This window comes from Prionailurus bengalensis, chromosome C2 (genome assembly GCF_016509475.1).
Source record: "Prionailurus bengalensis isolate Pbe53 chromosome C2, Fcat_Pben_1.1_paternal_pri, whole genome shotgun sequence".
NCBI lineage: Eukaryota > Metazoa > Chordata > Mammalia > Carnivora > Felidae > Prionailurus > Prionailurus bengalensis.
In genome coordinates, this window is record NC_057350.1 from 635232 (window position 1) to 705169 (window position 69938).

The 69938-nt window shown below is 54.7% G+C and overlaps 1 protein-coding gene across 2 annotated transcripts; it reads right to left on the reverse strand.

Annotated features, from left to right (window-relative positions):
- Nucleotides 1-1734: 1734 nt before the first annotated feature.
- COL6A2 (collagen type VI alpha 2 chain) lies at nt 1735-34954 on the reverse strand. 2 transcript variants are annotated; one of them, XM_043593383.1, is made up of 28 exons: nt 34838-34954; nt 19009-19148; nt 18281-18879; nt 18000-18020; nt 17232-17297; nt 16406-16459; nt 16279-16323; nt 16015-16041; nt 15771-15797; nt 15643-15687; nt 15076-15129; nt 14622-14684; nt 13774-13836; nt 13470-13559; nt 12707-12769; nt 12061-12123; nt 11806-11868; nt 11358-11420; nt 11022-11072; nt 10678-10713; nt 10302-10364; nt 9974-10036; nt 9754-9789; nt 9570-9615; nt 9197-9349; nt 8518-8970; nt 8310-8348; nt 1735-2975 (listed from the first exon to the last, which is right to left on the reverse strand). In XM_043593383.1, exons 2-28 carry the CDS (start codon nt 19133-19135, stop codon nt 2377-2379), a joined length of 3072 nt encoding a protein of 1023 aa, XP_043449318.1. In that variant the 5' UTR covers nt 19136-19148; nt 34838-34954; the 3' UTR covers nt 1735-2376. The 2 variants fall into 2 exon arrangements, with proteins under 2 accessions (XP_043449318.1, XP_043449321.1); XM_043593386.1 differs by having other exon boundaries at nt 1735-5317.
- Nucleotides 34955-69938: the final 34984 nt, after the last annotated feature.

Below are 69938 nucleotides of genomic sequence, written 5' to 3' on the forward strand. Positions count from 1 at the left end.
ACAGAATCCCCCTGACCCCCACAACCCTGCACTAAGATGACTGGACCCGTTTTCCTCTTGGCCCGTCAGGCAGGTGCAAGCTTGACAGTTCGGATGTCCCTGTTTGAACATTTGAGAGGAGATGTCAGTGACAGGTCGCTGGTGAGGAGATCTTAGCGAGGGGACGTTGGGGAGGGACATAAATGAGAGGATGTTATTGAAAAGATGTTAACGAGGGGACGTTGTTAAGGGGACATTGATGTGGGCTTTACTGTGGGGACATCATTCATGAGGGATGCTGGTGTGTGGACACTGGTAAGGAGACGGGTTAGCATATGGTTAGTATATGTTTGGGATGTTAGGGATGTTTGTTAGGGCATGCTGCTGGGGGAACCTTGGCGAGGAGACGTTAATGTGGGGATATTAGAGGGCATGTGTTGCTTTGAGAGTCAGGAGGAGTGTTGCTGGTGTGGGTCCCTCATCGAGATTGTGAGGGTCTAGATCATTCTAGTCCAGGTCTGTCCTTCCTCCAGAGCAGAATTCATAGTACATTCACTCAGGATGAGAGACCCCTTCAAACACATTGTTGCAGAGGTCACAGAGTACACGTGTTGTTTCTGGGTAAGGGGACCCATGGCCTTGGGCACATTAAAACTTTTTTTAAATGTTTATTTATTTTTGAGAGAGAGAAAACAGAGTGTGAGCAGGGAAGGGCAGAGAGAAAGACCCAGAATCCAAAGCAGGCTCCAGGCTCTGAGCTGTCAGCACAGAGCCCAATACAGGGCTCAAACCCACAAATGGTGAGATCATGACCTGAGCCGAAGTCGGATGCTTAACTGACTGAGCCACCCAGGCGCCCCAACTTACGCACATTTTTGAGGCCTGGGGAGTCCACTGAGCTCCCACAGGGAGCTAGGACCCCCACTTTTGGGCGTGGCATGCTGGTGATGCCTCGTGGCTGGCACCTCTCACCGTCCTGGGTGGGTTCTGTAACCACTGTGCTGTGTGCTTTGGTTTCAGACTTCTGGCCTCCAGGTTGGAGGACAATCAATTTCTGCTGTTTAAGCCACCCAGTTAGTGGTGGCTTGTTGAGGCAGCCCGAGCAAACAACAAACAGGAAGGTTAGAGGGTGTACCTGCGGGAGCCGGTGGCTTGGTGTGGTCCTCCAGGCAGCACTTCCCGGATGGTGAGTTTAAAAGACCAGGGAGTCTGAACAAAAAGTCACTTAGAATCTATCTACCCAAATGGCCTCATGCAAACCGACAAACTTTTTTTTTTTTTTGAGAGACAGAGACAGAGAGAGGGAGCAGGGGAGGGGCAGAGAGAGAGGGAGAGAGAACCTCAAGCAGGCCCCGTGCCCACAGCTCTGTGCTCATGACTTGGGGCTTGAACTCAGTGAGATCAAGAGTCAGACGCTTAACTGACTGAGCCACCCAGATGCCCTACAACAAACATTTTTAAAGCACTTTGGCTTGGTTTGGGGATAGAGAGGGACTTCCCTGAGCAAGTAGCATTCTTTTCAGCTCAATGCTGGCAAGACAGGTGTGGATTCCATGGAATCCATGGTTGAAGCTGTCCAGTCTATACATTGGGGTGGTGTGGACAGTCAGTGCCCGGAGACAGCACCTGCCCCCAGGAGAGGAGGCCAGCCGGGGCACCATGATCAGTCCTGGTGGCATGTGAACGGTCTGAATGTCTCCATGGCCACTGCTAGGGTCCTTGGTGGGCGCACACATAAGGAGGCGGAGAGCAGGAGGCAGTTCAAAGCCTTTATTGTATGGGGGTGAGTGCATACAGGAATGTGCAGGGATGCTGTCACAGCTCAGTCTGGGACAGGTGACCTCCAAAGGCCAGGCAGACACTTTGGAGCAAGCCCAGTGGAGTTAGTGGGGCCCACAGAGGCCCTCTGGAGCATACCGGAGGGGCTGAGGAGCCCAGGGCTGAGGCTGGGCGGGGGGCGGTCAGTGAGGGGCCTATCCGAGCAGGATCTGGAGCACTGGCCACCAGGGTGCGCCCCGGGAAGCCTCTAGGGTCCAGAGAGGGCATAGAGAGCGGGGCGTGGGCAGGAGGGGTGTAGGGCTGTGGGACTCTCTGGAGGAGCTGGGCGTGGGTGGGGGTCCTCCTTTCCTGACCTCACACCCACACCTGGAGAGATCGAGTCCCCAGCATGCGGGGCCTCTGGGTGGGGTCTGAGTAGCACCAAGGATGGGAGGACGGCGCCTGCGGACCGGGGAGCTGGGGGTGCCAGGCTGAGGGTGCAAGGCAGGGCGGGGCAGGGCGGGGCTGGGGCCGGGGCAGGGGCGGGTGTGGCCTTGGGGGCTGGGAGTTCGAGATGCTGGCTGGAAGCCGGGGCCGGGGGCGCAGGGCAGGGGACGTCGGGGCGGGGGCTGGGGGCCGCTAGCAGATCCAGCGGATGAACCTGTCGAAGAAGCTGGGCTGTGCCAGGCTGTCGTAGTCCTTCTCGCGGAAGATGGCGGCCGCGTCGCCCAGGCTGATCTTGGACAGCACGTCCGCGTCCACGTCGCCGCCCACGGCCACCACGGTGGGCACCACGTTCTGCTTACGCATGGAGTGCACCGCCTCCTCCAGGCTGTCGTTGCCCGTGACGCCGTCGGTGAGGAACACGAAGGCCAGCTCGGCGTGGCGGCGCGCACCCGGGCGCGCACCGCGCACCACGTGGTTGATGGCGTGCACTATGCCCGCGCCCACGTGTGAGAAGGAGTTGAGGTAGCGCGCGCCCTCCAGCGCCTCGTGGATGACCGTCAGGTTGGACGTGAGCGGGAAGGCCACCTGCTGCTCGCCCGGGCCCCCGAACTGCAGCAGGGCCACGCGCGCGTTGAGCGGGTCGTCGTCCCTGCGCGCCAGCGTCAGCCGCCGGGACACCTCCTCCACGAAGCGCCGCGCCTTGTGGAAGTTCTGCTCGCCCAGCCGCTCGGAGCCGTCCAGCAGGAAGACGATGTCCACAGGCCGTTGCGTGCACTGGGCCACGTACAGCTCTGGGGGCAAAACGGGGTGGTGGGCGGGCGACCGGCTACCTGTCCCGGCCGCCGCAGGCCCTGGCGCAGCCTGGCGCCCCGCCTGGCGGTGCCCTGTGCCCATCTATGTACACCGCCCCCGACTGGAGCCCTAAGAGCCACCAGGGTTGTGGGGTGGTGTCCAAAGTCACCCATCATAGGGAACCCCTACCCCAGTGGCCCCAGGCGAGGATGGGGGCTCCTGCCCCATGTCCTCGGAACCTGTCACCATCTTTGCTGGTTTTGCTCTCACCAGGAAATGTCCCCCAATGTGAGGGCCGAGAGGCTTATTTCTACCCTCCAAGCACCGTCTCTCCAGGCCTTCCTGGGCAGGAAGGGGACCCCTGAAATGGCCATAGCCCACAGTACTGGTGGGAGAGAGGGTCAGGGAGGCTGTTTTCGAATTTGTAATCACGTAAAAAGATCTCATAAAGACTTCCAGCCCTGAAGACCTCCAGGTTGCAGGGACGCATCTCTGGCCGTAACCCCCTCAGTCCCTGTCACCCCAAAGCTGCCAATGCTGGCTGGGCCACACCTCTCCCAGTTTTGGGGGCACAGGCAAGGGGAGCCGGTGTCCTCTCTGACTGGACACCTGTCTGTAGGCAGTAGGCACAGGTGCACCCAGACCCCTGCAGCAGCCTGGGTGACTCTGTTACCTGAGGAGGGCCCTGCTGGTGTCTGGGTGGTCACCAGCCCTGGACACGCCAGACAGTGTGGGGGCGAGGCCACGCCTCTGCGGGATGCGGACGCCACAGCACAGCCTGAAAACCCACTCCTCACATACATGTGGCCCTCCCTCCACAGACATGCGGCCAGGCCCCCCTGCTGTGGCCTTGCTGGAGACTTCAACCAGAGCCACAGTCGGGGCTGGGTGGCCGGTCCGGCTTGCATTCAGCTCCTGAGTCCTACGGGCCCCCCTCTGGGACGTGGGTCCAGGTTTGCTGACCCCTGGGGCCAGGAGCGTGGGGATCCCATCCAGGAGGTTCTAACTCCTGGCACCAACGACCAGGGCCTCAGCCCAGGACCCAGGTTTGGGGCGGCTCTGCGGGCACCAGGCACCCGCCTGCACAGGGGGCTGCTTCAGTCCAGCCCCCAGCCAGCGGCATGTCGCCCCAGCACATCACTTGCACAGCAACGTGTTCACATTCTTTTTCAGCTTTTATAGAATGTTTAAGATGCGATCACAACATCTGAAGGATGCTCCCCTGGGTGCGTCACCATGCAGTGTGGATGCCAGGCCACCAGCAGATGGAGCAACGATTGCAGGATTCTTTTTAAAGGAGCTTCTATTAATGACATAGCTTATTTTGGGGGCAGTGTGGACGAAAAGCAGCTTCTGCTTTAAATCCACACAGCCAGGACTTGCTGAAAATGTCTAGCAAGTAGTCTAGGCCCCCCGCGCTCCCAGCAGAGACACACGTGGGGGGAGGGGAGTTTTCCCCAAGGCATCAACCAGGGAGGTTGACAAAAATGCACAAGGGGTGACCACAGGCAGAAGCTGGAGGGGAAGCTAGGAGTTCTGGGCTTATTTACGAGGCTCTGCTCCTTTCTCTCAATTTTTGGCTAAATAATGGCTCCCCCAAAGACGTCCACATCCTAATCCTGGAGCCTGTGAACATGACCTTATATGGCCCAAAACAAAAACAAAAAACAAAAAACAAAACCAAAAAACCACCGCAGATGGAATTAAATTATGACCTTGAAACTATTCTGGATTCTCCAGTGGGCCCTAAGTGCCACCACAAGCTCCTTATAAGAGGGAGACGGGGCAGTCAGGCTACAAAAGGGACAGGCTCTGTGACAATGGAGGCAGACAGGAACTGGAGGAGGCAGGAAGGATCTTCCCTGGAGCCCCCGGAGGGAGCGTGGCTCTGCCACAGCAGGGTCTTGGATTTTCGGCCTCCAGGCTGAGCGAGAATAGATTTCTGTTGTTTTAAGCCCCTTAGCGTGTGGTGGCAGCCACCGGGAGCTAACGCAGCTGGGCCGGGCAGCTCTGGCCAGCCCTGCACGTGGGCAGCCCCTGCGGCTTCAGCAGAGGGCCAGTGCGGTCTCAGGGTCCCCCACAATGTCCCTGTGCACCAGCTTAAACGTGTCAATGAACAGTTCCATCCAGTCCTGCCGCTCGTTGCCTGTGGCGAACTTGGCTCGCTCTGCGGTGTAGACCAGCACGGCCACCAGCCTGGAGTAGGCGGCCGGGTCCTGCGTGAACTCCGTGGCGTTTAGCAACTGTTGGATCAGGGGGATGGTCCTGGGGAAGGAGGCATCCGGGCCCTCTTCCGTGCGGAGGAAGGTGACCGGGGGCTCGCCGCCAGGCCGCGGTCCATCTGCAGGGGCATCCAGAGAAGGCAAGGGGGTGGGATGAGGAGGCGGGAGGCTGCAGCTCCCCCACTGTCAGCACGGGTGCCAGAGCTCGCAGGGGACTCGGGGGCCAGCAGCAAAGCGCATTGCCGGGGAGACGGGGAGCAGAAGCACCTTCGGGGTCGCTACAGACCTGGAGACCTGCAAGGCTCTTGTACACAAGGTGGCACTGAGGCTTGACCGGTCTCGGGTTGGCTTCTAGCGGCTTGAGGCTGTGCCCCCGGAGGACCCCAGCCCCACTTACAACACCTGACTGAGAAAAGCCAGTGCGGCCAGGAGAGTTTAGTTGGTTCCAGCCCCACCTGGCGATCGGCAGGGGGGCCCCGGACCCCCTCTCAGAAGAGCTACCAGAAACCTTGCTGTGATAAATCCTCCTTCCTGTGTTGAGGCGCCCATCTTCCACTGCCCAGAACTGTCCCGTCACGGACCCGGGGGCTCCGACACGGACACTCGCGGCGTCAGGGCCTAATCTTGTGGACGCCCTTCTCCAGGTGCATGCACCACGGCCTCCTGTCCTAATGTTCCAGGAGTTTCTGTGTCCTCTGGGTCGGTGCCAGGTAGCAAACCCAGGCGGCCTGGTCCCGTGGAGCCCACACCCCCGACACACACACTGCCTCCCGTGCCTGAACCCCTGCACGCCCAGCCCTAGAGAGTCTCCCGCCTCTGGCCCAGGCGAGTTGGGCTCAGGTCGCCCTGGGGCTCCCGCCCCTGCAGCAGCCGCCCAGACCAAGCTCAGTCTGCACCTCAGCTGGTGTCCAGCTCCGTTTCTCTTTGAAGCTCTCGCGGTTCCGACCCAACCAAGCAAGCTGCTCCCTGGCCTAGGGGTGGCTAGGCCTCTGGGTGGATGGAGCCATTTGGCCCAGAAGGTCAGGGTCAAGCCACAGCCAACAGCATCCACCTAACATCCTGTTTTCGGCCTGGAAATGCCCAGAGGCACACCCGGCCCTCAGGGTGCCAGGGGATGGTTCGCGAGATCTCATCCTATAGTTACATCTGCTTTCTTCCTCTCTGGTCACCGTGTCTAGTATGCTTGGAAATTTTGGTCGCTTTAAAGGATGAGCTTATGACTTTAGCAGAAAAGGTAGGAGAAGATGGAAAAGGGTCTCCCAGGGGGACCACCCCCTTTTACTGCAGGGTCTTGGAGGCTCAGGGGAAGCAAGGTCAGCATCCCAGGGGCCAGTGTTACTCTAACAGCAAAACCAGGGACCTCACAAGAAAGGAAACCGCAGCCTGATACTGCTCATGAACACAGATGCAAAAGTCCCCAACGAATTGTTAGCAAACCAAATGCCACAATATATAAAACAATTTGTACACCACGACCAGATGGGATTTATCCCAGGTCTGCAAGTTTGGCTCACCATCTGAAAATCCATGCCCTCCATCACATTAACATGCTAAAGAAGGTAAGTCACATGATCCTATCCTAACATAAAGAAAAAGCACATGACAAAGCCTTCGTACTGGTTCATGATGGAATCCTCGGTGACAAGGAACAGAGGGACCTTCTCAGCTTGACAAAGAACCTCTACAAAGAACCTCAGCTAACTTCGTACTCAGTGCTGAAAAACTCGAAGCTTCCCTGCCACGGCTGGGGCACGGCAAGAGTGTTGGGCCCTGGCACCAGGGGTGAGGCTCTGGGTTCTGGCCTTCAAAGGGCCAGCCTGATGGTGGGGCCCCACCCCAGGACGGGCAGGGCAGGGACACAGCGGGGGGCGGGGGGGGGGGGATGGTCGGCAGCTCCGTGTGGCCTCAGGTCTCAGGCAGCTGTGGGTACTGCCTCTAGCCATCGCCAGCTGACTCTGGGGACCCCAGGCCCAGGCGGCGTCCAGAGTGATCCCAGAACTCACATAGCCGTGGTGTGGCCAGAGGTAAAACCGTGATGGCCACTTTCTGGGATGTTCTCTGTGAGGGGAAGTGTGGGGACTCCTGCCCCCAACCCAAGACAGTTCCTTCCCTCGGGTTGCCTTTGCGCCTTCAGTCCTGCCCCCTGAGGGGTATACACGCAAGCCCAGAAATGCTGACTTTGCATGGCAGACGTGGACGTGGGTGCAGGCCACGCATTTCCTAGCTGTGTCCTCTGCTGGACCCGGCAGCACGGCCTCACGTTCCCCCACGGTGGCCCCCACCTCCCCGGGCTGGGTCACGGGAGGATGCGGGCCCGGTGCCCGCGGCCCGGCCAGGAGGCACGGGGCTGGTTCCAGAACCCAGGCTGGTGGGGAGGTCTCCACCACACCCAGGGCGCCTCTGTGGGCCCCCTAGCCTCAGTCACTGCACAGCTGAGCCTCGGAGGTAGCATCTAGATGCCAGGGGAGCGTGGACGATGCCGTCCTGCCCCTTCCCTGGCCCCAAGGGACCCCAGGGACAGCCTCTCTGTGCACCCAGCACTTCAACCTCAAATGCAGCGCGACCGTATCAGGTGAGGGCACAGGCCCCGAACACAAGCGGGCGCCTGCTTCCAGAGGCAGTGGCTCAGGGCTGTTGGGGCGGAGGCAAGCGGACGGGCCGGCGCCTTGTGGCGCTTCGTGCGTTCACCTCCCGGAGGTGAATCAGCCACTTTGTGGACCGGATCCAGGGCTTCCGCCTGTGGGAGCTGAGATGGCCCTGGGGTGTCTGCTCCTCCCGGAGGGTGGGGACCACAAGGTGACGAGGCTGTGAGTCTGCGCTGGAGACCAGTAGGCTGCCAGCCAAGCGCGGGCCGGGACAGAGCACCTCCCTAACATGTGCTGAGTGGAGGTGGGGAGGGGTGGGGTGGTGACCGAAGGGCTCCAGATGTCAACCCCCACCCCAGCCCCTCCTCAGACGTGCTGGGGTCCTGGGGCCTCGAAACCACCGGTGTGGGCTGAGACGCCAACCTGCAGGTGTTTTTCCAGGGAGGGGTCCCGCAGCGGCCCCTCCTGCCCAGCACCCGGTTGCTTGCTAGTCTAGGGCAGGGGGCTTGGCAGCGCCCTGAGTTACCTGTTTGGCAGGGAAGGTCCGGGCACACGATCTGAGGGTCTGGGAGTAAGGAAAGGGGCCGAGGGTCCCGGTCAGTCTCTGCTGGGGCCGGCGGGGGCTGGGCTCCCCCACTGCCCGTGGACGCCCCAGCCCCCTCCCCCCTGCCGTGGGTCCCCCTCCCCACCGGACGGACAGGCCCAGGGAAGCGTGTGGTCTGGCCGCTGCTCACCCGGGCACAGGACATCTTCCATGTCATCGATGAACTTCTCGGCCACCAACTCAGTGAAGCGGGTCATGGTTCGCACCTGCTGCGGCTTGTCGCAGGCGATGGAGTACAGGTTCTCGCTCTCGTGCCTCTCGTGGAACATGTCACCAATGCCGATGGCTGTCACCGTGACGTCATGGTTGCACAGCGCCCGCAGGTTGAGGTCGTCGTCCCGGGGGTCGTGGCGGCCGTCCGTGATGACCACCGCGAACACGCGGGTCTTCTGGCGCCGGCTCTCCTTGATGAGCTTGTTGTAGGCGAACTTGAGGGCCGAGGGCGTCCAGGTGCCCCCGGCGATCCACTCCAGGTTCTTGACGGCCTCCTTGAAGCTGGACAGGGAGTCGATGCGTTCGTCATCCAGCTGGATGGCTTCGAAGGTGCCCTTGTGGCTGTACTGCACCACGCCCACGCGGGTTCCTGCGGCGGCCAGACACAGGCATGAAGGTGTCACCGCCTTGCATGGGTCGCCACCCTCAAGCGGAAACTTGGGGCCCCTGGGCAGAGCTGAGACCCCCTCCCTTGAATTTCTGTCTGTCCACCGACTCTCGTGATGGGACCTCAGGGCTTCCGGCCTGCCTGGCCTCCCTGCCCGTGAGTGGGACCTCCTGACTCCCCACCCGCCCCAACCGCGGGCGCAGCTGACCGGTCTCTGACTTGGGGTCCTTGGCAATGGCCCCCAGCCTGTTGACCACGTTGATGACAAAGTTCTTTTCCAGGGTGAAGTTGGTGTAGCCGATGCTCTCGGAGCTGTCGATGACGAACACCACGTCCAGGGCCCCACACCGCTTCTCGCAGTCTGGGGGCCGGGGGCAGGGTCAGTGGGAGAGGCAGGTGGCTGTGTGCACTGACCCCAGGCCCTGGGAGACACGCCCACGGTGCACGGCCAGGCGCACAGGGGGACACAGTGACCCTGAGGGGGAGGGCGTGACCCAGACAGATGACCCTGACCCCTGGACGAGGGTCCCCCAGGGACACGAGTAGCCTAGCTCCTCCGCCGCGTGGGGGCCAAGACTCACCGCAGCACCCGCATGTCTCTCTCACGTAGGTCATGACGTCGCACTCCTGCGACACAGGGGGGGTCAGCCCCGGCCCAAGAAAGCAAGTGCTTGCTGACCTCGGCCTCTGACCTCATCCCCGCCGCCCTTGCCTTCCCATTTCAGGAGAGAGGGGAACACCATTCCATCTCCACCTGACACTTACCGTGAGGCCGGGATCTCCAGGGGGGCCGGGCTCTCCCTAGAGGGGGAAGGATGACAGTGAGGGGTGGTCCCTGTCTGGGCCGAGGCTGGGCAGCCCCCCACACCCTGTGCACCGACCGCACGGGTCCGCCACCGGCACAGCCCTGAGGTCTGGGGTGCACGCTGGCTGGGCTGGCCCAGGGCTGTGGCCTGAGGGCTGGAGGGACCAGCCACTGACCTACCTCGGGTCCTGGTGCTCCTTTTGGCCCCCGCAGGCCGGGCTCACCAGGGGGACCGGGATCTGCCTGAGGAGGGAGAAGGGCAGGTGGGTGGCAGCCTTGACCCTGGCAGGCCTACAGCCCCCTGCACCCCCTGTCCCTGCAGCCCCCGTGCACTCTCAGCCCCTGTACCCCTCTGTACCCCCAGCAACCCCCCGTAGCCCCCGGCACCTCCCCTGAATCCTCCTGCACTCCTGGCCCTTGTAGGCCCCGGAAGCCCCCTGCACTCTCAGCCCCTGCAGCCCCCTGCACCCCCCGGCACCTCCCTGCACCCCTGGCCCTGAGTACTTACAGGCTCACCCTTCTCGCCCTTCCTCCCGGGCTCTCCTTTGGCACCAAAGTCACCTCTGCTCCCCTGAGACACGGGACACTGGTCAGCCAGGGGTGGGGAGCTGGGCACTGCCTCCACCCCCAGCCAAGACCTCCAGGGCGTCTGCGGGGTGCAGCCTGCTTTTGTCAGGAAGAGCCTGTGCCTGGCAGTCGGGTTTGCTGCTGGGCCACTACACATGGCATCTCAGGAGAGATGCGGTTTTCCGTCTGACGGAGACTAGCACGTGGCAGTTACCACCATGCAGAGCTCAGCATGGGAAGCTCGTTGGTGGCCGAGTGGGAGGGGAGGGGCATGCAGGCCACCCCACAGTGGGTGCGGAGCGGGCCTCGGTACGTACCTCAGGGCCGCGAGGACCAGGCTCGCCTTTGTCTCCCTGGGAAGCAAGCACAGGTCATGGTCACGGAGCCTGAAGGGCTGTCCCTCGGGCGGGCGGCTGGCTTTCCCGGGGACCCAGAGATGTTTGGAAGCCCCCCCCCCCCCCACGCCTTATGGTCTCAGGTGTCACAACCTGTATAAAGCCATGGGGCTGAAGGTGAGTGCCACAGCAGCTGCACTGGGTCTGGGACGATTCCGGGGGCCCTGCCCCTGCCAGGTGACCCTGTGCCCACTCCCCTCACCTTATCCCCTGGAGGGAGGCCCTCGCAGGAACTAGCGGGCCCCCAAACCCATACCAGGACTTACAGGCGTTCCTCGGGGTCCTGGGTAGCTGAATCCAGGCCTGCCGGGGTCTCCCTGCGGGACGGGGAGGCCGGTCAGGGAGGGTCCAGTGGGAAAGGAAGAGACCGGGCTGGCAGGGACCGAGGACGAGGGCGGAGGGGGCTGGGCTGCTGGCCTGGTGGGGGGCAGCCATGCGTGCAGGGCCCCACCCGGGGGGACGTGCTACCCCCCAGGGTGAGAACAGCGGGGGCTGCCCGGCCCCCTCATGTCCCCCACGCCTAGGGGGCCGGGACTGGCACGCTCCCGGCTGCCTCACTCTAGAGCCGAGGCTGGTCCTGTCCAGCAGGGTATGGGGGGTACCTTGGGACCAGGCTGTCCTGACTCTCCACGGGGACCAGCGTCACCGGGGTCTCCCCGAGATCCCTGAGGGCAGAGAGAAAGCGGAGTCAGCACAGATGGGGACTGATCAGCTCCAGCAACACTGCCCTTCTCCCCTGCTGCCCTGGGGGGACCGGGCGCCCTGAGCTTTAAGGCCCGCCTCTTCTTCCATGTGCCGCAGCCTGGCCCCCAGACTCCACACCCTATCTCCCCCTTGCTGCCTCCCAAATGATAAAGCTGGACGCCTCAGGGCAGGGCGTCCGTGTGAGGTGCACAGTGGCTCTCGTCCCCCCACTGTGCTGCTGTCCGAGTGGGTCATGGAGACAGTGTCCTGCCTGGGAACAGTGTCCTGAGGACAGGAGGACCCAAGTGGCATTACAGGGTGGGGGCCCCAGAACCGCAGGGCCCTCCCAGGTGTCCTGCTGCTGACCTTTTTCCCGGGCTCTCCGAGAGCCCCCTGAGGGCCTCTGGGTCCAGGCAAGCCTCGGTCTCCCTGAAAAGAAATCGGATGAGGGCACCTCAGAGACCCCGCTGTTGATCACTGCAGATTAGGCAGGGATGGTGGGGGGGGGGTTCCTCTTGCTCTCCAAGAGGCCCTGGGCAGAAGAAGGACAGGGGGTCCCAGTTCCCCCCTCCAGCCGGGGAGCTGGGTGCCTGCCCTGGGAGGATGAGTGGCCTCACTTACCTTGGCTCCTTTGTTGCCAACCTCTCCAGCCAGACCCCGGGGCCCCTCAGGGCCAGGGTCTCCCTGTTGGAAGAGAGGCCCAGTTAGCCTGGGCATGTGGAGGGGCAGGGGAGGGGATCATTTAACTTCCTGGAGGGGTGGATGCCAGATTATGGCAGGTTTCGCTGGAACAGCAGCCCTGCTCATGCAGGTTCATGCAGGGACTACCACCCATTTCCCAGAGGAGGAAGCCCCTCCTTCAAGCCCTTGACCCAGGTCTTGTGGGATACGGTCAGCCCTCGGATTTTACCACAAAGACAAAGACATCCTGAGTTAGCTATAGGAGTGTGTGTGTCTGAAATCGAAAGCTGCGGGGTGGAGCAGTGCGAAGCCTGCACAGCTGTGCATGTCACTCATGAAACTGGCTTTATCCTGCCCACGTTCCTCGGCAGGGCTTGTGGGTGGGGATGACCTGCCTCCTGTTTTCTGAGAACCTGTAGGAGGTGCCTCTGCCCCCACCAATGGCCAGGACCCAGGGGTCACTTTTGTTTTCCTGGGTGAACCATGGTGGGGGGATGTTGCTTGTCCGTTGTCCCATGGCCTTGTCGACACCACGGTGAGACGCTGGTGCAGACTCAGCCAACAGCTGCCCTTCTCAGACACTCACCTTCTCACCCTTGGGGCCATCACCGCCCGGGCTGCCCTTGGCTCCTGGGTCCCCTCTGCGCCCCTGCAGAGAACAGGGGAGGCCTTGGTGGTAGGGCCATGTGGGGCCTTCACGCTCTGGTCTCCACACTTGGACATGGACTTTGGGGGAGGGGCCTTGGTCGTCTGTTGGGTAAGTTTTGTTGTGCCCAAGGATTTAGGAAATGAGGAGTTCCTGATCAGCTCGTAAGACCTAGTCAATTAGGAGTTTGAGTTGATGTGACTGGGGCCCAGCTTGGACCAGCCATCAGCACGGTCACTCTGTTCACTTCTGGGCGAGGCCAGTCCTTGGGATGTGTCCCCTCTGAGGGTCAGGCTGGGACCAGGTCCCATTCGACCTGCAGTAGACATGAGGGAACAGCTGGGCGGGGTCACCGTGAGGGACCCACAGGGTGCACGCCTGCGTGTAGGTTCAGCCCTCGGAGTGTCTCGCTGGGAGGGCACTGTGGGGACACCAGGTCCGTTCCCAGGCAGCGGAGCCTGGCCAGCAGGGGTCTGGCCCTGCCTGAGTGCTACCGCAGGCGGTCTGTTGCGCCAGGGGGCAAGGGGCACACGAGGAGCAGCTGGAGGATGCAGGGCGCAAAGAGGCCCCAAGCAAGGTGTGGAGGGTGCCCCTGCAGGCGGGGCTGGGTGGGCAGGCCGGACCCAGAGGGAACAGCTCACACCGGCCGGCCGCCACTGGCCTCTGGGCCCCAGGGGTTGGTGGGGGAGGAGCGTGAACTCACAGGCTCGCCTTTGGGTCCTCGGGGGCCAGGCCCGCCCTTGGCTCCTTTCACACCGGGACTTCCGGGGGCCCCGTTGTTGCCTTGATAGCCCTGTGGAGAGGAGACATGTGAGCCACGGCAGGGAACGGCCCCGCTGAGCGTCCTCACTCCACAGCCCGGCCGCTGTCGGGTGAGTGTGGGGGACCCCGGTCACCCGGCAGCGTGCGCAGAGCACAGGGCCTTCCTCCGCTCCCTGCTCTGTGCCGGCGGGCGCGGCTGCTGTCTGGCTGCAGCGGGAGAGCGGGGACCCGCCAGGGGCACTTGCCTTGCTGCCTTTGGCCCCGTTGTCTCCTGGGGGTCCTCTGCGTCCTGGGCGGCCAGCATCTCCCTGGCAAAGTTTGGAGAGATCAGTTTCCCATCCCTCGGACGCTGGCAACAGGGCAGGACCCTGCTCTCGAAGAGTGGGCCCCGCACGGCCGAGTTCGCCAGACACGGGCCCGGCTAAGGGCTGTCCTTCCCGCTCCTCCGGCGGCCTGGGCAGCCAGGAGGGTGGACGCAGAACACCCGCGGGAGCTGAGAGCTTTCCAGAGGGGGCCCGGAGAGGTCTGGGAGGGGATTGGGCTTGTTGCTGTGGCCATCGGGGCACCGCAGAGCTGAGCCAGGATACACGGTCCTAAGCTGGCCATGGACTGCTACCATTTCGGGCCGGGCACTCCGTGGCCCCCTGTGTGAGAGCACTGCCAGGGTGTGGGTGTCCCATGACCCCCTGGGCATGGGCACCCCGCAACCCTCCTGAGTGCGAGCACCCCATAACTCCCCTGAATGTGAGTACCCCGCAGCCCCAGGGCGTGGGTACCCCGTGATCCCCTCCCGAGTGTGAGTACCTCTGACTCGCAGTGTGAGCACCATACACCCCATGGACGTGGGCACCCCTTGACCCCTCTGGAGGCGGGCACCCCGTGACCCTCTTGAGTGTGAGCGCCCCACACCCCCTGGACATGGGCACCCTGTGACCCCTCAGGCAGGGTACTCCCAGGCCTCCTGCCTGACAGCCGGTTTGCAGGGACAGGCCCTCTCGGCCAGGCTGCCTCTCCCCGGGGCCTGGTGCTGCAGGTGGGGAGAGGGCCACTGGGTCTGTCGTGGAGGGCCTGCCACCTTGGCCAGGCAGCCTACCTTGGTGCCCCGGTCCCCTTGCTCCCCAGGGCTGCCGGCATCGCCTGCGTATCCATCGGGGCCCTGCAAGACAGGATGTTAGGGCTGTCCTGGCTCCTGCCCCGAGCGGTGCCAGGGTTTCCCGGTCAGCTCGGGGCTGCCTGGGGGAGGGCGGCAAACACCCCACTGTCTGGATTGAGTGCTCCGCCTGGGTCTCCGCTGCCAGAACCCTCCGTCAGGACTCTGAGAAGTAGCCGCCCTTGACCTCCCCCAGAATTCCCTGAGGTTATTCCCTCCTGTGTGACCACGGCCCCAGCTGAACCCTGGGTGGGAGTCAGGTACAGGCAGGAGAGGGGCTGAAGGAAGGGTCCGAGCTTCCTTGCTGCAGCTCGAGGGGCTGGCCACCACCCTGCCCACCCCGCCGGGTACCCAGAGCCAGGGGCTTAACCCGAGGAGGAACACAAGCTGGGCTTACCCGACTCCCGGGGTCTCCCTTGCAGCCAGGAGGCCCAATGCGCCCCAGTTTGCCCTGGAGGAGAGGAGGGGAGGGGAGGGGAGGGGGAGGGTGCGTCAGGGAGGTGTACCGATCATGGGTGTATGCACAGGTGCGGTCTGTGCGGCTTCCACACCCATGGGCACACAGCTGTGTTTCAGCGGCTCGACTGCATGGGGGCATTTCTGTGGGGTGATGGTGAGTCTCCGGGCCGTAGCCAGAACAGAGGGTCCGAGTGCCTCTCCCCGTGCCCACACGTGTGCATGTGCGCAGCCTGCCAGGTGGGCCAGATCTGGAGCACAGGGTGGGTCCTCGGGGACAAATGTCCACTGGCTCTGTCGGTGTTATTTGTCCCGTGTCCACTGGATAGGTGCCACTGGGACCCATCAAGCTACAGGCTGTGGGCAGTGGCCAGTGGGGCCCAGAGGCCTGGCCCTAGGTAAGAACCTGAGGGTCTCCTGGAGGCTCGCTTATCCCCATACATCGGAAACACCGATATGCACCTGCACTCCCGCCCAGCCCAGGGAGGGTGCCCGAGACGCACTCTACCTTCTGTCCATCCGTCCCGTTCTTGCCAGCCAGGCCAGGGGCCCCCTGGAGGGAGAGGTGTGATTGTCAACCCGGGAGCAGCAGGAGGGTGGGGCACCCGGCCCGCCCGGCCTGCACAGCCAGCTTACCTTCCGCCCGTCAGCTCCAAATTCACCCTGTGCAGGAGGAAAGTGAGGTGGGTCAGTTAGGCGCCTTCAGCATCACAGACACCGCTGCCTCAGGGGCCCAGGTCTGCCTTGGACCAAAGAGGCCAGAAGGGCCCCCGAGAGGGCCGCTCGTGGCATGATGACAGGTCCCGTGCCCTGATGGGGGCCACAGGCTCGCTGACGGATGCTGCTGGGGGCTGGGGCCGTGGCTGTGTCAGAGTCTCACCTTCTCTCCTTTGAAACCAGGAACACCCTGAAGTCGGAAGGAAAAAAGAGCAGCATTACTGTGGGGTGTGAGCTGCACCCACGGGCTCAGGGGAACAGCGGCTGGGTGTCAGCCTCAGGCGGGGTGCTCGATTCGGGGACGACTTCCAAAATATCGATATGCTTCACTTCTTGCGTTGGGGGTGGAGAGGGTGGCCAGCCCCACCTGACCCAGGCTTGTCCCCACATCCCACCGGCCATGGGGGCAGGGTGGGCAGCAACTTGCCTTGGGTCCCGGGAATCCAATGGGGCCTTCGATGCCTGGATCTCCCTGTGGAAGAACAGAGGCCACAGCTATAACCCCAGTCCTGGAGAAGCGCGGCCGACGGGGCAGGGGTGGGGAGGACACTCACCTGTCGTCCTTTCTGCCCAGGCTCTCCTGGCTCACCCATGTTGCCCTTGGCACCCTAAAAGAATATGATGGAAAAAGGGGTAAACTAAGGCAGAAAGAGGACAAGAGACTGCAGGAAGCAGGAGGGCAGAGGCTTCTGTACTGCTGTGTCCTGTTCTGGGGCTCCTCTGTGGTCCCACAGAGGCCAGCTGTGGTCCCTGAGGCAACTTCCAGCAACCCCCACCCAGGAGGACCACGGCGGCCAGAGCTGTGGCCACATCCATGCCTGGGCACCACCACCCAGGAGAGAGGGCAGTGGGAGTGTTTAGCCGGAGGCCTGGTGGACGTGTGTCTACATCTCTACTGGTTTAAGCAGCTCCCTTAGAAAAGGCGAAAACCCGAGGCTACGTGGTAACAACTTCCCCATAACTGTGTCTCTGGGTGGGGGGCGCTCAGCCCCCCAAGGCCTCCGTCCCTCCTTGGCCTTTATCTATAACCTTTGACGTGAACTAGTGGTATTTCTGATACCCTGGTAGTGAGTGTTGTAAGAAAAATGGAAACCTGCCTATTTGACAGACGGCAGAAGTGGGTGCTTTGCATGAATTAGCAACCGCGTCACTACAGAAACCTGCTTCTGGTTTCGCTGACGTGCTCGAGCAGGCTGCTTTACCAACCTCAGTACCAACAGAACTGTTCCTACTTTTCTCAAAACGCCATTTAAAAGGACGTAGATAAAAACTGAGTTTTGGTACTTCTAAGGTCAGAAGCGTTGAGGCCATTCGAGGTGTGGTTGGTCCTAAATTTGGAGCTGAAGAGGCCAGGCCCGGGGGGCCGTGCAGGCGTCTTACCTTCTGTCCGCGGTAGCCCTTGGGGCCGGGAGGCCCGGGGATCTCCAGGCAGCTCACCTTGTAGCACTGAAACAAGAAGCAAGGGGCGTCCGGTAAGGCCCGGGTGGGAGGCCCACTGGGGGGTGGGGCGTGGCGAGCACGGGCTGGAGGCAGGAGCGGACTCGGGAGGTGCCTGGGAAGCCCAAGCCCACACACACTCTGGTCACGTTTGGGAAAACCGAGGCTGGGTTAAACAACGTCTGATCGTAGCCACTTATGCCTGCGTGTCAAACCACCGTGTTTGTGAGCAGCTGTTCTAGGAAGGGGCGTGTTTGCGGGAACCTCGCAGAGTGGGAAGCGACCGTTCCGGGCTGTGAGCTGGCGCTGAGGACGCACAGGGACAGGGGAGTGTCAGAGCTGAAGGTCCTGAGCCACACGGCACACGAGCCCCCTGCCCGTCCTGCTGGCCTGGCTCAGGTGGACAGAGCCCACCAGCGTGGAGGGCGACCCTGAGCCTTGGTCCTCGTGGTGTGTGCTTGGTGGTGACCCTAATGCCCACCCCCGGGTTTAAACAGCCTGGTTTTGGACAGGAGCCCTTCATGCAGACTTAAGAGTCTCAGGCCCAAACGTGGAGCAGAGGGGCCTTGCTGCCTGGCCTCCGCTTGTCTGTCCTAGACGCCGGGGAGCACCAGGGGGCTGGCACGGGGGTAGTCCCTCCTGGGTCAGCGCCTCAGAGGCCCAGCGAGCAGCACCGGACCAGGGCTGGCAGGAACGGTAAACGTCTCTCACCTCTCCATAGGCTTCATGTTTCTGCAGGCAAGACAGAGAAACCCTGCTTAGCTGAAGCTGCAGGTGGGGCAGCATCGCATCTGGGTGGGAACACAGCACACAGGGGCAGGGGGAGACCCTGCCCGGGGCTTACCCTCTCCGGATGCCTCCCTCACAGATGGGTAAACTGAGGCCCGGAGCAGTGTATGGCCCGCCGCCGTCCCGGGTAAGTGGGTCCCAAGGCTCTGGCCCCCACCGTCCCCTGCTGGTGCCCCGCGGGTTAGGGTCAGGGGGCAGCTCACCATGACCTTGATGATGCGGTTGATGGTGTCCTGGTCGATCTCTGAGTTGGGCTGCATCGTGGTGTAGTTGTTGCGGTAGAGCTCCAAGGGCATGCTGGCGATGTCCCGAAGGCCCTGCTCGTTCAGCAGGTTCTGCCTGGGGGCCACGGCGAAGAGCCGGATGCCCTCCTCTCGGGCCCTCTCGGCCTGCAGCTTGATGCCCCCGCACGGGCTGCCGGTGACGTGGCCGTCGGTGATGACCACCGAGAAGTTGACCGCGCCCTTGCTCTTGTGCTGCCGGATCTCCTGGGTCATGTTGGCCAGCGCGCAGTCGGTGAAGGTGCCCCTGCGGAAGGACTGGATGCCCTGCAGGCTCCTGGTGAAGGAGGCCCGGTCGCTGTCGGGCGGGCTGAACACCTCCACCAGGTCGGAGAAGTGCAGGCCGCCGTAGCGCCAGCTCAGGACCACCTGGTCCAGGTAGGCCTCGTCCTGCAGCTGGCTGGTGAACTGCTTCACGAACTGCCGCATGTGGTCGAGCAGGCTGTCGGTGGGGGACTGCATGGTGATGCTCTCCGACGTGTCCAGCACGAAGTACACGTTGATGGGGCAGTCGGCCTTCTCTGGCGGGGCGGGGCACGCGTCACCGGCCCGCCCGGGGGGAGGGAGGCCCCGCGCCCGCGGGTTCCGGGCTCTGCCCCCACAGCGGCCCCCTGCTGCCCACCCCGGGCCCCGGCCCCCGCGGCCAGTACCTGGGCAGTGGTTTCTGTCAGAGGTGCTGGGGCTGATGAGCTCCTGCTGCTGGGCACGGGGGGTCCCCAGGAGCCCCCAGAGCAGGAGGGCAGAGCAGGGGCCCCGGAGCATCTTGGTAGCACCCATGCACTCTGGTGTCCTGCAACAGGGAGGAGCGGCCACTGCAGACGGCGCTCGCGGCTCGTGCTGCGGCACCCCTGCGGGCCCCTGGGGCCCTCCTCCCCAGGCGGTGGGAGCGGGCGGTGCGTGGGCTCAGGGAGACGCCCTCTTCCCTCGCCCTAGGCGGGGGCAGGCCGCACACAGTTAGTGGGCTAAGAGACTGCGAGCTTTGGGCTTGATTCTGGGTGGATTCAGACGCTCCTGTCTCTGCCCTGCGGGGCTGGGTGCACTAGGCGGATGGCGCGTTCTTGGAAACTGAAGTGCCAGTGGCAGGCGTTGGTGACAACGAGCACGGTGCAGGGGGCCTGGGGGCGGGCAGGGCAGAGGGGTCAGTTGGGGTGACTGGGAGGAGGGGTAGCAGGGGAGGGGAGGAGAGGCCCAGGCTGGGGCAGGGTGGCCTTGGCAGTCGATGCCAGCCATCCAGCTGACCCCATGCTGACAGACCAAGGGGAGCGGCCTTGGGATGGGGTGGGGGGGATGAGAGGCAGACAGGCCCGGGGGGGCTGGCAGGCGGTGAGCGCCAGGGTCCTGCTCTGTTGGGGGGACAGCGGCGCTGGATGGCGGGGGGTCCTTCCCCAGTGCGGCTCACCGTGTCCTGTCATGTCTTCGTGGGGACCGAGGCTTCCCTGCTGCTCGCTGCCCCTTGCAACCAGACGGATGGGGAGAGGGCCTGGGGCACGGGTGGGTGGCTGGGTGGCCTCTGGGGACCAGGAGGGAGAGGAAGGGGCTGGTTCTGGCGGGATTCGCACAACCTGGGTCACATAAACGCCTCGCTGCCTTTCAGGGCCCCCACAGCAGAGGGCGGACACAACAGAGAATGCTGCCCCAGCAGGGACTCCTGGCCAGTGGGGAGCACTGGTGGGCTGGGCCCTGGGGGCAGTCGGTGTAGTTTCCCTGGTGATGCCCCTCAGTGCATCACCTCTTTTGAGAGGAGGTGGATTTGGGCGGGGGGCAAGTTTAAGGTTCAAGGTCGCTTGGGTTGATGGTAAGAGGGGCTGGTCCTGGTAAAGTTAGGGGTGAACAGGACATGGCCCTGCCTCCCCAGCAAAGGTCATGGTCAGGTCAAGAGGCCATGACCCTGCAGGCAGAGGCTGTGACCCAGCAGGGCGGTGACGATTGCCCAGACTAAAGCAAGCCCAGTGGGTGTGCCAGGGAATCCAGGGGAGCTTCCTGCATGGGGTGCTGTCTGTGCCCAGACGGAGGGGACTGGCTGGAGGAAGGCGAGCTCCTGGCTGAGGGAAGGCTCATTCAGGGAGGGCTGGGGGCAGCCCTTGGCTGAGGCGCGGGTCGGAAAGGTGGCGTGAGGGGCAAGCGAGGGGCTTCCCGAAGACCCTGGAAGCCGGAGGAAGTCAGGCTGCATCAGTCAGAGCAAAGAGGTCCAGAGCCATCAACCACTGGTGACGGCCGCTGTGGTCGCTGTGGGACCTTGGCAGGGCAGGGTGGGGGCTGGGCAGGGCTGAGCACTGGGATGTGGGTGCAGCTCTGTCCTCTACGGCCCTCGCCCTGCTGCCCCCAGCCGGGGAGCCTTGAGTCCCATCCTGTCCTGTCTGCTATGGGAGGGGAGGGGTTGCTGAAGGACCGGGGGTTCTGTGCCCCGCTCGGCCCCGCTCTCCATGGGTGCACACACACTGCACAAACCACACATATCACACACACCCACACACGTGCTACCCCACACACAATCAATTAAAAGAGGCGCCCATAATAAGGTGTTCTGGTGAAAAATCTTACTCTCAAATGAAACGAAGGATTAAAAAAGTCATCTACACAGGAGAAAACACAATAGCAGCAACAAAATACGTAAAGGACGTAAAGGGCAGAGTTATTTTGGTGTGTGGTGGGCAGCCTCCGGGGGAGCCGATGACTCCTGCCTCCTGGACCTCACGCCCTTCTGAAATCCTCACGCACTCAGCTGTCACTGGCCTGTGTGAGCCGTGGACGGTGTGTGACTTCCAAGATGAACTCACAGAAGGCATCACGGCTGGTGCCTGGCCCTCTCCCGGGTCACCCACTGGAAGGACGCCAACCGCCGTAACACGAAACGCTCATGCGGCCTCCGCAGAAGCCCACGAGGGAGAACCGAGGCCTCCAGCCAACAGCCAGGTGAGCGAGCCACTGCAGAAACACATCCTCAGCCCAGTCAAGGCTTCATGTGAGCGGAGCCCCGGCCAATTCCCTGACTGTGACTGCAGCTCATCAGGGACCCTGGGCTAGAATCACCTGGCCAAGCCATTCCTGCATTCCTGACCCAAATAAACTATGACATAGCAAACGCTCACTGTTTTAAAGCCCTAAGTTTGGAGGTAATTTATTACACAGCAATAGGTAACTAATTAAGGCATCAAACTTTTCCTCCACAATATTATAGACAGAAAAACAATGAGACCGTAACTGCAGAATTTTGTGAAGAAACTAAAATGAACCAAAGATGTCTGTCTAGTCAACCTAGCTTTATGTAAAAGATAAAAGTTTCAGATGTGCAGGGGCTCACCTACATACCATTTCTAAAAAAATTCTGCAGACAGCAGAGAAATGAGTAAGAGTGAGAGAGCAAAGAAACCTGAGAAATACAGTAAAATATAAAAAATGAAGGAAAAAAGGGCCAGAAAGCACAGTTAAATGCCAGAAACATCACATGGGCCAGTTGGGACAATATATGTAGATGCTTTAAATTCTTCCGTTAAAGACAAATATTCCCACACACCCTCTGTTTACAAGAGCAGGATCAACAACAACCAAACTATAGAAAGAGCACAGATGCCCACTGGCTGACGGGTGGATAAAACAGATGTGGTTTCTGTACACAATGGAATATTACTGAGCCGTCAAAAAGAATGAGATCTTGCCATTTGCAACAACACGGAAGGAGCTAGAGAGTGTTACGCTAAGTGAAATAAGTCAGGCAGAGAAAGACAAATATCATATGACTTCACTCGTATGTGGAATTTAAGAAACAAAACAAACAAAGGGAGTAAAAAAGAGATAAACCTAAAAACAGGCTCTTAATACAGAGAGCGAACTGATGGGTACCAGAAGGCAGGTGGATGGGGGATGGGTGAAATAGGTGACGGGGGTGAAGAGGTACAAACTTCCAGTTATAAAATAAATGAGTCATGGGGACGGACAGCGCAGCATGCACTTCCTTGATAACGTCGCGTGGTGACAGGTGGTGACCACGCTAACGGGGGGTGGGGGGGATACAGCTGAATGTATAGAATTGTCGAATCACTAGGCCGTACACCTGAAAGTAATCTAGTATTACGTGTCAATTATACTTCAATAAAAAAAGAGAGAAAAGAAAAGAAAAATATTCCTAAATTGGATCAAACAATGAAACCTGTCTGATGAGGTTTACACGGGAGTGACACTAGATAGACTGTCACAGATGGTGCAGAGAAACTCAGGGCAGGTGAGCACAGAGAGGAAGACGGTGGGGCCACATCGTGGGGCCAGTCTAAATTGAGACAGAAGGGTGAGGGATGGCGCCAAGAAAAAGATAAAGGCTGCTATCTGATAATGAGTCTATCGGGTTTCGTAGCACAAAATTATATACACCAAAAGTGGTGAAAAATCAAAGAAAAAGCTGACAAGCCAATTATTAATAGAAGACTTTAACTCAGCTTTCAAAGTTCTCGATAGATCACATAAACAATAACAAAAAAGAGGATCTGAATGTCATGTTTTGTAAAACTCTGGTAGTAACAAGTATGGAATATGTATTTTCTAAACATTAGGATTTGGATAATGTGCATAGAACAGACACACACGTACCTAGATCTATCTTTGAAACCTACAAGTAGGGAATGTATGTTCTTTTAAAAATTTTAGAAAATTTGTTTCTAGAGCGACCACAAATCAGCTTTAATTAATTTAAAAAACAATTAGAAATTGTAAGGATCAAATTCTCTGAACCACAATGCAAAACCAGTCACTAGTAAGACACACACACAAAAATATTAAAGCATCTGGAAATTTAAAAAATTCTCTCTTGCTAAAACGACATAGGAATTAGTGACAACAGTGTTATGTATCAAAACAAATATTAAAAGGTCAAAGCTGTAACTGCAGGACAATATGTAGCCTTAGATGCTTTATGTTGTAAGATGGAAAATTAGTGTAACAAATTAGACAGTTAAAGAAGCTAAGGGCAAAAGTAAATTAACAAAATGAATCTCAAGAAAATAAGAGAAAGAAAATAATAAGAAATAAACCAATTGATTACAAAACAACAGTAGAACTATAAATACACCTAAGAGCTGGTTCTTTGGAAAAGTCAATAAAGTAGAAAAATTTAATCAAAAATCAAAATGATGAGGCATGAATATAGTAATACAAGAATTTAGGAATGAGTAAAATAATGTAGTGATGGATGAAGAAGGTTTTGAAGGCGCATACCACGTGCAGCTCTAAGCTAACAGTATGAAAGACCATGCTCTGGAAGAGTCTGAGGAGAGGTGCGGAACTGATGGGACTCGGCCCCAGAAGGGGACACGCCCCTAGGGTTCTGGCCCACATGGATTTGGGTCTTCAAGGACAAATGCTTCTCTGCCTGTTCCAAAACATAAAAAGGTAAGCTTTTCAATTCATTTTTAAACTTGGAAAAGCCAGAGGCCAAAAATTGATCAAGGAAGTCCCTAAAGGAACTCTATAGGCAAATCTCACTTTTAAACACAGTTGCAAAAATCCTAATAGAGATTAGACAATAAAGTCCAGTAGCATGTTAAGGACGACTGTACCAAAGCTAGACGAAGTTAGTTTAGAAATACGATGATGCGACACTATAAAGCATATTAACATGAAGCACATTAATATAAAAAGAAAATCATGTAACTGCTTTAAGGGGCCCAGAAACATCCATTTCTGACTGAAAAAAAAAAAAAAAGGCAAACTTCGTAAGAAATTTAGCAGTTGAATTAACATTACAAAGCATATAAATTTAAAATCAACAAACAAGGGGCGCCTGGGTGGCGCAGTCGGTTAAGCGTCCGACTTCAGCCAGGTCACGATCTTGCGGTCCGTGAGTTCGAGCCCCGCGTCAGGCTCTGGGCTGATGGCTCAGAGCCTGGAGCCGGTTTCCGATTCTGTGTCTCCCTCTCTCTCTGCCCCTCCCCCGTTCATGCTCTGTCTCTCTCTGTCCCAAAAATAAATAAACGTTGAAAAAAAAATTAAAAAAAAATCAACAAACAATATCGTATTTTATACAAAAACTAAAATAGGCGTCCTTATCTTTGTAGGGCACAGATTCCTTCAAGAATCTGGACCATTCCATGTGACACAAATGCACAGATGCCCATGTACAGAAATCACACCTTTCATGAACTCAGGGAGTCCATCCATGGACCTGACCCCAGATTAAAAATTCCTGCACTCAGGGGTGCCTGGGGGTGCTCAGTCGGTTGAGTGTCCAACTTCAGTTCAGGTCAGGATCTCGTGGTTCGTGAGTTCGAGCCCCACGTCGGGCTCTGTGCTGACAGCTTGGAGCCTGGAGCCTGCTTCGGATTCTGCGTCTCCCTGTCTCTCTGCCCCTCCCCCACTAGTTCTCTCTGTCTCTCAAAAATAAATAAACGTTAAAACAACAACAGCGACCACAACAAAAACCTCCTGCGCTCAAACAACGTCGGCAGACAAACAGACAAGACAAAAACCTCTCTGGTTTTCAGTGTTGTGTTGGAAGCCAATGCAATAGGACCATAAGAAGAAATAAAGTATAAATCTTGGAAAGGGAAGAGATGGAAAGTGCCCTCACTAAAGACGGGACTGTCCACCCAGAAAACCCAATAAAATCAATTGTAAAAAGTTTACGGGAAGGCAGGGGAGGTTCAGTGAGACAGTTATAAGAAAAATATATATGATCGGGGCGCCTGGGTGGCGCAGTTGGTTAAGCGTCCGACTTCAGCCAGGTCACGATCTTGCGGTCCGTGAGTTCGAGCCCCACGTCAGGCTCTGGGCTGATGGCTCAGAGCCTGGAGCCGGTTTCCGATTCTGTGTCTCCCTCTCTCTCTGCCCTTACCCTGTTCATGCTGTCTCTCTCTGTCTTAAAAATAAAAATAAACGTTGAAAAAAAAATTAAAAAAAAAAAAAGAAAAATATATATGAAAGGCTGTCAATTTTCTTCTGTCGGCAACAACTAGTGAGGAAATCCAATGGAAAAAGCACTATTTACATTAGCAAGAAAAGCAATGCAAATCTAAGGAGTGAACTTCAGAATCTAAGAATGTGCAGGACTCATTAAACAAACTCAAAAAAAATTTCTAAGGAACACACAGGAGAGACAAACCTTGTTTCTGGATGAGAAACACAGTATTTAAGAATATCGGTTCTTTCTTTTTTTATTTTTTAAATTATTTTTTTAAATATAATGTATTGTTAAGTGGGCTAACATACAGTGTGTACGGTGCGCTCTTGGGTTTGGGGGTAGATGCCGGTGCTTCATCACTTACACACAACCCGGCGCTCATCCCAAACAGCGCCCTCCTCAGTGCCCATCACCCATTTTCCCCTCTCCCCCGCACCCCCATCAACCCTCAGTTTGTGCTCTGTATTTAAGAGTCTCTAATGGTTTAAGAATATCAGTTATTTCCAACCGGATCTACACCTGAATGTAATTTTGACTAGAATCTCCAGGAAACATTTTTGCTTCGTGCCTGCCGACATGCTGACAAAAAGAACCCGAGGCGGAGAGAATAAAGGGTGGCTGAGAGCAACAAAAGACACAGGGTAACGAGGAGAGTTGTGCTATCAAGGGCTCGTGCCACAATAAGACCGCAGCGATCCGGCACTTATGGTTTGGTGGTGGACTGCGCCAACAGGCCACCAGGCCACCCGGCAAGCAACGGGCCACGCCGCACGGAACTGGGCTGAGACTGGCCCTTCCGCACAGCGACGGGGTCCTGGGCCAGGGCTCCCCGGCGTGATGAGAAACGGGCGTAGCTCGCCTGGACCCAGATAAATTCCAGAGGTGAGTGCGAAACAGACTAAGAACCTTTGGGGAAAACATGGAAAGAATGAGACGACGAGGGAATAATATCTCCTACGATCGCCGTGCACCAGACGCCACGCTACCTCTCCTCACGCAACACGACCGCCCTCGGGCACTGGTACCCTGACGGTCCCCGCCTCCCAGGGAGGAGACGGAGACCAAGTGGAGGCAACTTGTCCAGGATGCTCAGCCAAGAGCTGAGGTCCAAAGCCAGGCGGCACGGCTCGGGGTCCACTCTCTTGATAACTGGACTCCCACAGGGGACCTTCCTCACAGCACAAATGTGAGCAGCCCTGGGACAGACCAAGAGCCAGACAACAGTCTTTCCAAGATTCCATATTTTTCTGAAGTTTACTTACTTATGTATGTATTTATTTATTTAGAGTGAGGGAACACATGTCAGTGGGGGAGGGGCAGAGAGAGAGAGAGAGAGAGACAGAGAGAATCCCAAGCAGGCTCCATGCTGACAGCATGGAGCCCAATGAGGGGCTCGATCCTGCAAATCACGAGATCATGATCTGAGCCCAAACCAAGAGTCAGATGCTTAACCGACTGTGCTTAACCGTCGGTTAAGCAAGAGACTGATGCTTAACCGACCGCTTAACCCAGGTGCCCCAAGATTTCATATTTTTAAGGTTTAAAAATTTTGATGGCCTGCTATTAGGTGTGCAATGTTTATAACTATTACAGTTTCTTGCTCTATTGAAATTTTTATTAACATATAATGTCTTTTGTCTCTTGTAACTGTTTTTGACTTAAAGTCCATTTTACCAGACATTAGTACAGCCACCCTGCTCTCTTTTGGTTCCGAATTGCATGGAATAACTTTTCCATCCTTTCACTTTTTTTTTAATGGTTATTTATTTTTGAGACAGTGAGGGTGAGAGGGGGAGGGGCAGACAGAGAGGGAGACAGAGGATCTGAAGCTGGGTCTGCGCTGACAGCACAGAGCCCAATGCGGGGCTCAAACTCACAAACTGTGAGATCATGGCCTGAACCAAAGTCAGACACTTAACCAACTGAGCCACCCAGGAGCCTCCTCCATCCTTTGACTTTTTTTTTTTTTTCAACGTTTATTTATTTATTTTTTGGGACAGAGAGAGACAGAGCATGAACGGGGGAGGGGCAGAGAGAGAGGGAGACACAGAATCGGAAACCGGCTCCAGGCTCTGAGCCATCAGCCCAGAGCCTGACGCGAGGCTCGAACTCACGGACCGCGAGATCGTGACCTGGCTGAAGTCGGATGCTTAACCGATTGCGCCACCCAGGCGCCCCTTCTTTTTTTTTTTTTTTTTTTTTTTCATCCTTTGACTTTTAACCTACTTGTGTCCCTGGATGTAATGTGAGTCTCTTTTACACAGCGGACCCTTGAAAAGTGCGAGGGTCAGGGACGCCGACCCCCCGCTCCCCACACTGTGTAAAACTTTCGACTCCCCCCAGACTTAACTGCTAATAGCCTACTGTTGGCTGGAAGCCTTATTGATAACAGAGAGTCGATTAACACTTACTGTGTATGTTATACGTGTTACAGATTCTAATGCTATAGTAAGCTAGAGAAAAAAATGTTAAGAAAATCATATGGAAGAGAAAATACATTTATAGTACCGTAGTGCAGAAAATCTGCACGTAAGTAGGCCTGCACAGTTCAAACTCAGGTTCAAGGGTCGGCTGCAGTTGGATCGTGTTTGTTTATAATCCATTCTGCCAGTCTCTGTCTTTTGATTGGAGAGTGTAATCTGTTTACAATTAATGTAACTACTGATAAGGAGAGACCCACTTCTGTCCTTTTGCTATTTGTTTTCTATATACCTTATAGTTTTTTGTTTCTCATTTTCTGCATTACGACTTTTTCTGTGTTTAGTTGATTTTTGTAGTGAAACATTTACATTCTTTCCTCATTTCTCTTTGTGTATATTCTTTAGGTATCTATGGTTACCGGGGGGATTATATTTAACATCCTAAAGTTACAACATGCTAATTTGAATTTATATCAGCTTTACTTCAGTATTATACAAAACCTCTGCTCCTTTACAAGCTCTACCCCATCACTTTCAGTTACTGATGTCAAAAAACTACGTTTTTATACATCGTGTGTTCAAAACATAACAAAATATTATTTTTAATGCGTTAGTTTCTTAAGTTATGTAGAAAGCAAAATGTGGAATTACTGTTGTTACTATAACATTAGCTTTTATCATTGCTCATGTGTTTATCTTCACTGAGATCTTTATTTCTCCATCTGGCTTCAAGTTACTGTCTAGAGTCCTTCCATTTCACCCTGGAGGACTCCCTTGGGTGTTTCTTGAAGGTCAGGTCTAGTAGTAACAAATTCCCTCAGCTTCTGTTTATCTGAGAATGTTTTAATTTTCCCCTCACTTTTGGAGGACAGTTTTGCTAGATATAGAATTTTTGGGTGACAGTTTTTTTTTTCTTTTAGCATTTTGAATATCATCAGCCCACTGCCTCTGGTCTCCCAAGTTTCTGATGAGAAATCTGTGGGTAATCTTATTGAGGACACGTGGATATCATGAGTCACGTCTCCTGCTTATTTCAAAAATTTCTTTGTCTTGGTTTTTTGATAGTTTGATGACAATGAGTCTCAGTGTGAGTCTCTTTGAATTTATCCTACCTGGAGTTCATGGAGCTTCTTGGATTTTATGTTCATGTCTTTATCAAACTTGGAAGTTTTGAGCCATTATCTCTTCAAATACTTTTCCTGCCTGCTTCTCTCTCTCCTCTCCTTCTGGGACTCCCACACTGTGCATGCTGGTCCTTTAGGCTCGTTCACTTTTCTTTGATCTTTTTTATTTATGTTCCTCAGACTCAATAGTTTGCGCTGTCCTATCTCCAACTTCCCTGGCTCTTTCTTCTGTCTGCTCAAGTCTGCCTTTGAATTCTTCTAGGGAAGTTTTCATTTTAGTTATTGTACTTTTCAGCTCCTTTATTTCTTTTTGAATTCTATATAGATATCTCCTTATTGGTATTTCCTTTTTTTTCAGACATTGTTTTCTTGATTTCTTTAATGCTTTCCTATAGTTTTTTTGAGCGTTTTTAAGATGGTTGTGTTTAGGTCCGCCTAGTAGATCCACCATCAGGTCTTTTTCAGGGTTAGTTTCTCTTGGTCTATGTTTTTTTTTTCCCTTTGAACAGGCCATACTTTCCTGTTTCTTTGTATGATTTGTGATTTTTTGTTTTGTTTTGTTGAAAACTGGACATTTGAATCTAATGATGTGATATGTCTGGAAATCAGATTCTCCTTCCCCAGGGCTTGCTGTTTGTTTGGTTTTGATTGTTATAAGCCGTCTCCGTGCCAAGGATCAGCCTGAAGTGTAAGTAAGAGGTATTCTCAGGTGTTTCCTGGCCACACACCTTCCCTGAACATGTTCACTGCCCACCTAATTCCCCTCTACATGCAGCTGCATTCTAATGCCCTACTCTTCAATGTCTGGCTCTCCCAAAAACAAAGAGAAAAGTGAATAGGGAAAAAAAAGTGGCAATACTTTAAATCCCCTGTAAGTAAATTCAGCCAGAGAAGGAAGGGATGGGGACTTGCAATGATGGGAGGAAAGGAAACAACAATGGCAGCCTCAATGGTTTAAGAAGAAAATATCACAGAGAGTAGCTTCTCTGTACACCAACAAACTGGATAGCCTTGGGGAAATGGACAAATTCCTAGAAACACAAAACCTACAAACCATGAAGAAACAGAAATTCCGAACAGATCTATAACTAGTAACGACATTGAATAAGGAACTGAAAATCTCCTGACAGAGAAAAGCCCTGAACCTGATGGCTTCGCTGGTGAGTTCTACCAAACGTTAAAGAAGAACTAACACCAGCACTTCTTAAACTTTTCAAAAAAGTTGAAGAGGAGGGAATATTCCCTTACTCATTCTATGACATCAGCATTATGCTGATCCAAAGTCAGACAAAGATACTACAAGAAAAGAAAATACAGACCAGTAATCCTATTGAACATTGACACAAAAATCCTCCACAAAGTATTACCAAACAGAATTCAATAGGATAGTAAAAGGATTAAATACCACGAGCAAGTGGGATTCATTCCTGCAATGCAAGTATAGTTCAACATCTGAAAATTGACCAGTGTAATATAACCCACATGATATCTCAATGCAGAAAATTTTTTTGATAACATTTAATATCCTTTCATGATAGGAACACCCCAAAACTAGGAATAGAAAGAACCCATCTCAATATAACAAAAGCCATATATGAAAATTGACTTGGATATACATGTTCATGGATTGGAAGACAATATTAAGTTGAGTGGTACTGATGTCAATACCACTCAAAGTGATTTATAAATTTAATTCAATCTCTATCAAAATCCAAATGATGATTTTTGCAGAAATAGAAAAAAACATTCTAAATCCATAAGAAACCTCAAGGGACCCTGAATAACATAAACAATCTTAAAAGAGAAGACCAAAGCTGGAGGACTCACACTTCCTCATTTCAAAACTTACTACAAAGCTATAGTAATGAAAACAGTGTGGTACTGGCATAAAGACAGACATATAGACCTGTGGAATAGAGTCCAGAAATAATCCTTGCATATATATTCAAGTACTTTTCAACAAAGGTGTCATGACCATTCAGTGGGGTTAAAGAGAGTTCTTTTCAACAAATGGTGCTGGTGCAGTGAAAAATGAGTATCCACAAGCAAAAGAATGAAGTTGGGCCCTTACCTAACACCAGACCCAAAAATTAACTCAAAGTGGATCCATGATCTAGATATAAGACCTAAATCTGTAAAACTTAGAAGAAACGTGGGGCAAAACCTCACAACATTGCAGTTGGCAATGATTTCTTGGCTGTGACACCAAAAGCATAAGCCACTTAAGAAAAAATAGACAAACTGAATTTCCTGGAAAATAAAACATTTTGTGTATGAAAAGATACTATCCACAGAGTCAAAAGGCAACCCTACAGAATGGGAAAAAGTCTTTGCGAATTGTACGTGTGGTAAGGGATTAAAGTCCCGAATAGATAGAGAACTTCTAAAACTCAGCAACAAAAAAACCCAAACAACTTGACTCAAAAATAGATGAAGGACTTGAAGAGAAATTTCTCCAAAGAAGATATACACATGGCCAATGAGCACATGAAAAGATGCTCAACGTCATGAATTATTAGAGAAGCACATACCAAAATTCTAAGGATATCACCTCATACTCATTAGGACGGCTAAGATTTAAAAAGCCCCAGGAAATAACACATGTTGGAGGATGTGGAGAAATTGGAATTATTGGCTGGAATGTAAAACAGTAGAGCCTCTCTGGACAACGGTACGGTGGTTCCTCAAAAAAAAAAAAAAGATAAAATTACAATATGATCCAGCAATTCCATTTCTGGCTATATACCACCCCCCAAATCAAAAGCCGGGTCTCAAAGAGATATCTGTACACCCATCTTCATTGTTCACGTTAGTGATTACTCCCAATAGCTAAAACATGAAAACAACCCAAGTGTCCACTTGCGTCACTTGAATGGATAACCACAGTGCAAGCACAGAATATAGGGCAGTATATTCACACAGTGCAGTATTATTCAGCCTTAAAGAGAAGGGAAATTCTGTCACCTGCCACAACATGGATGAACCTTGAGGATACAGTATGTTCAGTGAAATACGCCAGTGACAAAAAAATAAATACTGTAAGATTTCAATTATATGAGGGACTTAGAATATTGAAAAAATCACAGACAGAAAGTAGAATGGTGGCTGCCAGGGACTGGGGACGGGAAAGGGGAGTTAGTGTTTAATGGGTACAGGGTTTCAGTTTTTCGAGAGGAAAGGAATTTCAGAGACGGATGGAGGTGATCAGGTACCTAATACCACTGAGCTCTACACTTAAAAATGGTTACGACGATAAACTTTATGTTATGTGTATTTTACCATAGTTTTTAAAAACTGGGGGGGAAAGTCCTTACAAATTAGTAAAACTGAGCACCCATTAGGAACACGGGGAAACCACAACCAGGCAAATGGTCAGTAATCAAAAGCTGTCGAAGGCACAGGAATCGAGGCCCTATAGACAGACCAACAGTGCGCCGCTCCTCACCCATGAAACCGGCATGCGAGAAAACCAAAACAAACCAAACAGCAATCCTGCCCGTTGTGGAGAATGCCAGCGTCCTTCCCCACTTTCCTGGTGCGTATCTGACGGGAAGCCTGAAAGCCTTGACACTTGTCAGAGCTTTTGACCCAGAGCCACTCTCCCAGCAGCAGGGGCCCCTCACCACTGGATCCCCACCTCCACCTGCTTATTACAACGGCTGCAATGGGCCACCACGAGGCTCACACACTGTGTGGCGTGGAGCGTTGACATGTTTTAGGTCACCCGGGAGGGTGTGTGTACCGTCTGTGGAGAATGTCGCTTTATGACATGGCCCAATGCCAGCCCTCGCCCCTCGGGTGGGGGTTGGGCTCCCCCAGGTGCTGCTCAATGAGCAGCATCCCATGATCCTTGCTTCTTTGCAGGTGCACCCCACACCAGGGTCCCCCCTTCACTTTGCACAAATGTGTGAAAGAAGCCAGAGAAGGGACTGATCCACTGAAATGTGGAAAGAATCAAACTATTTGTGGTTTTCTTAATCATAAGAACTAAGTTCTTCCAGCATCACAAAGCATTCTGTAGGTGCAAACGTGGTCTTCCCACACTAGGCACCCGGAGACCCTTGGCAGCCCTGGCAGTGAAGAGGGCAGGTACTATTAAGCCCAGCCTGGTCCTACAGATGAGAAGATGCTGGCTGGGGAGGAGGGTGGGCCGGCCCACAGCCACTGCCGAGGCCCCAGCTCCTTCTCCTCGGCACTGGCCGTCCCTCCTCCGACCTGGCCCATCCCAGGGTGCTCATCTGAAGGCCCCCCTGCTGCCCACAGCTCCCTGAAACACAGAGCCACCCTTCTGGCCAGTGACGCCGAGTCCACTGCATGCCATATGCACTGGCCGGGGCTGGGGCCCGGGCTGCGCCCAACCTGGTGGCCCAGTGGCAGGAGCCCTACCTACTCTGTCCCTGCACGGTGCCTTCCCTAACCGCTGTGCCCAACGACGGCCCCCACCCTGCTGCGGACTTTGTCAGCCTCCCGGGTTTCTTTCATTAGCACATGGTGGCAGCATCACGGTGGCCAGCAGGGCCCAGCGGCGCATCGATTCCTGAGTCTGCCAATGGGCCACACCTGGGACCCTTGTGCCCACCCCCTCCAGCCTGGCCTGGGAGACTCCAGGTCACATATGCCCGGGGCTCCTGCCTCCGCTCCCCCCACCCCCCTCTCCTGCCTCTGAATAACGTCAGGAAGGCAGACAGCGTCCCTCCTCAGAGCCCCAAAGGCCTGTCCTGCCTCCTGGCCTGGTGAGATGAGGCTGGGAATAAACCCCAAAAGGCTTTCTTGTTGTTGTTAAACAAATGTAAGATTATCCCCGGGCCAGAACTCCTTTATTGCAAGAAAAAAACCCGCGAATCTGTGGATCTCCAGCTTCCTTCTTCTTGGGCATTAATCTAAAAATGAGGTTCCTTTTCTTGGGGACAGCTGGGTAGACAGAAGGTATGGGTGCTGGAGCTGGTGATTTTCTCCCTGGGTACGGGGGGGGGGGCGGGGGTGGTGGTGGTGGTGGTGGTGGTGATATGCCCTGTGGCACACCTGAGGCACCACGCCCAGCTGGTTTTTGTGTTGTTAGTATCAGAGACCCCTCAGTTGACCCCCCCCCCCCACCCCTACCCTAAAGCCTTGCTCTAAGGGTGCTGGGACCCCAGGGCCCTATTAAACTGGATGAGGAGTCCTGGGAGGGTGTGGGGTCTGGCCCAGCAAGGGGGCCGTCACAGGCGCCATCAGCCAGGACTCCTACTTCTGCAGCCCCCTGCTTAGTCTCACCCGGCAGACTTTGGTGGGCAGCGGGGCTGGAGAATGCGGGTGGGCCACCTCCAGCCTCGGGGGAATGGGGGGCAGGCTAGGCTCTTGCTGATTCTAGAGTGAGGGTGGGGGGGTGACCTGTCCTCTCCACTAGGGTATCAGGGACCCTCTGTCACCTGAAGAGTGCCTGGGGGGCCCTGGAGAGCTCATTCTGGACCTGGCAGCTCCTTCCAGAAGGAGGAGGAACAGGCTCTCCCTCTTGAGCCCAGAGGAGAGGGACCAGCCCCGCTGGAGACCCCGTGCGGGTTCCAAGTCAGAGGGGCTGGTCTTCCCGTGGGGGTGACTTGGGCTCCTCAGCCCTCTGAATGTGACCTCTAGGCCAGAGATAAAACCAAACTCCCAGGAAGCAGCCAGGGGTCCGCCTGCACACGCTGAGCCCCTGGGGGCTATTTGGTGAGGAGGTGACCGCGAGGTCTCCCCCGCTGTCCCAGCAGCCAAGCCCGGAAGCCGCAGAGTCTTCGCACCGAGCCCGGAAATGGAGGAATCCCTCCCAAACCCCTCAGCTCTGCCCCAGAAGGTGCCAAAGAGGGGGAGTCCCTCCCCCGGTCCCCACCGCGTCCTAAGCAGCGGGCGTGGGGAGCTCGGAGGGAGGGCAAGCAGCTGGAACGGGGGTCGCCAGGCCTGCGCGCCCCCGGCCCCCCGGCCCCCCGCGAGGAGCTCGCTCGCCACCGGGGAGGCCAGCCGGCCGGCGGGTCCCAAGGCGCCCGCGCGCGGCCGCGGCTCCAGGCGGGTGCCGGGCCGGCCGAGCGGCGCTTACCTGACCCCCGAGCGCGCGGGGCGCCCTCGCCGGACACGTCTCGAGGAGCTCCGGGTGCTGGCGGCCGCGACGCGGGCTCCGAGCGGGCAAGAGGGAGGGGTCCGCGGCGGGGGCCGCCCACTTTATACGCCTCCCGCCGCCCGCCAGGGCCGCGCCCCGACGCCCCGACAGCGCGGACAGCGGGAGGCGCTGCGGCCCCGCGGATGGCGGGGGACCAGGGGTGGGAAGTGAGGGCCCTGGGGTGGGGGCATGTAGGGTCGGAGGGGTGGACTGGGGGGCGGGAAGTGAAGAGGGCGCGGTGGGGAGGAAGGGACAGGGGTGCAGTGTGGCGGGGGGACCGAGGGGGGCCGGGAGGACGGAGGGTTGGAGGGGGACACGGGGGGGGGGGCACTGCTGGAAACAGGGCGTGGCCGGGGCGCGGGCGCTGCCACCTCTCCTTGAACTGGTCCGAAGCCCCCGCCCCAGCGGTCCTCACAGCCCTCTGCGCCGCCCAGTCCACACCGGTCCACACCTGGACCGCACTGAGGCAGCTGCTTGGACTTCACGCCCGGCCTGGCTGCCTGCTGCCGCTGCCGGATTTCCAGGCCGAGCTGACCTGGGAGATGGGGAGCCGCGCCCTGCACCTGGAGTGGTGGGAGGCACCGGGGACTCGCCCCTGGACGGCGCCAAGGGGTCCCCATTCTCCGTGTCCCCCTTGCTCAGGCTTAGCCTGACCTAGCCTGGTCTGGGAACACGCAGCTCCTGCGACCCTGCGAGTCAGAATGTGTTTCTGCCCCGTGGGCTCCCGTCTCCCCAGGGCCGGAGAGCCTCCGGGTCAGATGGGAGGGGACTGGCTGGGAAAGGGCAGGGGTTCCAGGACAGGGGGAGCCTCAGGAGCTGCAGGGGCGGGGCGGGTGGAGCCTGCAGGTGCACTTTCCCTGGAGAACTCCGCAGGTGGGCTTGGTGCTGGACCCAGAGGCCGCCGTGATGTCCGAAGTCCACCCGTGAGCAGAGTCTGGGGGTCCCTGGCAGAGCTGTGGTGGGAGTCCCTGCTCCCCACTCTGGAGTGGCAGACCCCCACTGGGGTGCAGGCAGGGCTGGGCAGAGGTCCTGGGGGTCTGGGGCCGGGCTGGATCACTGCCTTGCAGGGAGGGGGCTGCGGCTCCAGCTTCCGTTTGGCAAATCTCTGATTTAGCACCCTCCCCTCAAGAGGAGAGACATGCGCTGCTTCTTGGTCACCTATATGTGCCCCGGGGGCATGCCCTCTGGTCTTCCTAAGCACTTCTTTCCATCTGCAGCCTGATTCTGGTGCACTGGGGTCCCACCGACTGGCCAGATGAGGGCAGGGTTCTAAGGAGGCATCTTTGTGTTTTCAGGGAGCCCCGTGCAGACCCAGATTGTTCAGGCAGAGGGGAGTAATGTCTCCCGTGAGGAGGGACAGGCCACCCCTGCAGCTGTGCCACAGGATGCCCCTACTTTGATGTCCAAAGGGCCTTTGAGATGTGCCCTGGCCCCAGCACGTGGCCTCCCACCTGCTCCTGGCTCCCAGATCACCCCTCTGCCTGGGCCACTCTCAGTGCCCACTCTCTGCCCACCATCCCCGGGAGGCACCAGTCACTCCTCTGGTCCGGCACCGTGTTTCTCTGTGTGCGTCAGGTGCCCTGAGTGAGGGGCACCGAGGGAGGCAGGTGCGTGAGAGTGTGTCTGTGCCTATCTTCCCCTAAAGAGCCCTACGGCATTCACTTGGGTGACTGGATTCACACCCTGTTGGAGGGAGGTTTATGGGGCCAGGTAATAAAAGGAATCTTGGCTGAAGTGTTGGTCACAGCGGGTCCCCTCGTCAACAGACCACCCAGGGGTCGTTTCCCTGGTTCCCAAGGGTGTCATTGTCACTCCCATACTTGGCCATTGGAATAACTGGGTTCTGGCCGGTGTGGTTGTGGACACGGCAGGGGGAAGCCCAGGGGAAACTTGGACACTGCCCACCCCACTCCACCCCCCATCCCCCACCCCCCACGGCCCAGAGAGCAAACCACAAACAATATCGTGTCCCTGGAGGTTGAGACCTGGAAGAAGCAGGGGTGGTGGGCCCCACCGAGCCCGGAGACCGACGAGAGAGAGGCTGCAGGCCATTGAGGCTTAACCACGGGGCCGCCCAACCTCCTCTGCTGTGTGGGCCTTGGAATTCCGGCGGAATTCTGGTGATAGCAGATTAATGGGGCTGTGGATTTACAATTGCATTATTTTCCATCCTAATTAGGAAAGACAGGAACAGTTTGCATTCGCATGGGAGGGATGATAGATAATATGCATTTGTGGTTTGGCCTCAGGGTCACGTTAATCCTCCGATCTGTCCTAACGTGGTCTGGGAAGCTAGGTGCCCCGGACATCCCCCAGGGGCAGGACACCGTGCTGACCGGGCAGGTCAAGGGAGAGGAGGCTCGTGTGCCGGAGGCCTTTGGACACATGTGCCCCAGAGGGTGGGAGATGAGCGCCTGTGAACATCCAGAGGTCTGCACTTCAGGGAAGGCTTTAGGGGTCTGGTGGTCAAGGGCATGCTGGGATATCCCCCTGAAATTAAAAGACAAATAGCCTCCTGTTGTATCCTCTGCTTCAGAGAAGAAAGTACAGGCCTGGTGGGACTTGTGGGCTCTACATTCCACCCTTGGGAATATTACTCTGACCCATATCTCAGGTGACACGGAGGCAGTCAGCTTTAAGGAGAGCCTAGGAGCAGGACATGTCTCTGCAGCAGGCCCTGGCTGGGACCATGCGGTGCTGGAGATGTCCCTGTGGGAAAAGACACCCAGTGGAGGGCTCTTGGGGCCCCTGCTGGTTCACTTCCTACCCACTTCCTTCTGTGCAAGGGTCCTGCCGTAAGGACCACCAGCGAGTGGCCTCACCTTGTTGAGTTTCTGTTTGTCTCTCCAAGCGGTAATGAGAGTGGTAATCATGCCATCGCTTCGTGCCTCCTGAGGAGCACGTCACATGCCAGACCCTGCGTGTGCAGCTCAAGGACCGCCCCCCACTGCCCTCAGCTGAGAGGAAATAGGCCAGAGGTGAAGAAAGCTTCCCCAGAAGGCCCAGCCTGCTGGCAGAGGGCAGGCCCCTGGGCAAGGACTCGCCTTGTGTCTCCACATCTGCAGGGGAGGACCCAGAGCTGAGCGGCCCCTGCAGGGAGCCGTGAGTCAGTAGGTCCTGGAGCCTCTGAAATGCAGCCTCCTTGGGGCCCCGTGGTTCTGGAGATTCACAAGGGGGCTGAGAGCCTGAGAATCGCCCTCTGGGGTCAAGCAGTGCTCCAGGCCACCATTAAAACCAATAGGGCCTCCCGGTGGCTTTGCTGAACAGCCCCGGAGGGCGTGAATGTCGGTCTCAGTGTCTCTTGGGCCTGAGGAACCCTCCCCTTGTCTGCCACAGATTTGTTTTCCTTGATTTGCTGACATTCTAGAACCACCGGTGGGCTGGGTCAGCTCCCTCAGCGGGCCTGGCTGGCCCACCAGACTCTCTGTCCGGAGAGCTTTGAGCGTCACCACACCAGCGCCCGCACCGTCGCCTTGTTCCTGCCTGAGTGTTCCCGCGGCCAGAGGCGGAATAGCTGGGACAGTGTGAGGGGCAGAGGGGCGTGGGGGTGCTCGGGTGTCCCGAATCTGGGGGCTGTCTGTGCGGAGGCCGGCACTGGATGCTCACAGCGCCCCACGTGGTTTGTGCGACCGCGTTTCCAGAGAGGAAGCCCATCCAAGGCCGTGAGACCGTGCCGCTCTGACCCTGTTTGTGCGGTGACAGCAGATGAGCGGCGTAGATGCCAGTGCTCAGGAGAACGACTGTAACAGGAGAAGCCTCGTGGGAGCCGTCAGGGAAGGGATTTGTCATCTGGGCACACTGGGCCTGGGGGACGGTCAAGGAATGCCGTTTCTGTGTCTGCCCACATGTTCTCAGGCCCAGGGGCGCCTGAGGGGTTCTGAGGGGCCAGGCCCCCCGAGGCTTTCTCATGCTCTGCTCGTCTCGTGGGACAGTTCTGGGCGGCAGGGCTCTGCTCTATGGCCTTAGAAACGCATTTCGGAAGACATTTGTTTTCCTTTGCGCGCTCATGGGGTTGAAGGGTAAGGTTCCCCTCCCCCGCCCCAACCGCTCTCAGCTTTCTCCAGAGACCTGAAAACGTTACAGAACCCACCATCCACGGGCAACACGGGGGAGTCAGCACATCGTGGTGTGTGTTCCAGTTGGTGAGCGAGAGGTGGTTTCTATTCATTTAAGCCAAAGCTACCCCGTTAGTCCTGGTAATCCCTCTAGGTCTTGGGCAGCTGGTACGTCGGCCTTCTAACTCTATGACGACACTTGGGCGGAGAACTTGTCCGCATCTCCAGGGAGCCAGGACAGAGCCAGGCACGCGGGGAGGGCCTGTAGGGGCGAAGGTGCCAGGTGGCAGGGAGGTCTGGGGACAAGTGCTGGCGGATGGGAGCTGCCCCCTGGGTGGAGAGGGGCTGTGTCTCCCAATGGACTCGGTCCACGCATGGCGGTGCTCCCAAGGGGTCCCCACTTGCTCTGGCTTCTGGCCGTGGACGTCCGGTCATGTCTTGGAAAGTGAAGCCAGCCCGAGACCACGGCCTGCCAGTGGGACGCCTACAAAGCTCCCCTCACATGCCTGACCTGATCAGATCCTGCTCATGGGCATCTCACAAGCAGGACACGGGGTCTCCCGGGGGACTGTGCGGGGGGAAGAACTTTTGGTCCAAGGGTGGTGGTCTTTCCCCTCTGCCCCCTCCAGGCGTATGTAAACTTCATGAAACTCGTTTATAAAATGCTTCAAAATATTTATGCCTCATTAAAAGCTCCTCGTCACCAGCTGTGCTTCCCTGAGGTGACAGTGTCACCAGAACGTCACATGCCTCAGCTCCCTGCTGGCCCGGGAGGGCCCCTCCAACACACACTCCAGGGGCTGGCCAACCCGAGTGGGCCAACACTGGGAGCCCTACCCCAGGGCTTCTCCTCAGGAGTCAGGGTGAGGAGGCAGGGTCACCACAGCCCCAGAGTCTGAGCCAAACCTTGTCTATGTGCGTCTCCTGGCAAGGGGGCCAGATGTCATTGGATTCTCAAAGGTGCAGGTGGTTCCAGAAGCATTACACATACGCAGTGAACTGGGACACAACAAAATACACAAAATCATGCTGCTTAATCTTTCTGGATGATTTAGGAGGTCTGGAGCTGTCCTCCTCCTCATGACCACGACCCCTGCCGTCACCTCCCCACCATCATCTATTTCTCCATAACAAAGCATCCCTGCACTTACTGGACTAAACAATAATCATCTCCTTTGCTCTCAGTTTCGGTGGGTTGACGTTTTGGGCTGGGGTCAGCGGAGCAGTTCACCTGATGGTTTCATCTCAGCTCGTCCAGGCTGTGGCAGTCAGGAAGGCCTGCCGGGGGAGGACAATCTAGGTTGGCATTACTCACAGGTCTCTTGCTCTCCTCACTGTGGCCTCCCTGGAAGGACAGACAACTCAGATCCGTTTATGTGGTGGCCGTGTGCAGCGGAATGGCGGCAGAAGCCACGCAGACTCTTGAGATCCGGGCTCAGGGGTCATAACCAATCGTGTTGCCACAATTTGTTGGTCAAAGCGAGACACAGGGCCCACCGTGACTCGGGGAGTGGAGACAAGGGCTCCAGCTCTTGCCGGGAAGAGCGCCACCGTCGGCCTATTCCGCCACCACCGCCACCATCTACCCACTGCTGCGACCGTCATCTTTGCCTCCCCCACCGTCCTCTCCACAGGCAGGCACTGACGATTGCAGGGGGTTGGATCTTAGAAAGATACAGCCTCTGTCCTCAGAGGTCTTGTCGCGTGGGTGAAGATAAGAGACAAGTTCATGATGGACGGACAGTGGCGTTGTAAAGGCTCACTCATGCTCGCGAAGCCTTGCGGGAGTCAGAGGGCACAGGTCCCGCGGTCTGGAACTCTTCCATCTTGGGGCAGGTGGGGGGGCCTCTGTCTGGTGCATGACCAGATTGTGCCCTTTGTCGGTTGGGCTTATTTTTCTTTGCCTTTGAATTTTTTTTTTTTAACAATTTTAAAATGTTACTAATGGTTGGTGTTAAACTTTTGTAATATTATTTATTTATTTTGGAGCAGATAATGCATGTTCATCGTCCCAGATTCATAAGGTACAACAGGGCACGGGGTGAAAGGCGGCCTTCCCTCTCAGAGAACCTTGCGAGGTCTGCCTGGGGAGAATCACCTCCAAGCTCGCTCACGGGGCCGTGGCGGGTCTTGGCCCCCAACGCACGGCAGCACGGCAGCTCAATTTCCCCCGCAGTGGGAGCTGAGAGAGAGACAGAGACACAAAGAGACAGAGAGAGCGTCAGTGAGAGAAAACAAGAGAAGGAGACAGGTCTGTGAAGGGAGAAGCCAACATCTTTTTGTAAACTGACCTCAGGATTGACCTCCTATCACTTTCACCATGATGTCTGCTTGTTGGAAATGAGTCTTGGGGCCCAGCCCACACTCCAGGGAACAGGATTACACTCTGTCATGAGTACCAGGAGGCAGGGTCATGAAAGCCATTTTAGAGACAGCTTGCCACCATCCCCTTTATCATTTTGGTTAGTGCACGTCTGCAGGCAGCACATTTTTCAGGATTTACCTGTCTCACCGACTTTTTATTGAACCTTCAGTTTTTGAAGGCTGTTTCTCCGGGTGAGAATTCCATCTTAGCGGCTATTTCCTTGTGATTCTCTAAAGATGACATTACATTGTCTTCTGGTGTCCAGATTTGTGGGAAATCTGTCTCTCTGTCGTTCCTCTGAGGATAACCTGCCTCCCTTCTCCGGCTGCTTCTAAGACGTCCCGTTATCTCCGGCTCACAGCGCTTTCGCGGTGACGTACCACTCGCATGTGGCGCTCTGCATCTGTCTGGCACGTGGATTTCTTTTCTGAATCTTTGGAAAGATATCTCTTATCAGTTTTAGAAAATCCTTTAGAAAATCTCTTCAAATACTGCCTCTGCGCCATTCTGTCTGTATTTTCCACTTGGGCTTTAAATTTCACATATGTTAGACATTTTCATCAGGCCTCATGTCGTATGCTCTTTTCTGTATTTTATATCTGTTTTTAATTTGTCTTTCGGTCTTGCCCATTTTCTCCTGAGCTGTTCCAATTAACTTATTCTCACTTCTGCTTTGTTTAATCTGCCGGTAACCCCAATCCATTGAATTTTAACTATCAAATACTGCATTTTTTTATTTTTAGAATTTCCATTTTCTCTTCAACTTACAGATTACAGTCTTCTTATCCAGTTGTCTGTCTCATATTCCACTTCCTTGAGATAGTAATTACATTTACTTTAAAATTTTTAATGTTTATTTACTTTTGAGAGAGAGAGAGAGAGAGAGAGAGAGAGAGAGAGAGATATTGAGAGTGAGTGAGCAGGGGAGGGGCAGAGAGAGAGAGATACAGAATCCAAAGCAGGTTCCAGGCTCCGAGCTGTCAGCACAGAGCCCGATGCAGGGCTCGAACTCACAAACCATGACCCGAGCCAAAGTTGGACACTTAACCGACTGAGCCACCCAGGCGCCCCTTAGTCACATTTAGTTTAAAGTCCATATATGATAACTCCAAAAATCAGGGCCACCTGTGGGTCTGTTTCTCTTGTTTGTTTTTCCCCATAGAGTCATGTGGTCCCATCTCTTGACCTGCCTGGTGATTTTTTATTAAATGCTGGACATTATGTGTGAAGGATTGTAGGTGTCCTGCATAGTATTATCTTCTTTGTTTAGAATTGGATTTAATTTTATTTTGGTGGGCAGTTAGTGTAGGGAAGATTCCCTTTATATGATTCAAATCTGGGTTTATCTCTCTGTGAAGACCGGGGTGTTACCACTCCTTCCTTCCTCCTGGAACATAACTTTCTAAGGGCCCTGTTGAGAGCCTGGGGTATTTATGTCTAACTGAGGGTCCTGTCCCTTTGAGGGTCCTGAATTCTAGGTGTTGTCTCCCTATCAAAGAGATGGCAAAGGCTATTTTATGCTTTTTTGAAAACAGGCCTGTTGAGGTATGTTTTGCATAACAAAATTCATCCTATTCAGGTGTGCAATTCCACAAGTTTTGGTAAATTGAAGGGTATGGCCATAGATCAGTTGTAGAACTTTTTCCCACCCCGTAAGACTCCTCATGCCTCTTACCCACTCTCCACCCCGGAAACTACTAGTCTGTGTTCTGTCTTCATATATTTGCTTTTTGCATGTTTCGTGTAGAATTCTCCACATTAGCATTCAAGAATCAAAACTAAAACGAACATCAGACCCGAGGTTCTTTCCGGTATAATTCTCATTGTGTTGATGGTTTGGTGAGTTTGCTGAGGCTTCTTTCTTCTCTCATCAACTCAGTAAGAAATATGATGATCAACTTTATGCCAGTACATTGAGACAACTTAGATAAAAGAAACAATTTTGGGGGGACTATACAGATTAGCCGACTAGCCCAAGAAGAAATAGCCCTATATTTCGTCAGGGCATTGAATTCATTATCTGAGAGGGCTTCACTGGAGAATTCTAGCAAACATTTAGGAAAAAAGTAACACCCATCCTGTATAAACTTCTTGAAAATGTAGAGGAGAAGGGAATATTTCACAACTCGTTTTATGAGGCCAGGATTACCCTGATACCCAAACCAGACCACGATGTCTCTGCCTGACTTCCCTGTGTGGCTAGGCCTGTCTCTGTCTGGGATGATGATCAGGCCAGTCTGTCTGTGGAGGCGAGAGCCTCCGGTGGGTCCATGACGACAGTGGTCAAGATGATGCGGCCAAGGCACACAAGTGACCAGCTGTGAGGGGCACGGCCCCAGGCTCAGACCTGTGCTCTGTGATGCTGGCCAGGGTTCATGGCACATTGTCAGGTGACACGTTCCGCGTCAGTAACTTCGCAGGCTTCTAGGGTTGGGACGATGCACTTTGTGTCTCGACCTCTCTGGCATCTACCAGCTCCCTGGCAGGTCTCGGCACCACCGGGTGCACCTGCGTGTTGTCTGGTGTGTTCATGGACTCACTCCAGCTGAACCCGGGGAGGCACATCTACGTGTCCCACGTGGAGAGAAGAGGAGAAAACCTGTCACTGGTTAAAGAGAGGCCAAAACTGCCTTCAAAAACACCTAATACCCGTTTCTGCTGGACCTTATTCTCACATTAGTAGACATGTACACTCACGCTCAGTAGCAAAATCTGGGCTGCTTTCCTGTACGTTCCTCATTCTCCCGGCTCCCTCCTGGTGTGGGACGCGTCCCCACCTCTGCTCTTCTCACTGAATCTGTGACCCTCCTTAGTTCTACTGTGTTATCCACAGGCTCAGAGCCTCATTGGCTCGGCAGTCACATGCCCCCGCTCCTCCAGCGTGGCTTTGACCTGGCCCCCAGGATGGCAGAGATGTGCAAATGCAGAGTGCTGGGAACACAGGAGCGTACCACCTCCCACGAGAAGTCCCCGGGGCGGGCAGGTAACAGGCTGCACGGGGGTGGTGGGGTACCAGGACATCTGGGCTTCGTTCCAGCCTCAGAGGGCAGGGGACGTCACAGGGCTCGGGACGGGGCACCGGGTCATCTTTCGGAGCTGGAGTTGGAGGCCTGGGGCTGGAGGTGACCTGGGGCGTGTTCAGCCCCAGAGACTGGACAGCGAGTCGGTTGTTGCCGCTAAGATGCCAATACTGGGGAAGGGCCGGGAAGCAGAAGGGACCCCTGGGGACCAGAAGCAGTGTGCACACGGCCGAGCCTCGGAAACGGAACACATCCCGGGAATGAGGAGAGCCCCCGGAAGCGACCTTTGGGATCGCCTGAGGAGGCACGCTCGTCTCACAGCCCGACCCCCTGAGCCCGGCCAGGACTCTGGGACCTGTGCGGCTCCCCGCAGTCAGGAGGCGCGTGGGGCCACAGCAGCCAGCCTTGTGCCCTGCTGTGTTTCTTCAGGAGCCCACCCTCCTCACACGGGCACAGACCCCTCCCCTGGTTTGCACTCACTTTGCCTGCAGCCTCTCCCTTCTCCGCGGGCTGCCTCCGGGAGGGAGACGCAGTGACATCAGCCAGAGAAGGATCGCTGCCCTTTGATGGACCCACTCTCTGGCAGGAAAAAACATTTAAATTGTCTGACAAATTAAGCCCTAAACAGAACCAGCTTGTCTGAGGATTCACGGTCTTGAGACCCAGAACAAACGAGAGCATGGGTGAATTCCCACAGACCTACATTCAGGGGGCCAGCCGGCGCTGTGGGCGGTGACTGGAACGGATTTGTGAGTTGGAAGGGACTTCAAGAGAGCCCTGATTCCAGGGCTCAGGGTAATCATGGGTGTGGGATTTTCTGAAAAGCCACGGAGCCCTATCAGTTTCTCCTCGGGATCAGGGACTCCCAGGGCCAGGAGGGATTCACGGGTGCAGCTGTCGCCTGCCCTCTGCTCTCTGTGACCTGTGGTGAGGCCCTGTGACCTGTGGTGAGGCCCGGCATGGCTGTGTGTGCCCTGCCTCGTCATGCGCACCGGGCTACCGTGGACGTGGTCGAGGTGAGGCCAGCAGCGTGTTGCTCCACCCACTGGTATTCCACACACTTAACCCTCCACGGGTGTAGACGTGGCGGCACGTGCCGGAGGGACACGGCAGTCCCTGCTTCCCTCTGCGGGTGAGGCCGGCGCTGTCCAGGGGCTCATGGGTGAACAGGCTCAAACGGGGGCAGCGCCTCTACAAAGAGCAAGCCCGTGTCGACCCGGACTCCCTGAGCCGGGAGGAAGCCCAGTGGCCTTCAGGTCACCGTCTCCAAGCTCGGGTGTCTGTCGAAGGGGTCTGGCCGTGCTCAAGTCCCTGCCTGTGTGCTTCCTGGGCCCCAAAGGAGTCTGGACTGTGGGCTTGGCACCAAGGCCTGTGACCATCACTGAGCCTGAGCCTGGGCCATGGCAAAGCCCCCACTCCGGCCGGCTCTTCCTGGAGCACATCTTCCACCAACTCAGAGACCCCTCTTCTCAGGGAACCCCGGCCACCCTTCCCTGCCCTAGGTCCCCGCCAGCCTGTCATCTCACTTGGCCTATGTCTGGTGACCTGGTCTCCCCATTCTGAGTGGAAGTGGAAGCAGAGGCCCTCTTGGAGGAGGCACCAGCCAGCGTCGTCCTCCGGAGCCTTCTCTCCCTGCTGGTCCACGAGGTGCCCCTGCAGCTGGCAGTCCCAGGCTCAGCACTGGGTGACCTGGGGCCCAAAGTGAGAGGACAGCTTTGTCTACGATCCTGGCTTATGGGGCTGGGCGGAGCTGGAGTGTCTCTGGGGAGCTGGCTGGCCTGGGCTGGGGGTCCGATGAGGGTGGGGGGGGCAGGCAGCCGATGGTGGCCGTGGAGGACGTGACACCCTGCCGTGGCGGTCAGCCCTCGGCATCATCGTTCGAGCCACGGCTGACGCAGGGTGAGGCGCTGTGGGGCTTGCGGGCCCACGAAGCACAGAGATGTCCATCTGCAGCCCTCCTTCCCCACCCTCCTGGCCTGGCCTCGGGGCTGCCTCCAGGGCTGGGCTCCCGCACTGCCTACAGACGCCGAAGCCCAGCCTCTCGGGGCCCAGCGGCGCAGCCTGCCCGAGGGATGGTGTCTCAGGGTCTGGGCGCCTGCACGGTAGGTGGGGGCCTCTGTCCACCTCTCGGAGGGTCTCTCCACCCCTAGGCCCCCAGTCCAGTCTCGGTGCGTGCACCCCCTGATCTCTGCCCAGCGCGGCACCGACCGGAAGCCGGGTGCTCAGAGCCCCACTCGCCGCTGTGTTCCCTGAGGCCAGCCACTCGCGCCCTGGTTGCCTCAGTTTCCCCACCTGTAAGGTGGGCGTCTGCGTCATCTGAGACAGTCTGTGAGACAGAGCAGGTGGCTGTCCGCTCCCCGTTAAGAGAACAAGTGAACCACCCGCATCCCTGCTGGAGACGCTGCTGGCCGGAGGCCCCCAGTTCTGGTCAGGCTAAATCCGTCAGCCCCTGAGGTCGGGGTGTGCGAGATGCTCGCGGGCACGGGCATCCCCACTGTCTGGGGCTGGGAGGACTGGGGGCTCAGAGCTAGCTGCTGTTGGCCCGGCGGCACGGGGCAGGGGGAGCCCCACAGAGACCCAAGGCCGGCTCTCCTCCTTCCTGCTCTGCGCCCGCCCCTCAGGTCCTGTTGCTGGGGACTTGGTGGGGTCTGTGGGGCCGGGAGGAAGCTTCACATCCATCCCTCGCCCGCTGCGGGGGGAGACGTGGCCACAGTCCCTCCCCCGGGGCAGCTATACTGGCCGCTGTGGCTCCGGTGATGACACACTTTCCAGAATCCGGGCAGTTGGGCTGTATTAGTCACTCAGGGAAAATGTTCCGAAGGTGGTCAGGTCCAGGTGGATGTGTCACAGCGAATTTATCAGAAAGAGATGTGGCTGTTTGTGAGTAACCGTGGAAACACACATCACACTGGCTGCCCAACAGGCCCTCTGTGTCGGGTCCCCGGTGGAGCCCGAGCATCAGCTGGCATCTGGGAGTCTCCACTTCCGCCCGTGGTCCTGCAGAAGCCGCTTCAGTCCCCGGGAGGTCCTTGTGGGCGGCGGCGAGCACAGCACTGCTGCCTCCTGTCCCTCCTGTGGCCGCCGAGTCACGCCTGTAGGTGCGATGAAGCTGGTCAACCCGCTGACCTCAGGAGGAGGTGACCTGGGCAGGCCCGACCAGGTCACACAGCCCTCGGGGGGCGGTTTTCCCCTGCCGGGGGCAGGAGAGGAAGCCCGAGGGACGGGGAGCCCCGAGGAATTGGGTGCGAGGGAGGTGGGGGTTCTCGTGGTGGGGTACAGAGGCCGCGTGGAAGGAGCCGAGCTCCGCCCCGCCCCCCCCACCCGACAGCCGGCTGGACGCCCTAGTCCCACAGCTGCGGGGAACTAGGTTTGGCCAGTGGCCAGGATGCGCTTGGGAGAGGGTTTCCTCACAGCTTCTGACCGGACCCCAGCCCTCGGCGTCAGCCTGTGAGGACCCGCTGGCCCCCGGGCTTCTCACCTACAGAGCCTGGGCTGAGAGTGGGTGTGGCGCAGAGTCTGTGGGAAACTAACAGGGTCCCGGGGGGCCCTTCCTGCCAAGCCCAGGGGCCTCTAACCCCCTGCAAGGTTGGCAGCCTCTCTGCGTTGGCCCCGCCGGTTTAGTGGCACTTTTACGACCCCACTGGACAGTGCCCCGGGGGCCTCGCCAGCTTGCGGGCTGGCATCTGCCTGACACTCACGGAATGTGCTGCTGGCTCCTTGCCGGTCGGCTGGTGGTGGGTGAGGGGAAGCCAGATGTTAGGGGGGGTGTGGGCAGGTCCCATCTGGATCACCCTCTAGGGATCGAGATCAGGTAACCGGAAGATAGAGTATAAGAGGTGAAGGTGCCTGGGCTGATGAGGCGAGGCCGGGACCAGGTGGCGCGTGTCCTCCATCAAGGTGAACCCCTGAGACACAGCCCATGGTGCACACACTCCATAGCACACACACCCCATGGGGCATGCCCGTGGCACACACCCCATAGCATACACACCCTTGCACACCCACGAAGCAGGGACTGATTTGCCGTGAGCTCAGGGGCTGCTTTTCAGTGGGGGTGAGGGAGAGTCTTGTGATTGTAGGAGAGACTCAGTGCCCCTCCCACCCCTCCCATCCCCAGTGGGGACTCCTGTTCTCTGCTGCATTTTCCTGAAGTAGAGGCCCTGGAGAGGGGCCTGAGGCAGAGTATCAGGAGCCCTGCATGGTTGCTTCAGTGTGCCAGGATCCCATGTCCTTGAGGAGCTGTGGATATGTGGATATGTATGTGTGCATGCATGTTTATGAATATGAATGTGGTGTATGTCTGCATGTGTACATGGGTGTGTGCCTACATGTGCACGTGCGCGTGCGTATACGTGTCTCCGTGTGTATGTGCACATACATGTGCACATACATGTATATGTGTGTATACGGGTATATAAATATATATGTATGTAGCCAGGTGCCCTTGGCAGGGATGAGGCATTGTGGTGACCACTCTCCTGAAGTCAGGAGAGACATGCTTGGGAGCAGAACCTTCTAGAACACCCTGGCTGGATGAGATCAGCTGTGTGGCCAACACATGTTAGCCAGATGGAGCCGGGAGCTCACAGGAAGTGAACCCCCCTGTTAAAAAGCCTGTGTGAGTTGGTGGGGGAGGGTGGTGCCGGCTTCCTCTGAGTCACACACAGGTCTGTTTCCAATTATGTGTCCCACTGGCAGAGAGACCGCTGTGTGTGGAAGCTGGAATCAGAGCAGCTATATTCAGCCTCATGTACTCTTTGGACCCTGTGGGGGACTGTGTCCTCATCTATGCTGGGCCACTGAGAGCCCTGGGGGCATGGTCAGGGACGTGACCACATCAGCACTTCTGACCCACATCTGGAACCACTTGACTCGAATCCTTGGGTTTTGAAGACAAGTTGGCAGCTTGGTGGTCTGGGGTCCCTCCTGGGAGTCCCCAGCTGGGGGTCCTGGGACCGCTTCTCCAGCCTGGCAGGGCCTGGGTGTCTCCGAGGTGCCTCTGTGGCACTTTGCGGGGCACGCTCAGTGGCGCTTGGACACTAGATCCCTTATCTCCCTGTAACCCTGCTCAGTGGCTAATCAGCCTCCACGGCCCTGGAACCATGTGTGTTCAATCCCTGTCAGAGGGATTTTCTGGCCCCGTCCCAGAGAATCCTAGGAGGTTCCTGTGGCTTGAAGCATCGGGGCACAGTGGGTGCCCACCCTGGGGCCAGCAGCATCCCCTGCCTCAGCCCTCAGGCCCAGCAGTCACCTCATGTTCTCAGGCTCTGCAGACAGCCCTTCTCCTCTGGCTCTGTGCTCCGTGGGCCTGGTGGCCCCGCCCCATCCTGGAGGCCCTTGCTTCTGTGCCCTCCACACTTCCCACACAAAGGTTGCCTTCCCCAGGCTCAGCCTGTGATGCAGGATCTTCTGGAATCTTCCACTCTCCCCGAGGTCCTTCTAGTCCCCCTAGTCCCCTCAGGGACTAGGATTTTGAAACACGAACAGAGGAATAGACCCATTTTCTGTGCCTTCTGTGTTAACTGGAGTCAAGAGGGCCAGGAAGTACTTCCAACGGGGGAGCCAGCCACACACAGGAATCCAATGGCAGCCCCCGGCGGGGGTTGGGGGGAAGCGCAGGAAGCATCAGGAAGAACACTGAGGGCCTTTGCCTGTTACTGGCTCTGCATTTCTAGTCTGTGGGGCAAGAGTATTAGTCAAAGGGTCTCCAGAGAAACAGAACCAATAAAATATCTATCTATAAAAATATCTGTCTGTCTGTCTATCTATCTGAGGACACTTATTACAGGAATTGGCTCCCTGGGTTATGGAGGCCTGAGGCCTCGCGATCCGAGTCTGGAAGCTGGAGGCCCAGGAAAGCTGGTGGTGTTGGTCAGTCCTGCCATCCAAAGGCACTGTCTGAGGCGGGAGAAGACGGATGTCCCAGCTCAATAGGGAAAGAGAATCCATCCTTTCCCACTTTTTTTTTTTTTTCGAGAGGAGGGGAGGGGCAGAGGGAGAGAATCCCAAGCAGGCTCCATGCCCAGCATGAGCCCAATCCCACGACCCTGGGATCATGACCTGAGCTGAAATCAAGAGTCAGAGGCTCAACCGACTGAGCCCCCCAGGTGTCCCCTTCCTCCACCTTTTTATTTTACCAGGCCCTCAATGGATTGGACAAGGCCCACTCACCTTGGGGAGGGTGATCTACTTTATTCTGTCTACCAATCGAAATGCTAATGTCTTCTGGAGACATCACACGGACACACCCAGAAATAATGTTTTACCAGCTATCTGGGTGCCCTTAGCCCTATCAGGTTGACACATAAAATTAACATCACAAGTCCACTTCTTGTTAACTTGGCATCCATACACATATCCTTAAACCATATTTAATCCCCAAATAAAGGCAATAAAATCTCATACATAATTTTGCCTAACATGAAACAACCATCCTGCATACAGGTGAAATTGCATTAACTCCTTCCCCAGAAGAGGAGGTAAAGACCTTGGGTGATTCTTACAGTCTTCTGCTTGATATCCCATAGCTTAAATACTATGATGGAAAATTAACAATACTTAATACTGGTATGAAGTCAATACATTTTGTATTACATATGAAGGGAACAAGAGAGGAAAGAAAACAAAGACGTTTGTTTAATACACACACACACACACACACACACAAATATATTACAAAATAAGGAGGAAATACTTATGGGAATTACAGCCATGTTACTGGTCACATGGTAATAGTTGGCATTTATAGCTATATTCTACTCATTCTGTACTCCTTTGCTGCAGCAAGCACCTCGGCTAGTCATGGTTCTGACCACCACCTGTTGGGGTGGCCCAAACCTTCATTCCTGAAGGGTCTGTGGGTCATTAGTGGTCCTGCCTGGATTGGGTTGTTGTGGCTTTCCACTGACCTTAATTCCAGGGCATGCTAATACTAAGATGCCCTAAAGGATCTCCAGTGATCAGACACACTCTTCCTCGCCCCCACCGTGGAGGAGCAGTGAGATCTCCCTTTGGAAGTTGGGATCAATCGCCCAGCTAGCACAAGAACTCCCTTCCTTGCCTTTGATTCACAGGCAGGGGATCTGGAAGTGACTGGGCAGCAGTCTTAACTTCCAATTCAGTGGAATCCTTGTAGCTCCTGGTGGGAGCACTCCTCTCTCAAGAACTAAGGCTGCCAGGCCAGCAGAGCATAAAGTCACAGGAATAGGAATCAAAAATATTCCTACTGGGTCGCTAGGGGTGAGAGTGAGTAGTACCTCTCTCATTTCCACCCCTTGATTCCGGGACGCGTGAATCCCGACTACGGGGAGAGACAGCACCATACGCGGGACGCTGGTTCAGAGCATGTGCAGCCTTCTGGAGAACCACCTAGCTGCCACTGTAATTGAGTCTTCAAAGGGCCGTGTCACCATTTGAGCAAAACAGTTAGTTCCTTCAGGATGGTGGAGAACATGGTAAGACCAGCGAATTCCGTGAGGATGGGCCCATTGCTGTGGTGAAATGGGTTCCTTGATTGGAAGCAGTCCTGTGAGAATGCCATGATGGTGGACGAGGCATTCTCTAAGTCCAGGCACGGGCAGAAGCATTATGTGCAGGAAAAGCAAATCCATATCCCGATTAAGTGTCTTCTCCAGGAAGGACAAAATCCTGCCCCTTCTTTGATGTAATCAACTGCCACCAGTTGGCTGGCTGATCACCCAAGAAATGGTGCCACATGGGGGCTCAGTGTTGGTCTCTACTGCTGGCAGCTTAGGCATGCCATGGTGGCCATAGCCAGCACAGCCTTGGTGAGTGAAGTCCCTGTTGCTGAATCCATGCTTAACCTCCATCCCTGCCACCATGGCCACTTTGCTCATGAGCCCATTGGATGATGACAGGGGTGGCTGGAGAAAGAGGCTGACTGGTATCCACAGAACAGTTCATCCCATCTACTTGATTATTAAAATCCTCCTCCAAGGTCACACCTCGGTGAGTATTCACATGGGATACACATGTCTTCACTTTTGAAGGTAGAAGGCTTTCCACAAATCTCTTCCCCAAATTTGTCAACAATTTTCTAATCATGTCCTAATCTAATCAAAGTCCTTGCCAGTCCAGCCAAACAATTGGCCAGGGCTCATTAATTGGCATATAATCACGTTAGGCCATTTCTCCTTCCAAGCAAAGTCAACAACCGGGTGCTGGGCCTGGAGTTCTGCCCACTGGGGAGGATTTCCCATCTCCACTGTCCTTCAGGGACAGGCTGTAGTGTGGCTGCTGTCCACTCTGAGTGGTGTCTCTACATTGTGTAAACCAGGCTGAAGTTTCTCTTCCTCTGTCAACTAATCACGGGGCGCTCCCCATGAGGCCACAGGTGCAGGCTGGGGGAGAGAAGGCAGTGGAGCAGGAGCGGGGGCCAGGAGCATTTGGACTACTTCATGTAACGTACTTGTGCCTCTAGGGCCTGCTTGGGTCTGATCATGTGTACATCGCTTCCATGTGATGATGGAGTGTTGCTGTGCACGCCCAACGCTATGGCTTTATGAGATCGATGGGCAGCTCACGTCACATCGTAACTTAGCGGTCCGGGTCAGTGTAGATCATTTTGGAGAGTTTTATTTTAACGTTATGGTGTTTTTTGACTCATAAACATGGTATACCTCTCCACTTATTTAGGTCTTAATTCTCTCAGCAATGTTGTATAGTTTTAGGAGTACATGTCTTAAACTGATTTTCTTAAATTTATCCCTGAACAGGTCTTTTTTTTTTTTAATTTTATGCTATTATAAATTATATTTTAAAAATCACAACTTTCAGTTGTTTGTTGGCAGAATCTAGAAATACAATGAATTTTTTAAGGGTGTATCGATCTTGTATTCTGTGACTTTGTTAAATTCGTACGTCAGTTCTAGTAGCTTTTTAGTAGATTCCTGAAGATTTTTTTGGGTATGCAATCATATTGTCTGTGCAAAAAGACAATTTTACTGTTTTCTTTCCAATCTGTATGCCTTTTATGTCTTTATTTTTGAAAGGAGGGCTTATGGTAAGGCTAGGTCTTAGGTGAGCCCTATGAGTACAATGTTGAATAGAAGCTGTGTTTCTCCTGTGTCTTGTATTAATATACGATTTCATTCTTGCCTTGTTCCTTTTCTTAAGAAGGACACGTTTAGCCTTTTACATTAAATTGATATTAGCTGTAAGATTTTTTTCCTGTGAATGTCCCTTATCAGGGTGAGGAAATTTCCTACTATTCCCGATATTTAAGAGTTTTGATTTCCTTATAGCAGTTGAATTTTGGCAAATGCTTTTTTCTACATCTATTAAGACAATCATATTGGTTTTTTAAAATTATTCTATTAATATGGTGACTTGAATTGTTTGATTTGTTGATGTTAAATGAATCTAGTACTTCTGGGCTGCTATTTGATCATGATACATTTAAAAATGTTCTTGGATTTGATTTTTTTGAGGACTTTTTCATCTATACTCATAAGGGATAGTGGCCTGTAGTTTTCATTCCTTATAATGTCTTTCTTTTGGATGCAAGGGTAATACTGGCATCAAAAAATGAGGTGGTAATTTTAATTTGTGTCTTTCAATAAATTTTTCCATTTCTTCTAAGTTGTCAATTTTGGTGGAGATAAAGGTCTTCGTAATAGCCTCCTACCCTTTTAATGCTTTGGACTTGTGTTTTACTCCTAATATTGATAATTTGAGGTTTTTCTTCTTTATCTTAATCAGTTTATCTGGATGTTTACCAATTTGATTGATATTTTCAGTAAACCAGGTTTGTTTTCATTGATTTTTTTTCTATTTTGTTTCTGTTTTTTATTTCATGGATACCACTCTCTTCCTTTTAATTTTCTTCTTTCTATTTACCTTTTAATTTTTCTAGCTTCTGAATATAAAAAAACTAGATCTTTCATTTTAGGTCTTTTTCTTGATATAAGCACTTCATGTATACATTTTCCCCTAGACACGGCTTTCGCTATACCACCTATTTTGATGTATTGGGTTTTCATTTTCACTCAGTACGAAATATTTTCTAAGTTTCTTTTGACCTCTTCTTTGACTAAAGCTTCATGTGTAAGAATTTTGTTTAAATGTAGAATACTTGGGGATTTTCCAGATATCTTTTGTTATTGACTCCCAGATTCATTCCATTGTGGTCATAGAACATGTTCTGTATGATTTCATTCATTTAAAATTTATGGAGACTCATTTTATGGCCCAGTATGTGGTCTATTTTATAGAACGTTTCACACATAGCTGAAAAGTATGCTGATTCCACCATTGTTAAATGTACACTTCTATAAACGTCAATTAGGTACATTCGTTAACTGAGTCTTTTATAGCTCTCCTTTTTTGCCTGTGTTCTGTTGGTCACGGAGAGCAGTGTTGAAGTCCCCACTGCAATTGTGGGGTTGCCAGTTCTGTCCGTTCTTAATTCATGTATTTTGAAGATTCTTTTATTAGATGAATACCCATTAATTTTTTTTAAGTTTATTTATTTATTTTGAACAAGAAAGAGAGACAGAGAGTGCAAACAGGAGCTGGGGAGGGGAAGATACTGAGGGAGAGATAGAGAGACAGAGAGAATCCGAAGCAGGCTCCTTGCTGCCAGCACAGAGCCCAACGCAGGGCGTGATCTCCGGAACCACGAGTTCATGACCTGAGCCTAAATCAAGAATCAGATAGATCGTCTTCTTGATGAATTGGCCGTCTTATCATTATGTAACACTCCTCTCTATTTTTCATAATATTGCTTATCCTGAGTCTCATTTGTCTGATTTAATACAACCACTCCAAGATAAGCATTTAAATGGCTTATCTTTTTTATCCTTCTATTTTTACCTATTTGTGTCTTTGTATTTAACATGTGTTTCTTTAATGTAAAAAATTTTTAAAAATATTTACTTATTTTTGAGAGAGAGAGAGAGAGAGAGAGAGAGAAAGAGGGAGAGAGAGAGAGAGAGAGAGAGAAAGAGGGAGAGAGAGAGAGAGAGAGAGAGAGAACCAGCAGGGGAGGGGCAGAGAGAGAGGGAGACACAGAATCCAAAGCAGGCTTCAGACTCTGAGCAGAGCCTGTTGCAGGGCTCAAACCGTGAGATCATGACCTCAGCCGAAGTTTGGCACTCAACCAACTGAGCCCCTGTTTCTTTAATTTTTTTTAACGTTTATTTATTTTTAAGTAATCTCTACACACATCATGAGTCTTGAACTCAAGACCCTGAGATCAAGACTTGCATGCTCTACTGGCTGAGCCAGTCAAGTGCCCCTAAAGTATGTTTCTCTAAATACTGTTGGATCTTGCATTTTTATGCATTCCGACATCTCTGCCTTTTATTAAGGGTGTTTTGACCATTTCTATTTAATGTAGTTATCGATATATTTGGCATTAAATATATCAATTTGTTGATTATTTTTATTTGCCCCATCTATTTTTTATTCCTTTCCCCCTCTTTTTCTGCCATAGTCTGGATCGAGTATTTTTTAATATTCTATTTTACCTCCTCTATTTGTTTATTAACTCTACCTCTTTGTTTTATTTTTTTCAGTGGTTGCTCTAGCGCTTACAGTATACACCTTTTACTTTCTTCAAATATCCCACTTCTCACGTATTGTAATAAACTTACAGCAGTGAATGTCTGTGTCTCCTCTCCCATCCTTTGTGCTATTGCTGTTATACATTTTACTTATACATAAGTTATAAGCTCCAAACTATGTTGGTATTATTTTTGTCTTAAATAGCCAATTATCTTATAAAATAATTTTAAAATGAGAAAAACTCTTATATATCTGTCTACAGTACTCCTTATTATTTTATGTAGGCTTGAGTTTCCATCTGGTATAACTTCCCTTCCTTCTGAAGAATTTCCTGTATCATTTCTTGTAGGTGCAATTCTGCCAGAAAAAATTCTCTTAGCTGTTGTTTATTTGAAAATGTCTTTACTCCGTTTAAAAAAAATTTTTTTTTTTAACGTTTATTTATTTTTGGGACAGGGAGAGACAGAGCATGAACGGGGGAGGGGCAGAGAGAGAGAGGGAGACACAGAATCTGAAACAGGCTCCAGGCTCTGAGCTGTCAACACAGAGCCCGACGCGGGGCTCGAACTCACGGACCGCGAGATCGTGACCTGAGCCGAAGTCGGACGCTTAACCGACTGAGCCACCCAGGCGCCCCCGCTTTCGTTTTTTAAGGCTGCTTTGCTGATTACAGACTTGTAGGCTGTTCTTTCTTTCAGTACTCCCAATAGGTTGTCCCATCATCAGTGGCTTGCAAGGTTGCTGCCAAGAAGTCTCCTTCCCTACATGTAAGATGTCTCCCCCAGCCCTTGACATTACTATCTTGTTTTCTATGACTGTTTTAAAGATTTTCTCTTTACCACTGCTTTAAAGCAATTTTATTATGATGCTCCCAGTGTTCATCTCCTTTGTTTATACTGTTAGGTGCTTGTAGAGTTTCTTGTATCTGTGGCTTCATAGTTTTTATCAAGTTAGAAAAAATCAATTATTTCATCAAATATTCTTCTGATTCCCTCATCCCAGAATTCTAGTTACAAGCACGTATGATCAGTTGATATTGTCCCTTAAGTCCTTGACACTCTGCTCTTTGCTTCATTACCTTTTCCTCTTTTACCTTTCAGCTTGTAGTTTCCCTTTCTGTTTTTGCTGGCTCATTGACCTTTTCATCTCTAGTGTCCAATCTATTGAAAAAGCAGCCGGTTATCATTTGTATCAGATACGTTATTTGTGGCTCTAGCTATTCCGTTTATTTCTTGTAAAATGTAACGAGCATTCCTCTCCTCATTACGGTCACAGACTCTTAAACGGTGGACTGTGGCCAGAGCCCAGCACTTCTCATTCCGGTTCCAGGACGCTCTTAACTTCATCAGCGTTCCTTTGCGTAACTGGAGCAGCTATGAGACCAGATGCTCCGGGTTTCAGGGCCTCATGCAGAGCCCCACAGTCTGGCTCTTACTTCATTGCACTTGCCACCGTCTTCCGCGAGCCCATCTCCAACCACTTGACTCCTGCTTTCTTGATTCCTTGGAACTTTGCCACCACGCTCGGCCCGCTCGCTGCAATCCTAGGCCTGCTATCCTAGGTATTAGGCCTTCCATGTCCCTTGTTAATGTGATACAATGGAGAAGAGCGTCACTCCACCCAGAAAACAGATGCCCGTGTTATCAGTGCCTTAGGCCCCAAGAAGGATTCCCAGTGAGGATGATGGGTCTCAGGCACATGTCAGGCAGGGCAGGTGACCCCTGGCTGAGTCCCAGAGCACACTCTGAGGCCTGGTCAGCCTGCATGGCCCTGGTACCTCCTCGCACCCAAACCTACAGTCCTTTAATAAAACGCAAACTCATCTGGCCCTCAGAGTGTTAACCTCCCACCAGTAGTTCTATCTTAAAGAGGAAGGACAGAGCCAACTTAAGGATACATGACCATAAACGACCCCTTTGAAGAATGATTGGAGAGAGCTTTCAAAGAGGTTGGCAATTAGCCAGCAAGCTTCTGTTGCAAATGCAAGGATGTCAGGGACTTCTGGATGTACTGAGAGCTCATGTGAGTGGCCAAGAGAAAGTCAGAGCTTTGAAGGAACCCTCACTAACAGTTTTGGGTATTATTCAGTCAAGTTGCTGGATCATTCTTTAGCCAGTATTTTTGATACTTAGAACTATATCCTAAACTGTCACCCATCTCCCTACATGCAGAGGCCCGACAAGTCCTGTGAATTTTCCAGTCATTCACTAGTTTGTGAATAATATTTATTGATCTATTTATTATGTTTATTTATTACATTCAAAAGATAATTACTGAGCGCCTGCTCTGGGCCCGGGCCCGTGTCAGGCCCTGGAGACATACCGATGAACGACACGGACAAGACTCCTGCGCCTCCAAGCTCCTCTGTAACTTCCTAGGCCTTTTTGTCCACACTGCCTCTCCTCGGGACCCCACATTCTACTAACTGCCTCCATAGCTCCTGTGAGTCAAGCACGTTTGGCTGCAATGATAGCCTCACCAGTCACGAAGATAGTTGCAGCCTGGCCCTGGTGGTTAAGTGCTGCTATCTGGTCTCTATTTTGGGGGGGCCTCATCATCCCCTGGATACTAACAAGCCGAGCTCCGTGGCCATATTTCCTAACTGGCTCAGAGAAGGGAGCCACTCCTGGATTCCTGAGTGATGCAAGCGCCCCCTCATTGGTGCAGTCATGGTGGCCTTGGTGGATGTCGTGGTCTCTGGGTCATCCTGTGGGACATAAGCCTGGTCCATTTTCCGGGTAAATTTCTTTCTCACAGGGTACAGCTTAGCCATTCTGACAGTGCTTTATGTGCATATTAGGATTGAACAAGTAATTAAGTGATGATGGCTGGTGGAAGCCAGGTTTCTCACCGTTGGGATGGAAGTTATAGATAAGTCAGAAAGGGAAACTCGGAGGACCCCGGAGTGCTGGGTTGGAGTTGCAGACATCAGTATGAAGCCAGGTTTAGCCACACACACACACACACACACACACGCGTGTGCACACACACGCGTGCACACATGCACACATGCACACCCACACACCCACGTGCACACACAGACAGATGAATGGGCAGAAAGTTGCCCACAGCCATATCCTTAGGTGACTGGGGAAAATAAAAGGCTCGGAGAGTTTGAGGACGATTGGGCACAGAGTCTCAGCTGACCCTGTTACTCAGAGACCTAAAATGTGATTGTGGCCCCTATTAAAGGGAGGGCTTGCAGGTAATAGAATTGTGGCTAATGTCCAGCTGGCCATAGGTTCGCTGAGCTGCCAATCCGCCCAGTGTTATGCTCTTACTCTTAGAGTGGAGACGTGCAATCCATACACTTGGCAATGGGGTAAGCCTTCCGCTGGGTTCTTGACCTGTGGGTTATGAGCTATAATAATGGGAAGGCCACATGGAAATTTCTGAAATCGCTCCCCACTTGCAGTCGAGACAGTAAATCAGAAACAGTATCATATTCCAGAGGGGATAACAGAGAGTAGTGCCACCATTAAAGGCCTGAAATATGTAGGCTCCTCACAGCTCTGTTTACATTCACCCTGTCGGCAATTGGATCTGTCCCGGAGTGACTATAATCTCCTACAAGAGGAACCAAGTAGAAACTCAAAATGCAGCTGCTGTTCTGGTTGTGGTATCATCAGCAGAGTAGAGGCATGAGACCTCAGGTACATGATATGTGGCCATTCATTTGGTGAACGTGTTCTATTCTGACTGAAAAGACTATGAGAATCAGTCTGCAGTCATGTGGGATGGACTAAAACTTTTATTTTCAGTTTAGCCTCAGGTTCTGTTAACGTTTCCATCTTCACTCGTATAGTCCAAAGAAATTTGGACTGCCCGGACGTCCCGGAGAACACGAGGCTGATCAATGACATCGATGACCTCGTGTTGATCAGGCAGGATGAGAAGAAGGGGCTCCGGATCAAGCCCATGCCACAGCAGTGAGTCGCATGCTGTTGGCGAAAAAACAGCTCTCGGAACGCTGCAGGGCCTTGATGGGACCGAGCGCTTGACCAGGAACAACACGTGACCACGTGTCTGAAACTCCCCATTTTGGGGTACAGTCTGTTGGATTCATGCGTCCAGCTGCAGGCTTTCGAAAGTGGGACGAGAGTGTGTACGTTGCAAGCAGGCAGCTCTGACACGCACGTCACCACAGCAGTGACACCAGTGGCCTCTTCCCCAGCTCACGCCTATGGCCACGTGGAGGGCTCTGTATGACCAGACAAAGAAGGGGAAAAGGCCTGAGCTTGGTTTATAGATGGGGTCAGCTGGTTATGAGAACAGGGATGGCTGCTGTCTTCCGCCCATAGTCAAGGCTATCTTGGAAGACATTGGAGGAGGAAAGCCGCCCAGTGGGCAGCGCTTCGAGCACCTGGTCGCCCACTCTGTGCGGAAAGGGAAGCAGGTGGCATGCAACGGCCTGGCTGTCTGGTGAGAGAGCCAGAAGGAAAAGACCGCAAGGTCAGGGAAAAAGAAGTCTGAATGTACACTCGGGAGTGGACACAAAACGTGAAGATTTGTTTTACCACTTGTTAACACCCACCGGAAAATCTGCACCACAGAAGAGGCCCTAAACCTCCAAGAGACAAAATGTCTTGGCCAGTAGACATTCGCCGGTCTCCATGATTAATGACCCAGAACCAGCGTGATGGGCGTCTGAATGGAGTGGCCACGCTGGTAGAGCTGGGCCCAAGACTGTGGACTCTCACTTTCGAGGCAGATCCAGCTAACCTCTGAACATCCACACTCTCAGCAACAGAGACCAGCACTGAGCCCCGTTATTCCGCAAGGAGACCAGCTGCATACTTGGTGGTAAGTCAAGTACACTGGACGCCTCCTGTCCTGGAAGAGCTGGGGAGATAGATATTCCGGGCCCCCGTTTGTCGTGCTCCTAGGGCCTGCAGGGCTACAGAATGCCTGACCCACAGGCGTGGAAGATGCGCAACGTCCAACCAGGGGACCCCCTTCTCAGCAAAGGAGTGTGGGCTCTACCTCATGACCGTGGGGCCTGCTAGTCACACCACGTGCCGTACCACCCAGAGCCGACTGGCGTCCTGGAAAGCCAGACCCTTTTTGAAAGGCAGAGTTAAGGCACTGGCAAGGGGGCAAACACTCAAGGGCAGGGTGCCTCCTTCAGGATGCTGGGCTGCGCTGAATTGGAGACAGTAACATGGTGCTGTGTCCCCATCAGAAAAGATATACGGGTCCAGCAACAGAAGGGTCACACCTACCATCACTCCCACTCGCCCACCGAATTTTGGGCTTCATATCCCTGCAGCCCTGGGTCTATAAGGTTGAAGGTCTGGTCCCCAAAGAGTCTCATTGGACCACAAGTTCCAGCAGCCGACAATGGACTGTGGACCTGTGTGTCCGGGGAGCAGCAGACGAGAAGGAAAGTCCCCGGTTTAGGGGGGTAACCGCTCTGAGCATCAGGAGGTGGGACAGATTTCAAGTTATGCGGGTGGAGAAGGACACCTGTGAAACCGGGTAGCGCCCCAGGAGTTCCCTTTCACACCATAACTGCGAATGGACACCTGCAGCAATGTGGCCTGAGATTTGATTGCCAGCCCACTTCTCCAGGATGAAGGTTTGAGTCACACTCTGGGGAAGCTATGGAGACCAGCTCAGGTGGTCCCCCCGCTGACCCTGGAAGAGAGGCTGTGGGGGTCACAGAGGAGAGGACCTGCACAGTGCCTGGGGGTGCTGCTGAGGGAGCAGAAGTGAATGACGGTCCCCTCCACCTCCCCGGCTCCCCTCCCCGCTGCCCCGGCACCCGGCCACCAGTCCCAGGGGTGATCCGGCCCAGTGACTCAGCCGGGGGCGCTAACGCAGGCCATCCTGCGGCACACGGGGCCGGGACTTTGAGGGGCACGCCACCCTCTGAGCCTTTCCCACCTGGGCCTGGGCCGGTCCCGTGTCCTCCCCGGTGGGCCTCTCTTCCTGGCACCTGTCCTGGTCCCCTCCCCCCCCCCCCCGCCCCCGCCCCATCCTTCACAGATGTTTCCGCGACACATCTCCCGCACCTCCAGGACATCCGCCTCTTGAAGGACATGAACTCTCGTCTTTTTTCTTCTAATGGTAGTATTTTTTACTAAGTCCATGATTTTCTTTATTCAGTGTTTTTGAAAGAAGTCTTTCGGTGGCTCATTGCTTGGCGTCATGTTGGGCCTGGGGCGGGCCCTGTGGAGACTGAAGCGTGCTTCCGTCAGAATTCCTTGACAGTCAGAAGAAAGGAGGAGGATTTGCCGCAAGTTTCCACGGGTAGTTTAAGATCCAGACCCGCCGGGGAGGCCCATGGCAGCAGGAGCTACAGACAGTTCTGGAAGGGATTGGAAACTGTGTGCCAGCCAGGCTGCTAGTCCGGAAACAGTCCTGGGGTCACCCTAGCTGCTGACGTGACCACGTGCCTCTGCCTCTCAGCAGAGACAGGAGAGCCTCGGTGGCATCTCTGCCCCTCAGCTGTTCCAGGTCCATCCTCCCTGGGCCCTGGGGCCTGCGTCCCTCACGGGGGGGACAGCCTCCGCTGGTCCTGCCAGGCTGATCATTTGTACAACAGGCTGTGGGCCCAAGACTCCCGGGCAGCAGCCCGGCCTCTCCCTTGGCTTCCAGCCTGAACACATTTTTGAGGGGGGTGGGGAATTTCTAGCCCACAGATTTTAAAGGGATCTGGTTGGGAAGGTTAGATGCTGCTCTTCAGATTCCTACTTTGCTTGAAATTCTTTCCCCCAAGTTCACTGTAAGCTGTAAAGTTACATGGTACTTATCTTCGTATGAACTCTCACTGGATGTACGGTAGGTGCTCAGTAAGATCACCTAGGATACCCGGACGGTCTCTTGCTGTCCCCAGTCGAACAGGCACAGAGCGGGGAGTCATTGCCAGCGGCGGCCTGGTGCGCGGGTGGGTGGAAAGGAGGGTCGCACCAAGGATTTTAAGTTTTTATAATGGGTTTCCTGTTTCGTTTCCCTTGGGTGGGACTAAGTAACGTAAGCGTTAAACTGTTTCGCTGAGAAGCCAAGACAACAGATATTCTCAGCCCGTGAAATGCTGCGGAAGGGGCGCGGATCTCCACGCACATCTCTCCTGGCCCCTGTGACCCACACGGTGCAGGCCACCTGCCCACGCCTCTGCGGTCCCTCAGGAGACCAGGCGCTCGAGGGCGGAGACCTGGTCTTTCCCTCCCCGCATTCCTGCCACACAGGGCTCTGCCCATAGCAGGCGCTGAGCAAGCCCTCGGTGAATTAATGGGTAAAGGAACCTGACCGACATGCTTGCGTGTGCTAGAGAAGTTTCTGTTGTCAAGAGTACACATCTGAATTTCAAAACTGGGTAGAGATTTGGAATTCCTTATTTTGAACAAAAATAGAACACGTCAGCAAGAAGAGCCTTGGTGAGGCAGCTGGCTCCTGGAACCTGGGCGCCTTCTGCACTGTACGTGCAAGCCGGCTGGCGGGGCGGCGGGGGAGGGGAGGCGCCGGCCAAGCGGAGCGAAGGGTGACTGGAGCACAGGGGTGAGGGCTCCTCTTCCTGGTTTGCCACTAATTTGCTGTGTGGCTTTCTGCTTGCTCCTTGGCTGCTTCGTTTTACAATGCAACAGTTGCAATAAAGGAACACTATTTTTCTAGCAACCAGATTCTGTGATTTCTAGAGACAAGGAGTTCTCAGCTTCGGGGCACAGCCAGCCTGTCCCACCACCCAAAGCCCTGGTTGCTAGAGGGGAAGGCGAATGCCGTGAATTTTTGTTGTTCTTACATTTCAATCACGGGCAGGGTGGGAGAAAGGAGAGCAGGTGTGCCCCCCCGCACAGGTCTGGGAGGAGCCTGCTCTAGAGTGGAAAGTGTGGCCGTGGCCCTTTCTCCGCGGTGCCCCAGACGAGGGCGTTTGCACAGCTGGCTCTGGGCGGGGGTGAGCGCAGAGTGAAACGGGGGAGCAAGGGTTAAGTACGAGTTAGTTTGAATTTCTGGAGTCCGAGCCTTGCTGACTTTCCAGCCCTAGGTGTCTGCTGGAAAAATGTAGCTGGGAGCCAGGTGACGCAGCTGTGTGTGTTTGTTTTCTAACGTTACCAGAGAAACAAGAGGGAAAAATCAAAAAATGAAGTTTCCGCAAAAATTCAAACTGACTTCAGAAACGTCTGCGTGCATGGAGAAAGGAGAAACACTCAGCCCATGCTCCAACAATGGCGTGCTCTGTCCCGCCTCGGCAGCCCACACCCAACCCACACCCGCTCACACACGGGAAGTGGAAGAGCAAATTGGTTTTTCCACGCGGGCACCGGCCGCCCCTCTGCCTCCGTGCCAGTCCCATGAGGTCAGTCTCAGCCAGGGTCAGGGGAAACACTGCACTGACTGTTAGCATTAGGTTAGTGGGTGGATTAAATAAAACCACCCGGCCACATTGAGACGTTGGTCTGCATTATTAAGTGGTTATAAATAGGAAAGGAGGGATAGCTATTAGCAACTGAACATTGAGAACCAGGAGACGGGAAAGGAGGAGGCTGTGAACTTAAAGAAGAGGCAGGGAGCCAAGCGTAATGGTCCGGGGGGCCTCTATCCCTCCCACAGGCCCTGACGTTGCCCTGCTGCAACATTGGGTCTTTGCAGAGCAGACGAGAGGCCAGGCTCTACCGATGCTGTCTCCAAGGCGCGGGACGGGGTGGGGCAGTCTCCTAACCAGGACCCAGAGTAAAGGGCCCTGCGCATGCAGGCTGCCGGGCAAGTATGCCAGTGGGTGGGTCTTAGCCTCGCTGCCAGCTGGTCACCCTGGGCACTCACTGGGCTCTTGTCTGACTATAAAGTGGCTCGTGGCCCCCTCTGGGCCGCAGCATGTGCATTTCCATCACTGACGCCCTCCGAGGGAGTGCTCCTCGAAGACTAGGACAGGGTGCCTGGCTTCAAGGCACCGGAGTGGAGATAGTCTGTTGAGGCCACTCCCCGCCCCTCCCTCCTTACATCCCCTCTGTCCCTCCTCCCTCTCTCATTTCTCCCTTCCTTTCTTTCAGATAAAATTCATAATTTTAACCACTTTAAAGTGCGCAATTCATTGCATTTAGTACATTCACCACGTCGTGTAACCACCACCTCTAGTTCCAGAACATTTTCATGGCTCCAAAAGGAAGCCTCCTACCCATTAAGCAGTAGCCCGGCTCCCCGCTTCCGCCTCCCCCCAGTCCCTGGGAACCACCGGTCGGCCTTCCATCTCTATGGATTTGCTTATTCTGGACAATTCATACAAATGGAACCGTACAATATGTGACTTTTTGTCTGGATTCTCTTAGTGTGACGTTTCCAGGTTCGTTCCCGTTGCAGCATGTATCCTACATCACTCCTTTAACGACCGGTGATATTCCATTGCGTGGATGTACCGCGCCTTCCTTACCCAGTCCGCCTCCGAGGGGCACGTCGGCTGTTCCCACTTTCTGGCTATTGTGAATAAGCTGCTAGGGCCTCTTCCTTTCGGGAGTCATGTGAAGCTAGTGTCTCTAGCCTGGGTTCTCTGTGCGACAGAAGCAGAGATGGGCAGGTGGGGCATTTCTCCCAGTACTGACTCTGGACAAGCTCCTGGCAGGGCTGGCAGGACCCCCAGCACCCACGGCAGGTGCCAGGGCGGCGAGTAAACCAACGTTCAGACCCACGGAATTTGGGGGGGCTGCACGGCTCTAGTCCACGTGACTTCCGGGGGCGGGGCTTCTGCCCCCCAAGTCTGCAGTCCCTGGGGAGGTGGACCTCGCCCCCAGCACCCACGTGACTTCCGGTGTGGGCGGGACTTCCGCTGCTGGGCGCAGGGAACCTGGGCACCCATTGGGCTTCCGTGTTCTTAGTGTGGGGCCGGGTTCCTTTCGAGTGGGAGCGGAGGCCCCCGGTGAGTGCGGTGACGTGCGGTTCCCAAGCTGGCTGTGGGACTGGAGCAGGTGCCTCCGCCCCTGAGTCTCTGGCCAGAGCCCTGGACCACTTCTTGGTCCTGGAGCCCACGGTGGGCATGGGCTGCCTGTGTGGGGCTTTTTATGGTTCATAACTGAAGAAAAAGGACATTAAAGCTACTTACTGCAAATGAGAAAATGAAGAGGCAGCGTCCACCAAGGCCAGGTGGAGGACTGTCTGTCCAATGGGTGGTGTGCAGAATAAACTGGAAGACAGGGCCCGTGGGTGTCTCTGGTGACCTCTAAAGGGTCTGAGGCTTTAGCCTTGAAGAGTTAGACCCTCTTATCCAAGGATTTAGAATGATTCCGAGGGCTTGGTTGTTCCTCTGTGCTGTTCTTACCGCTTAATTAATGATAAATTTCATGAACCGATGAGTGGTTCATATTCTTAAGGCGTTGGCTCCACTTGGTTCTTTTTTATCCGCATTTTCCTTTTCCTTTTTTGTAGACACTGCTTGAGGGGGGGTGGGTAAAGAGGGGACTGAAGGAAGGCTCAAGAGCACGTGTCACTTAGCTCCCTTCATTAGAACTTGCCACAATTTGGTTACTTAAAAAATTGGTGGGGCAGGGGGTGCCATCTTGACCAGAAGGCTACATTTGTATTTCCCAGTTGCCCAGGAGCTGAGTTGTCACATTTCACTCCTAGCCCTCCAAACTTCAAAGCCACTTCTCAGACAGTGTACCTTTCTGGAAAGCCAGAACTAGAGTCCGTGCTGTATTTAAGGAGGCGATCACTACAGCTGGGAGTTAGGGTAATTCCTGCCTGGTTTGGGAAAAAAATGTGAGAATGTCTTGCAACAACCAAAATAAGGGCCAGGCAGAAGGCCTAAAGTGGAGTGGGAAGGGGAATGGGGTGGGATGGGGGGGCCCTCACGGAGGCAGGGTCTGTACTGACAGCTAGCTGTGATGGTTTAGGGAAGTGGGTGGGGCGAGCATGGCTCTGAAACCGAGACCGGGATTATGGAGGAACCAGGACAGAATGAGGAGCGTCAGGAAGGAGGGAAAAGCGTTGACACAAAGGGCAGACTGTGGGGCAACGCCCTCCGCCAGCAGCAACCCGAATCTGAGAGCTGGAAGCAGCCAGAACGGGGACTTTTCCCAGCGAAGGAGATGGCTCTCCGTCCCCAGGAATGTTCTCGAGGTCCCACCTCACGGCTTCCCTGATATTTTTCCCAGTGTCTGAAATGCCTTTCCTACAATCTCCATCTATTCAAACCCTACCTACTTTCAAGACCTAAAAATGACTTCTGGAACCATTCCTGATACCGTACAAATTTATGTGGCTCCCCTTTGAGATAATGCCCGGGCTCTGGCAAAGGTAGATTCATAAAAGCTCCGTAAACATTTATTTTAAATTGAATTGAGTTACATCGATTTCCTCAAGTGTCGCCACTGGGACAGGCTATCCCAGCCTTGGAAGCAGAGACTTTCCACTGGAAATTCCCAGGGACCCAGGCAGCCGGGGGCGGGGGTGTGTGTGCTGTACCCCATCCAGAATGACTCACTGTGGTCACCCTGTGACCCATTTTCCACAGGGAGCTTTGGCTGAATGGGTTTTCGTGATACTTCTGTTTTACGACGGTCACCTCGTCACTGAGAAGGCAAGGCCAAATGAAGCTTGGGTTGGAAACACTGAGCTTTACAATGTCACTGCTGAGGGTGGAAGGGAAGAGGCAGGTCCCTTAGCACGTGGCATAACCTGGGATGCTTTTCTCCTCCCCAGTAAAATCGCTTCTTCCATCTCCTCGGAGAAGTGCGAGGCCTGTGACAACTGGGCAGCAGAGTCTGGGTAGGTGGAGACAACTTGCCCGGTCCAAGACCGGGAGCAGTGAGTCCAGGATTGGGCCACAGTGCTCTTCCTCGTCAGCCGCGCAGCTGTCGTGTCGGGGAAAGTTAGGTGCCCCTGTCCCACGGCATCACGTACGGATGACTTCCTAAGTGTGACTCAGTTTTAACAAATGCCGTTAGCCGTGCAACCCCTTCTCCTGTCAGAGAGCTCTGGGACGAGGCGCTTCCGCTCTCTCCGTGGCCGTTTGCGTCCTTCCGTGTCACTTCATGGTGTCCTCGATGGGTTTGGGGGGGGGGTCAGGGAACCTGATTGTCAACTGTGCACCATCACTCCCTTTAATCACAGGCGTAAATATTCTGTCAGTTTTTCAGAATGTAGCTATGGGACACACGACTCTGCCAGGCAAATACTGTGAATAACAACGGCCGCTGTTTCTGAGACGGTCACACGTGAGAAAACAACACAGGTGAGAGTTGAATGAGCACACAAGCCTGTCCACACCCACCCCAGGGGCAGGGGAGCTCAGCGCGGGGGTGCCAGCATCCCTGCCTCTGGGTACTTCAGACCTGGCCATCAGGCGACAAGGTGTGTGGTGCGCGGTTCCAGTAAAATCCTGCGGCATCGTCGAAGCGGCTCACGCAAGGATTATCCGGGACTGTGTCCCCGTGGGCCCGTGTCTAGTATTACCACTTGCTGGGGGCTCAGGCTCCGTGACGTTTCCTGTTGGCTTGCCGGCTGTTCCTGGGAGAGGCCTGGAAGGCTCTGTGATGTGACTGCTCCGTAGGACGTGACACCCCGACTCTAAGTCAGCACGCTCGTGTCAGAAAGTCTTTCCTGACGGACAGACTGTCCCTGCTCCTCTGAGGACTCTGAGCCAGGCCTGTCACCTCCCTGGCTACTCATGGATGAGCTGGAGACGATCTTTGCTACATCCTCACCCCATGCTTGTGTGAGAGGCATGCTTTTAACTTTTGGAAAACCAGGCTTGGACAGTGAAAATGTGCAAGTCTGTGTGGGCCGTTGTCGCTATAAATGACATCGGCCAGGCCACCTCACTTGTTCCATGAGCCGCAGATGCTCCCGAGCCAGCCTGGAGTACAGATGAGCCCTACGTACTGTCATCGGGATGTCTCCTCCACCCACAGACACTTACCCAGGCCGTGGCGACGGGTCAGACTCCTCTCTCTGGGGGAGGGGGGAAAGCCCAGCCCCAGATGGGGAAGCTTTGCTCTTTCTGGGAAGGAATGCTGGCTCCAGGCACAAAAGTAAGTCTCTTGAAGGGCATAAAGCTTCAAAATGCACAATCTAATGCCTTCCCCTCCTTCCCTTTGGCCGCTGAGCATCCAGCATGGGGAAGGAGACCCCCGGGGCCCAGCCCTCCTGAGACTTGAATGCAGTCTATGCGGCAGAACCAGAGACCAAGAGGGCTTGCTCTTGTTCAACCTGCCATAAAGGGAGAAATGTTGTTTTGAAAATTGGCTGCACTTTAGCTGACAGCTTGAGGAAGGACAGGAGACTTCCTGGGGTCGGGGCCCCCTTCCTGGAGGTTCAGGCTGTGCAGGACAGCTCCTGCCTCATCCATGCCCACTGCTGCTCTGGGCAGAAGGGCACGGCGATGGGGCGGCCTGGGTCGCATGGAGAGTCAAGCCACAGGAGCGCTGAACGGTCCCTGAGGGGCTGGGGTCCTCGGAGGGAAGAGACGGGAGCAAGATCTCAGGGCACAAAGAAGGCACAGGGGCTCGGGGGCTGGTTTCCAGGGGCGTGCTGCACCTCCCCCGGCCTCCGATGTCCGGGACCATGGCGGTCACCCCAGCCCCCGTCCTGGGCTGAGGCAGTGACCAGCCTGGGGGGCTCCCCACCCTTCACTGCCTGCCCCTCCCCATACCGGACAGAGTTATAGGCTCACGGGGGTATTAGACGTTAAATAAACACGGAACAAGCCAGGCAAGAAGACTGTGCCCAGTGAGTCCCGGGGCGGCCCGATTCCCTGCCAGGCGTGTGCGCCATACGTGATGGGAGTGTGTGGTGTGCGCCAGGTGTGGCCCGTCCAGTCACAGCTGCAGCCCCGGCGTCCAGGCTCTCACTTCGGCCGAGTGGCTCTGCGGTGCCCTCTGTTCACTTAAGCCTTCCCATCTGTGTGACCAAACTGGGAAGACCAAATTCTGGCCATAAATGGAAACATTTCGAGGGGGCCCCAGTCAACTGCCAGATGAGCTGGGAGATGACTAAGCAGCCAGAGAGAAGGAGAGAAGTTTCTCGGTGCAAAGTGTGGCTGTCTTCCCGGAGGGTCAGCGTGTGACCAATGTGCCAGCAGTGGGAGGGTGTGCTCGCCTGGGTCTTGGCGCCTTCTGGTAGAAGCGAACTTGGAGGGTTCTCAGCTG

Excerpts from the sequence above, each read along its gene's own strand:
- COL6A2 (XM_043593383.1), bottom strand. The coding sequence starts at position 19,135 with ATGGGTGCTACCAAGATGCTCCGGGGCCCCTGCTCTGCCCTCCTGCTC. Across the intron at positions 12,770-13,469 it reads GAGGACCCAAAGGCGAGCCT|GGGCGCAGAGGGGACCCAGG; the intron begins GTGAGTTCACGC and ends TGTTCTCTGCAG. Across the intron at positions 10,037-10,301 it reads AGGGCGAGAAGGGTGAGCCT|GCAGATCCCGGTCCCCCTGG; the intron begins GTAAGTACTCAG and ends CTCCCTCCTCAG.